Genomic DNA, 72,089 nt, shown 5'->3' with positions numbered 1-72,089 from the left:
AACCTCAATTTATTGTCAGTTTTATACTAATTAACGCGCGAATTGAACGTCCCGCTAAAATCTGCATCAACTTTATTGTGTGAACATCTTATACTAATAACATTTTTCCCAGGTAGCGTCTTCTATAAAATTACTGCTGCGAGGGCCTATCTGCTTGTAAATCTGCCTGCCAGAGCGCTGCATTGGAGTTCAATCGCTCGCTTGCACTTGGTCGAGTGTCGCACGCTCGAGTGAGATACGATCGGTCGTGATCGCTCGTAATAACTAGAAGCACAGTACAAGGTCATCTCACCGACATGTCTTATCTTGTATGGAAGGCGACAGATAAGATACACATATGTTTTGCTCACACGGCAGAAATAAGGCTTTATTTTCTGCGTTTATGACAAACGTTTAATGGAACGTACCAAAACAGGAACATGAAGTTATAAATAAAATAGTATGAAAAACTTCGATATACAGTTATTATTCCTAATTAATAATTATTCAATATTTGATTTACCACATATATAATATGATAGGTCCATACATAGTGTTCCGCCTATATACTGCGACAATGTAGAAACGTTTTACAAAATATTATTGATATAGCAGTAGATTAATAATAATATTAGTACAGAGATAACGTCACAGAAAATATAATAAAACGAATAATCATGCTGCACAACTGTTACAGACGCAAAGATTGATACACTAATTATTAGAGATTATTATTACTACTAGAAAACTTGATACGGTTCTTGCATTATCGTGATTGTGTTCTCCGTTTATAATAATTACATTTACATCCAATGACATCTATCAGATGTGGCAAAAACAAAATCACTCCTGTGTGGGGGGAAAAAAAAAAAAAAAAAAAAAAAAAAAAAAAAAAAAAAAAAAAAAACATTTACCTACAACATTTATATTACATTTTAAAGCAAGTTTTGTAGTTGTACTATGGAGAGGTTAGTTAAACACTGCATAGTTTTGAAATGATAAACATCTATGATGTCACTACACAGTTCATCACTGTAACAAGAACGAATGTCTAACGCTCGGCTTATACTGTTCGAGGATTTATCGCTCGCGACAATTTTACCCATCATGCATGTGCGCTACCTATCGGATTATGCTACGAACTACTTGACGCTCGAGCGAAAACGTCCGATGCAGACCTCTAATGCCTGCCATACTTCTTTGAACTCTGAAGTGGGCCTTAGCAGACGACGCTTCCATGTACGGATATGACACAAATATAAAATCAAGGATTTATTGATTTGCGAGAGCAAGTAAATCAATGACTGTTTTACTACTCACGTCTCGTGTAACCCATATTAAGATACTCGACTTAATGCAGCACACGAGTCCATTATCTTCAGGCCAGTTCTCTTCTTCGTATGGAAGGCCGCGACAATTTCAAGATTTTTTGTGCATCTCGTGTATTTTCAACAGTTGCTACTTACAACAACAAATTACAGCTATATAACATCAGCTCTATTCTTGGAAAAGGAGATTTCTAGGTTACTTTTTGCTTCTTTTGTCAGACCGTGCTCTTAAGAAATACACTCCACGAAGCCTGAACTACTGGTGGTGTGCAATATAAAGAAACTGGCAGCATAGGGGGCGTGGGGATAAAGCTTCTTAGCATGCCACTGTTCCCTCAAGTTACTTACGATTTATGTTTCAGACTCTCTATTATGTCAGTCGCAATTTAGAAGTGCCTTTCTTCTTGGTGACCGAATGAATTGAAAGATCACATTGCATCAGCGGTGGCGAAAATGATAAGTAATGACACAGAGCCTGACAAACCGTAGAATGCACAATCAGAAATATCGATAGTCGACTCTACTCGCTGGCCACTAGTCACCGGGCCGTACCGAGCCGTATCAAACAAAATATAATCGAAATGGTGGTAGTCAAATTCGCGACTATATTCTTAAATAATTCACTCCATTAGTCAAGTTCAAGGTTTTATGTAGTACAACGGCGGTTTTTTGAATTCATTAAAAGAAAATGAAGATGTAATAAGATAATAAACTAGGTTATCACAAGGAAATTAACAGGAAAAAAGGTGTGTTTTACGGAATACAATTAAAATGACGGAAAGTAAATTTCCAGTTAATGTTCGCCAAAGCGTAAAGTACGTAATTATGACGGCGTTGCTGTTTTATTTCTGGCCTATAGAAAAATACCTAGCCTTTTACGAAACAAAAATTTAAGGACCATGAAATTATTCACCGCTTTCATTACAGGCCTATTATTTTTTAACAATATTACGAATCAAAAACTGTCATATTATATAATTTTAACTACTACATGGACGAATCAAATCAAGCTAACCTAACCAAAGCTAACCTAACCTAACCAAAGCTAACCTAACCTAACCTAACCAAAGCTAACCTAACCTAACCAAAGCTAAGCTAACCTAACCAAAACTAATCTAACCTAACCAAAGCTAATCTAACCTAACCAAAGCTAATCTAACCTAACCTAAGCTAAGCTAATCTAAGCTAATCTAACATAACATAACCTTCGTAAATACAAGGCCTGTAACCGGAGCAAGAAGGGATCTCAATCATTTAATCTGCAAGTACACGCAAAAATAAATTCAAGTAAGGATCACGCTCCCACTGCATGAGAGGTCCGCGCATGCGCTACAGCAAAACTGTTTCTGTCCCGAGCCTCTCATCTAAGGCACTCGTCATAATTTACTCGCAATATTTACGCAAATACACATTGTCGCTAACAGTGGTGCTATCTCTCAATAATGTTCAGAACGAAGGAGGTAGACAGAGAGAGAGAAAAATATTTACGCAAATACACATTGTCGCTAACAGTGGTGCTATCTCTCAATAATGTTCAGAACGAAGGAGGTAGACAGAGAGAGAGAAAATTTCTCCCGTCAACTACGCCACACACCAACGTCATGTTCTTATGTTGGTGACATTGTGTATTTACTTAAATTTGGTGGTAAACGTAACGGCACGGTTCAAAGTGACCGTGCTAATTCTCCAGTATAGCGCATAGACATTTTTAGCGCGGGTTTCCGGTGGATGATCAGTGTTTTTCGTATTCATAAACCAGTGTTAGCAATAGGATATGACTTGAGTTCTGTACTAGTAACCAGTGGATAGCCGGGGCTAGCTTAGTACGCTCGTAGCGCGTGCTGCGAAATGTCTATGAATAGCACCCTCAGAGACTAAATGACGAAGTGATCAACAGAAACTGAGACAGCAGCTAACGGTAACTGATACACTAAATGACAAACACAATTAATAACTCATATATCATGTGAAAAGACGGTAAACTTGCGAATTCTAAATGAGGCAGTAGATCAAGAGGACAGCTTCAAATACCTGTGGTGTGCTATAGCCTAAGCCAGGCATGTGAATTGATGCCCATAGGAGCAAGCGCGCGCTTTAGAGCTCAAGAGAGACTGAGCGCTTTACAACGGAAAGGAAAGAGACAGACGAAAGGGGTGGTATATGCCGCTTGGTCGAGCTATATTCAGGGATGGCCAGCACTGATTCAATGGATAAAGGGAAGAGAACTTATTAAAACTGTATCCATGGTAATTTTTAGATTTGCCTGAGAAGTATAAGTGCATTATAAGAATGTAAGTTTTAATTTTAATGCTCATTTATCACAAGATTGATTTTTTTATTCAAAAGAAATATCTTCTCAACTTTTCGTATAGAAAAGTGAAATTTTCAGGTATAGGTCTATTTATTTAGTAGCCTTACAGAATGTTTTCGTAAATCTAATATACCGTATATACGTATTACTGAAGATAGTGTATTGAACATTTTGAAAATATTCGCATGGAAATTGTTTGTAAGGAAATTAATTAACAAAGCAACTACTGTTACATCATAAGCAAAAGATACGTGCCCATGTGTTGTAAAAATGTCAGCTCTATAGCTTCAGCAGATTTCGAGAAAATAATTTAATATTCTGATGATAGAAAGTTGCTCAGAAATATCACCTCAAAAGCATAATGCGATAAGAGTTTTATTATGTAATATTAGTTACACTTAAAACAGATACAGTACCTAGGTAACTTTGCTTTGTACTGTAATATTGTTTTGATTAGCTTATTGATTACTTTTGTAACGCTAAAGATACCATCAATATAAATTCCAACTTATCATGTCACACTCAATCTCTTTCTTTGGAATATCACTTTCTTTATGAATGATGTGTTTCATCCACTTAATACAGTATAATATTATACTACTATGGAATTTAAGTGAATATTCCTTCTTAACTCTCTATTATGTTATTAAGATTTAAGAAATCAGTGTTAGTACTTTTGTTTTACAGACAATATAGATAATATTAAACAGAAAGAAGCCATATAAAAATAACGACATAAAATTTCACGTTCCGTTTGAAGTTTGTGCACCACTGTTTTCTTAATCCAACAGGTTGCTTATTCATATACACAACCCTGCCTCTTACCATACTTAGCGCTTGCTGCCCGCGCACGACGTCAAGGTCAGAAAAATGCGCTTGCTTTTTTTTTCTTTTTTTTTTGTTTTTATGTTTTCCATTTGTGTCCTTTGTTTTACTTATACTAATACAAACACAACACCCATGCCCGAGGCGGGACTCGAACCCACAACCCTTCGGCCAAAGCGATAGACACATGCCGTGCCCCTACCGCTTGAGCCATCCGGGCCGGCTACTTTGACTCACTGTCCTAAGCAGTAACATGAGCTGAGGCCAGAAACTAAAAGTCATTTACACTAACATTCACTAATGTAAATGAAAAAATGCCTGAGAGATAGTCACTGACAGACAGTTTCAAACACATTGGCTAACAGCGTGTCTAAGAATTGGGCAATTAATTCGGAGTTACAGACTGGTAAAGAAACGAGTTGAATGACATAACAAACTTGTTCAATTGTCTTGGACAGATACACAGGCTGACTGATTGGCAGACAAGGGCCTGAACAAATCCTCAGCCTCAGTCTTTACGTTCCGCGTCGGATATTGTTAATGGTAACCATAACAACGTGAGTGTTTGTTGGACAAGCGCTTTATTTTATTGGAATGCGGGTGAAACAGCTGACAGCTGACGACTGAATGACGCACCAGCTGACAGAAATTTCTTTGGTAGTAAAATGAATGATTTAACATACTTCGTGACAAAAACTAGTAACATATTACGTAAGATGCTAGCTGGATAGCTCTTCCGAGTGACGGATGCCTCAGTCACGAGTTCGGTGTCTGTTTGCGGACGGACTGTACTTCTAAATAAGAGAACCAGCCTGTGTGAAGCATGGAGGGCAGATATGTAGCGCGCTCTGCCGTGAAAGGAATTGTGATGGGCAATTCATGCTACCAGAAACTGGCGTGACACAAGAAAATTATGCCAATAGTATCAAAGTTCAGCATAAAGTATGTACGTTAGGATTTCACAGCGTTTTAAATTTCATCACTTATGAGGAAATACTAAGAATTTATTTCCAGTTGTGAAGAGGATTAATGTGATGCCAGTTATAATCAGACCGCGGGACTTCAAGCAATTGCATATTTTATTGACTTGGCATATTGAAAAAGTAACAGTAGAGAAAAAATGGGAGTATAAGGGTACAGTGTGTCAGTTATTCATAGATTTCAAAAAGGAGTATGACTCGGTTAAGAGAGAAGTTTTATATGATATTTCTTATTTAATTTGGTATTCCTAAGAAACTAGTTCGATTAATTAAAATGTGTCTCAGTGAAACTTACATCAGAGTGTGTATAGCCCAGTTTCTATCTGATGCTTTTCCAATTCACTGCGGGCTAAAGCAAGGAGATGCACTATCACCTTTACTTTTTAACTTCGCTCTAGAATATGCCATTAGGAATGTTCAGGATAACAGGCAGGGTTTGGAATTGAACGGGTTACATCATCTTCTTGTCTATGCGGATGACGTGAATATGTTAGGAGAAAATCCATAAACGATTAGGGAAAATACGGGAATTCTATTTAAAGCAAATAAAGCGATAGGGTTGAAAGTAAATCCCGAAAAGACTAAGTATATGATTATGTCTCGTGACCAGAATATTGTACGACATGGAAATATATGAAAATTGGAGATCTATCCTTCGGAGAGGTGGAAAAATTCAAATATCTTGGAGCAACAGTAACAAATATAAATGACACTTGGGAAGAAATTAAACGCAGAATAAATATAGGGAATGCCTGTTATTATTCGGTTGAGAAGCTTTTGTCATCTAGTCAGCTGTGAAAATATCTGAAAGTTAGAATTTATAAAACAGTTACATTACCGGTTGTTCTGTAAGGTTGTGAAACTTGGACTCTCACTTTGAGAGAGGAACAGAGATTAAGGGTTTTTGAGAATAAGGTTCTTAGGAAAATATTTGGGGCTAAGCGGGATGAAGTTACAGGAGAATGGAGAAAGTTACACAATGCAGAACTGCACGCATTGTATTCTTCACCTGACATAATTAGGAACATTAAATCCAGACGTTTGAGATGGGCAAGCATGTAGCACGTATGGGCGAATCCATAAATGCATATAGTGTGTTAGTTGGGAGGCCGGAGGGAAAAAGACCTTTGGGGAGGCCGAGACGTAGATGGGAAGATAATATAAAAATGAATTTGAGGAAGGTGGGATATGATGGTAGGGACTGGATTAATCTTGCTCAGGATAGGGACCAATGGCGGGCTTATATGCGGGCGGCAATAAACCTCCGGATTCCTTAAAAGCCAGTAAGTAAGTAAGTAGGCTAAGTAAGTGAGTAAGTAAGTAAGTAAGTAAAAGTAGATCTTTGCGTATCACGAGTCTTACGTTCGAATGAAGCAAACTATATTTTGCATAAATGCATATTTCGAGAGTTTTCCCTGTTATATATATATATATATATATATATATATATATATATATATATATATATATTTCCCATATTTAAATGCATATTTTAACATCTTTCCTTGTTTTGCCCGATTTATTATCTGATTTAAAATGATCTCTCTGATAAAAATAACAATAATAAGACATATGCAAATTATGTGAAAAATAAAACCAATAATCAGTTAATTACCGTTTGGGACGTGAAATTGCTGCGACGACCATGATACTTGTCCCTAGTGTATAAGTTCAGCCGTTTTCCACTTTAACATGATGGGTGAAAATACGAGTTGTCTAGATGTCACTTAGAATTTACTCGGATTTCGTACAACTAAAAGTGAATGTATTTAAACACATACGACCAGTGGCGTACGCAGGATTTTTTTTAAGGGAGGAGTATTATTAAAATTCTTTACAATTTACATTATTTTGTAGTTTTGTGTATTATTATTATTAGCCTATTATTAGTTATTTATTTAACCTGGTAAAGATAAGGCCATCAGGCCTTCTCTTCCCCTCTACCAGGGGATTACAACTACAATATTAGGAACACAATTACAATTAAACTTACAATTAGTATTAAATTTACAAATACAATAAAAATCAAAGTACTGAAAGATTAACTGATTAATAAAAGCTAGACAGTTTATTGTAAAAGTTAAGAAGAGAGAAGCTTTTCTTTTATTGATTAAGTAACAATTAAACCTACTCTACGCAGTAAGAAAATGCTTAATAATTTTGCTTTTGAACGCTACTAAATTCCGACAGTCTCTGATGTCACTGGGTAGGGTATTCCACAAGTGCGAGAGCGAGATTGTGTATGATGATGAATACGATAGCTAGTATGCCGTTATTTTGCGTATTATTATTATTATTATTATTATTATTATTATATTATTATTATTATTATTATTATTATTATTATTATCGGCTGAATTGTTACAGAGGAAAATGAATCTAAATAATTTCGAGGGAAAAATTGTTCCGGGGCCGGGTATCGAACCCGGGACCTTTGGTTAAACGTACCAACGCTCTCCCACTGAGCTACCCGGGAACTCTACCCGACACCGATCCAATTTTTCCCTCTATATCCACAGACCTCAAAGTGGGCTGACAACAGTCAAGCAACCAACATTTGAGTGCACACAAACTCTGTGTGACTACACAATTTTTCCCTCGAAATTATTCAAATTAACTTTACAGGGAGTTATTCTTGAAAGCTTAATTTGTGGAAAATGAATCTAGTTCGGAAAAGAATGTACCCGACAACATAGTCACGCTGCGGCTGAGAAGAGACGTCGTGAAATTTTCACTAATCTCGCGAGAATCACGACGCGACATTTTGCTAAAAAATTATTTGAGTTTTGCTATCGCTGAGGGATATCAGAGAAACCGGATCAAATGTGAAGTTGATATTAAAAATATGAACTGTCAAATGCACAAAACATTAAATGGACGTTTTACAATGAAGTCAGAACTCATACCAACCAACGGGTGAATACTGCTCTTAAAATGAAATTAAAATCAACAATCCATAATATTTAACAATATCTGACATGTACAACTGTCAAAATAATCAAAAAAACATTTTCAGTATGTTTCACAACAAGTTAAATTCCATAATGTGTCGGTTTCATTTTATTACAAGGCCGGTACTAGGCGGTAGGTCTCTCTATAATAAAGATAGCATTGTTATAATTCGAATGTGCCGCAACACCAAGCACAGGGATTATAGTAGGACTATGCCTTATGTCGATGTAGATTTTGTTACTCTGACAGTGAAACATTAGAGAAAAGGAAATGATTATGGAGAAAAAAATACCCAAATATAAATATATTACTACTAGTGGCTTGTGTAGCAAATGCTGGAAACTAAGTTCATTAGACGTTCAAATAAACATTTTTCAGATTTATTTTCAATGAAGAATACCAGACACTCTGTAAGTTATTTGCTTCCGTAATAATGAGAGATACTCTCTCTCGAGCCAATACTGAAGAGAACCACGCATATAAATATCTACACCATACCGCCATTAAATATACGAAAAAGACCCAACCCCACTTGATTAATAACTATAAAAATATTTGATTTTTAATAATATTATTATCTTACGTAAGTTTTATAGCTTTCAGTAACATATACTATATAGCTGCCACTCAGTAAAATATAGAAATCGAAATCTAATTTAAGTTATTCTCTACATCTACTTATATAACCCCAAAACTTTTCACTTTCATATCATCAATATAGCATTAATACGTATAATTAATGGAAAATAGTCACATCATGGCATTAACTACAATAATATTTCATTTCTAATGGTAATAATGTCATCAAACCACCTCTACTTTTGTAGTTTTCAACATCCAATACACAGCTGTACCCAGAAAATTACACAACGCAGAATCGAACCTGTAAATTACTTTTCGTAATTTAAGTTTTTAATAACCAATTTAATTTGAGCTCTAAATATGTCAGCATTCTTGCAGATCATGGCCTTCGTGTAATATTGTTTACTGTAGTGTGTGTTTTGTTTTATTCTGAAATGCAACACGGCCGACTTGATGCTCGCTTCGCATCAAGCATCAAGTCGGCCGTGAATGCAATTAGCTAGTTTTCAAAACTGACGACAGATGGACTTTGGAAAATAGGAAAATTATGTTGAAAAATTGACATTTCACTGAAAACTACTATTTTTCTGAAAAACTTTGAGTTCCAAGCTTCAAAATGAGGGGTCATTTATTAAAATCCGTTCAGCCGTTTTCCCGTAATTTTCATTACCACTTCAAATTATATATATATATATATATATATATATATATATATATATATATATATATATATATATATAGATTTCTGTGGGAGTGAACAACGAAAAACACAGGAGGATTCAATTCTACGCACTAACACAGAAAAGCTTTTCATATTGGAATTTGTAACCAAATATAAATATATATTGGAATGGAAGAAAACAGGCGGTATGAAAATAAAAACTCGTGGGTGCGAATTGCTAACAATTGAATTGCCAGGTGGAGGTTACCAGAAGAACTTCAAGCAACGAAATATTTTGCTGTCGTTCTTCATTTACTGATGAAAACGCTACATATCTTTGTCTCATTCTGGCTGCAGTATTATAAACTTTTTGAACGGTTTTATTCACGTTTGCTTTGGAGATGTCAAAATTGTCCTCTATTAGTGACTCAAAAGAATCAGTGGCGTAAAATTTTAGTGTAATTAATGCCTACAGAGAGAGAGAGGCATATTTCTGTTCTGGGGAGTCAGTCTCAGTAAAAATTCGTTCTGACATAGATTTTAGAAATTATTAATCCTTACACCTATTTCCAGACGACATACATTTAAAAAGTGGGCTATAAATAGCGTACTGTTCCTAAAGTGTAATTTACACCAGCCATAATTGAGGTTTTAACAGGGGAAATTCTGATGTTATCATAGCAAACGGTTAAACAAATTGTTGGACTTAACAACCTATTCATGAAACAGTATTTGGTTAAATTCTTTGTTAAATAAATATAACTGTTTTAACATGTTGGTGGAACTGGACCTATGTCGTAAATAATATTATTTATAATGACAATACACGCTATATTAAAACAATGTGACAAAGTACAATGAACATAATGGAGTTGCGTGTTAAGCGTAACCTTTGTATTTCATTTGTGATTCAAAGAGACTGCTTAATAATAGAAAACGGTTTTCGTCTTCTACATAATGCGGTCGGGATTTAGATAGTATCAAAGGTTTCCGCTTGTAGCGCCAAATTAATCTAGATTACTCATTCAACGAGTTTAATACAGATGTCACTCGAAGCCAATCTTGGATCGGGCGTGGTGAATAAAGGGCGAACATGTCAGTCACCAGTTGATGAATTTTGTCAGACAACAATGCTGTTCACAGAAACAAGACAGCCTTCGGATTATCATAGGCAATAATCAAAAGAGTTTTCATCTAGTCGATAATTTGCGAGCGCATAACGCGATTAAAACATTCAGAGAGATAGGAACTTGCTAAGACTATTGTGTAAGACTATTTCTCGAATAATAATAATGATAATAATAATAATAATAATAATAATAATAATAATAATAATAATTATAATATTACTATTAAAATATTTAATTTCCTAACAATACATAATTCGCTCATCGGTATGGTCTTGGCCTCCTGTAATATGAAATTCATTGGTAAACATTTGACAGCAGCTGTAGAAATTACAATTAGTGACACAGCAAAATTACACAAATATTTTATGTACTTATAACCTTTTATTTTGAAGTGGTAGGCCTACTTTCATCTAATGACTTATCGACACAATGAGAACTCTTATGAATTTGAGTAAGGCTATATACGTACATACCTACATACATGCATATATAAGTATTCTGCCCAAGGGCAAGTCTTTCACTGCGAACCTAGCATTCTCCAATCTTTCCTATTTTCTGCCTTCCTCTTAGTCTCCGAATATGATCCATATTACATCTTAATATCGTCTACCATATTTGATATCTTCTTCTACCCCGAACTCTTCTCCCGTTCACCATTCCTTCCAGTGCATCCTTCAGTAGGCAGTTTGACCTCAGCCAGTGACCCAACCAATTCCTTTTTCTCTTTCTGATCAGTTTCAGCATCATTCTTTCTTCACCCACTCTTTCCAACACAGCTTCATTTCTTATTCTGTCTGTTCATTTCACACGCTCCATTCTTCTCCATATCCACATTCCAAATGCTTCTATTCGCTTTTCTTCACTTCGTCGTAATATCCATGTTTCTGTCCCATACAATGCTACACTCCACACAAAGCACTTTACTAGTCTCTTTCTTCGGAGGTCCGCAGAAGATGCTCCTTTTTATATTTTAAGCTTTCTTTGCCATTGCTATCCTACGTACTATTAACTACAGAAAAAGTGATGCCTTATTGTTGTCACTTATGAGGTTCTAAGCTGTCTTCGAACAGTTGAATAGCCGAAGGAATAATACTCTTGCATTATGAATTGTGCTGCCTCTCACAAGACTTACCGTTGTCAAAAGAACGAAAAAGTGCAATGAAGCCGGTGTGGAATTTTTGAACCACTGTTGCAATGCAAGTAATAAGATAGCAATGTAATTGTTAAGTCAATTGTCTTTCCGTATCGCCATTATTTTTAACACGCGTTATGCTACATTCAAACAAATCTATCCCCACACCCATTCAAAATTGGACACATATTTGCACGAAATTTTTACTCAGAGCAGTCCATCCTAAAATGTTTACTATTCCTCCTCAAACACTCGGTACATATAACTCGGACACTGGAAAGTTTTCTTTTCTCAATCGTACTATCAGGGACTGGAATGCTTTACCTGCAGACTTACTAAAGACTTTACCAACAACCAAAAACGTATTTAAAAATAGGATTAAGGACTTTACTAATAGACGGTAATTATACACAGTATTTAAAGGGTGTAAATGATATTTTGTTATTGAAGTGTTGTATCAGTGAAGAATTATGTTGTGTCAGTGAAGTGTGTTGTGTAAGTGAAACGTGTTCCTGTCAGTGAAGCTTTATAGTTTATAGTGGCAGTGCAAAGTATTTGAACAGTGAAATGTTTTTGAAGTGTTAGTGAAATCAGGATAGAATCAGTGAAATGTGTCGTAGTTCCAGTGCAGTGAGTGAGTTGACAGCGAAATGAGTGTAATGTTGAAAGGTACTTGTGCAGATATGAACATATCATACTTGTGGGTTTTAGTTCGAACTTAGGTTTGAGATACAAATTAGATTTACTTTAAATGTTATTTTAAGTGATCGTACTTCATTTAATTTAGGATGTTCCCTGTTATTATTATTATTATTATTATTATTATTATTAATTATTGTTCGTATTAATTATTAGTATTATTATTAATTGTATTTTTTATTAATTGTGTTTATTATTGTCATTATTGAGTGTAATTAGTTATCACTGCCACCGGGTATATACCCATTGCAGTGTGAATAAATGCATACATACATATACACGCAATATGTAATTTCGATATGTTGGCCCTTTATATTAGTTACAACCGCAACTAGTTCGGAAAAAAGCTTGTATAGCTACGGAAAATTACATCGCATTCCAAAAATGACACAGTCACAGTGATTTGTCACGGCAGAACTGTTCACACTGCGTTGAATATGTAATTGCTTCCAACGAGGTATGCCAGATGGCCTGTCATGTCCGACGAGAAAACGATAGTCATTTATCCACAAGTAATGACACACTCTGAACGTGTGAAGGGAAATGATATCCATATCCATGTATCTGCAGGACTTGTGGATCGAATCTGCACCATTTGGTCAGAGCGAAGGAATAACCTACTTTCCTTCTCTTAATTATCTCAAACATGGATCCTATGGATTGCCAACCACATATTCAGCGAAACTCAGTGTTCATTAGCATCACTATACTGAGCGATTCAAGAGGTTTTACAAAATGCCAGATAACGTTATTTGGAATTGTATGTATTTATTTACACTGCAAGTGGGCAAGCATCCGGTGGCAGTGGTATACGCAATATAAACAATACACAATAAAATTACAATACACAATACAATAAGAATACACAATACAATTTAACACAATAATTACAATTAGTAATAAAACATAAAATAACCTAATTTCACAATACAGCCTACATATATATAGGCCCTACATAAGTTTCAATAGTCTTTCACTTTACTCTCATCTCACTCACTGTAGTGGCACTATGACGCATTTCACTGGCACTTTAGGACACATTTCATTAACGCTATCAATTATCACTGATCGGAACTATTCACTGCACTGTAAAACCATAACTTCACTAACTCATCTCGCTTCACTGATACAACAGTTCAAAAAGACAAATAATTACACCTTTATGCATACTTATAAACAGAACTACATTTAAGCCAAACATTTCTAGTCTAAGGCCCTCTTACACGCTATTTTTTAAATAATTTACAATTCAAACCGAGGGAGTAACTCGTCAGGCTAAATAAATACATGTCACCTTAATTTTAATTTGCACTTTATACACAACTTTTTAAGTTATTCTTGAATCTCCTTAAGGAAGGACAGCCCTCAAAGACCGCTGCAGGTAGGTCATTCCAATCATTTATAGTTCTATTTTAAAATGAGAATTTACCTACATCCGTTTTCTGTTTCCTACATTTGATTTTAAAATCATGATCGTTCCTACCATAGTACGTTGGCTTTTCTAATCGAGCCGTTATGTCTACCCATGCTTTCTGACCTAGATGTGCTCTATACAATGATGTTATTCTAGTTTTACTACGTCCGTTTTCCAAAGTTTCCCATATAAGTTATTTTATCGTATCGTTTCCATCTTCTCTTTTACCTTTAACAAATTTCGCTGCCTTATGCTGGATTCTTTCTAACGAATTTACCTGATGTATTCTATAGGGATCCCAACATGTAGTTCCGTATGAAGAACGTAAATAAACAAATCCATTATTTGGAATAGTAACTGAAATAATTACAGTCCAAATATTCTAACACACCAAGTAAATTATCATAAAGGTCTACAGCATCTTTTCTTTGCCTGTCCATACTTCATGATCTGGAAAGGTTATGGTTTGTAAGCAAATGCCTCCCTTTGATGATCGAATGTACAAGTTAGGTCACTAACCTTAAGAATGTAAGTAGCTCTTCTGAACGGTAGATTTAATTCTCTTATTATTATTTAATTAATTTATACTGCAAAATATCCGAGACGCCATAGAAACATACGAAAGGACTCAATTGCATGAACAATTTCCGTGTCGCTACGTATGAAGACCATTTCGCAAAGATCTTGTAAAGAAAGGTATCGCATTTTCCTGCTAATCCGGAGTTGCGCTCGGGTTTGGGTTCGATTCCCGCTCGGGTTGATTATCTGGTTTAATTTTTCCGAGGTTCTCCCAAGCCGTAAGGCGAATGAGAGGATATCTATGAAGAATCCTTAGTCCAGCTCACCAAATACCATCTCACTATCACCAAATCCATCGGCGCTAAATAACCCAGTAGTTGACAGAGCGTAGTTGAATAGCCAAGGAAAAAAACAAAGGTATGGCTCCACAGTATGATACTGCTGGTAAGAATGGGTATTTTCTCACTCCTATATAATAAGAATTACATCATAATATCAATGTCTTTCAAATTACACTTCTAAATATTCTATCTAAGATAGATCCATCTCCTCCTGGTTAAGCCTGCCGACGGAAAAGTGTTGTTTAGCTCAGGCATCTTCAATCAAGGTGGGATATTAATCCAGACGTCTGCATCGGACGTTTTCGCTCGAGCGCCAAGTAGTTCATAGCATAATCCGATAGGTAGCGCACATGCATGATGGGTAAAATTGTCACAAGCGATAAATCCTCGAACGGTATAAGCCGAGCGTTAGACATTCGTTCTTGTTACAGTGATGAAATGTGTAGTAACATCATAGATGTTTATCATTTCAAAACTTTGCAATGTTTAACTAACCTCTCCATACAACTACAAAACTTGCTATAAAATGTAATATAAATGTTGTAGGTAAATGTTTCCCCCCCCCCCCACAGGAGTGATTTTGTTTTTGCCACATCTGAAAGATGTTATTGGATGTAAATTTAATTAATATAAACGGAGAACACAATCACGATAATGCAGAACTGTATCAAGTTTTCTAGTAGTAGTAGTAGTAGTAGTAGTAGTAGTAGTAGTAGTAGTAGTAGTAGTAGTAGTAGTAGTAGTAGTAGTAGTAGTAGTAGTAGTAGTAGTAGTAGTAATAATAATAATAATAATAATAATAATAATAATAATAATCTCTAATAATTAGTGTATCAATCTTTGCGTCTGTAACAGTTGTGCAGCATGATTATTCGTTTTATTATATTTTCTGTGACGTTATCTCTGTACTAATATTGTTATTAATCTACTGCTATATCAATAATATTTTGTAAAACGTTTCTACATTTTCGCAGTATATAGGCGGAACACTATGTATAGACCTATAATATTATATATGTGGTAAATCAAATATTGAATAATTATTAATTAGGAATAAAAATTTATATCGAAGTTTTTCATACTATTTTATTTATAACTTCATGTTCCTGTTTTGGTACGTTCCATTAAACGTTTGTCATAAACGCAGAAAATAAAGCCTTATTTTTACCGTGTGAGCAAAACATATGTGTATCTTATCTGTCGCCTTCCATACAAGATAAGACATGTCGGTGAGATAACCTTGTACTGTGCTTCTATTTATTACGAGCGTATCACGACCGATCGTATGTCACTCGAGGGTGCGACACTCGACCGAGATCAAGCGAGCGATTTAACTCCAATGCAGCACTCAGTTTTAATCCAAGCATCATTTCTGGATTCGTTATTTATTTACCATATTTGATTGAAGTTTTGTGTGTAATGATCTCATATCATCGTACCAGCCACTAGATATAGATAAATAAATAAATGTTCTATCTATGAAACGATGCTGTATTTAAAAAAAGATTTACTTTTATCTCCTGTTCAAAAACGCCGTATCTAGGGCCACCTAGCACTTTACAAACTCATCCTTTATAAGCTGAACAATATTCCCTTCAGTCTAACTCTGTGCAAGCAGACCGCCATACATGCCATGGTCGCAGCAAATGGTGGCCGCAAGCACTTTTCTTTAAATGTTGAGAAAACGCTGTTTTAATTTGCGGTTTAATTTAAATTGTTATTGCACTATTAATTAGTCACCTTGAGCAATACTGGTTTGAGATATTTTCAAACAAACCAATATTTGCCTCTAAAATGTACGTAAATATTTCATGTTGACAAAGTGTTTTTTATCCACAAACTGCCCTTTATGTGGGGTAATTATGCCTGCAGGTTTATTACATTTTAATATATTTCAATCCCAACGACGCTCTAATGAACATTTAACCTGTGATTGCACGCCTCTAATTTATTTTGACATCGAACTCGCTCACAAGTGCGATCCCTATCGGTATAAATTCTGGTGTTTGACTTCACATGGTTCGCTGGTCCACACATCAAATTTCACCTTAAAGCCGTCGCAATTTTTAGTTTTCAAAATATTGGGAAGTATTTATTTTGCATATAAGCGACTTCCAGTTCCGTGCCCTCCCGTAAAGGGGGACTAATAGATTTTCAGTTGTGTGTGTCCAATTCACTGCCGGCTAAAGCAAGGAGATGCACTATCACCTTTACTTTTTAACTTCGCTCTAGAGTATGCCATTAGGAAAGTCCAGGATAACAGAGAGGGTTTGGAATTGAACGGGTTACATCAACTGCTTGTCTATGCGGATGACGTGAATATGTTAGGAGAAAATTCACAAACGATTAGGGAAAACACGGGAATTTTACTGGAAGCAAGTAAAGAGATAGGTTTGGAAGTAAATCCCGAAAAGACAAAGTATATGATTATGTCTCGTGACCAGAACATTGTACGAAATGGAAATATAAAAATTGGAAGTTTATCTTTTGAAGAGGTGGAGAAGTTCAAATATCTTGGAGCAACAGTAACAAATATAAATTATACTCGGGAGGAAATTAAACAGAGAATAAATATGGGAAATGTGTGTTATTATTCGGTTGAGAAGCTTTTATCATCCAGTCTGCTGTCAAAAAATCTGAAAGTTAGAATTTATAAAACAGTTATATTACCGGTTGTTCTTTATGGTTGTGAAACTTGAACTCTCACTTTGAGAGAGGAACATAGGTTAAGGGTGTTTGAGAATAAGGTGTTTAGGAAAATATTTCGGGCTAAGAGGGATGAAGTTACAGGAGAATGGAGAAAGTTACACAACACAGAACTGCATGCATTGTATTCTTCACCTGACATAATTAGGAACATTAAATCGAGACGTTTGAGATGGGTAGGGAATGTAGCACGTATGGGCGAATCCAGAAATACATATAGAGTGTTAGTTGGGAGGCCGGAGGGAAAAAGACCTTTGGGGAGGCCGAGACGTAAATGGGAAAATAATATTAAAATGGATTTGAGGGAGGTGGGATATGATGATAGAGAATGGATTAATCTTGCTCAGGATAGGGACCAATGGCGGGCTTATGTGAGGGCGGCAATGAACCTCCGGGTTCCTTAAAATCCAGTAAGTAAGTAAGTAAGTGTGTCTGATGATACTGTATACCTGACATCGGTCGAATTTTACACCCTACTAATCGATAGTGATCCATAATTTGTTCATGTAAGTGTAGCTTCTTTAGTTATTACTTCTATGAATAGATGGCGAAGAAAACAGACAATGTCGCCAATAAGACATAAATATACCGCATTATAAAATTAAAAATTTCATCCCCCTCTAATGATTGTGAAAAAAAAAAAGACTAGATGTAGTGGGAAACCGCTGATACTGTCAATGATGAGAATAATTTATACTTAATGTACATCCCCTTCCCAGTAATAGTGTCTCACATGTTTTCGACCAAAGGAGTCAAATAACATTTTCCTTTCTACCACACAAAATATTCAACCCTATCTTAATGGAATGTGTGTGTCGGACGTGGACGGTATTGAAAACGATGTTGCTCCTACCTAAATTCTTTACCCTGCCCCTGAGGTTAGTTGACAGACTGAAGACGTACGGGCTATTCCACATGAAATCGATCAGTAAAAAACCTCGCATTTTTTAATATTCTCATTTTTTCCCTATTTATACAAGGTGCTGAACTCAGTGCATTTTCAAAAATATACTGTAGAAAGTCAAACGGTTTTCGTACTATTGAGCGACAAATTTAGCTTATTTATAAAAACAAGCCTCTTTCAGCGCTCAGAATTCTGGAACCATTTACTGCAGAACATTGAACGGGAGCTCATTTTGAAGCTGACATTTGGTAGGTTATGTTAAGAAGTAATACTTATTTGTATTATATACAAAGAGACAGATAATCTGATTTTACTTACTTTTAGGCTTTTTGCCTATTTTTAAAAATGTGAAAAAAAAATTGAGAAAAAAACTTGCATTATTAAGAGGGATTCGGCATTGTTTGCTTAGTGTCACGGCAATAAGTTTCGGGGGTATTAAATAAATTATTTTCACACGCCTGGACTTGAACGGCCCAGTACAGAAAGCACTGGCCGAGAGCTGAAGATAAGCGAGCGTTGGGCGTCATTTTAATCCCGTGTTTATGAAAACTTGTGATAAAGCTAGCCCAGGTATGCGCTACTAGACGAAACATCACGTGTTTGTCTCCTGGCCTTGCTTGTCTCGATTACCTACAGTCAGCTGGTTACTTCACGCGCGTACTATTTATTTTCTTTATTTGATATTTTCAATATTTTTTTATCAACGGTGCACCAGTAAAAAATACGTGTTTATTTGTACTTTCAATGCAGAATCTAACCATATATTTTAAAAATATTTTTTTCGTGGACAAAGGCGTCTTAATGAAGAAAGATCTAAATTTCTCCATTTCCATAAAAAGTAAGAAACTGTTTACATGTCATATAAACTTTAACTTTTCAGCATCAAAATAAACCATGATTTTGATCATTGGGTGGAAGGGTTTCGGAGCCACAACAGTTTAAAGTTGCTAATTTTATGAACATACGATAAATGTAAATATTTTTAATTTAAACACTATGAAGTTCTGATGCCTCGAACTTTGCACAAAGCATTGTATCACAGTTGTCAACGGACAGAAAAAGTTTCGTTGTATTTAAAAATTGTAAGGTCAATTTTCTCTGTATTTCGGTCGATTTCATATGTAATAGCCCGTATGGAGATGAGAGACACTTTAGTATGCGAGGAATAGCCAGGATGGAAGAACACGTCTAATGGTGACGTACGTAGTCTGCTAGGGCTAGTCCACGGAAGACTCGTTAAGGACATGCATAAGGATACGAAGATCTGTCAACATGCCAACTGAAGGACGCCCAGATGACCTGTAATATCGTTAGCAAAACTTTAGCCACCCCGGACTCGAAATCTATCCACTTCATTCCTGCTTCCTGTGAGTTTTATACGTAAGGGATCAACTTGTCTAAGTGCAGAGGGATCTCCTAACATAACAGACGTGAGAATTCCTATCAAACCCATTTCGCAACAATGCATATCTTCCCCAGATGCGCCTGGTGATATGCAGGCCTACATGTTTAATTAAAATGTTGCGCGTGATGCTAATTTGCTTTCGCTTCAATGGAATACAAAATGTGATCTACTCATTTCGGGAATTAAACCAGGTACAGTGCTAATTAAAAATTAACATCAAGCATTAGGAACTTATTAAAACGCATATTGCTAGTTTTAAATTATAATGCAGTATTAATTTTAAATCGTCAGCCATATGACAATACAGCCCTGTCAACATAAACACACCGTTTCAGTGTTCAGATTCAAAGGAAGATGTTCAGTCGGCAGGTGACATTCTCACAACTTACTGCAAATGCTGAATTGATCGCCATATGACGCCTGTTTATTCAGTTCCAGATTGAAGATAATTTGTCCAGCTTTCCATGTCTTTCACAAAAATATTACTCTTCCCCAATATGAAGGTGTATTTATGTCGTAGGATACCACACACAGGATGAATCTTAAATCTATTTATTTACTTGTAGCATCTATATATATATATAATTTGAACTGTTAATGGAAATTAGGGGAAAACGGCTGAACGGATTTTAATAAATGGCCCCTCATTTTGAAGCTTGGAACTCAAAGTGTTTCAGAAAAATAGTAGTTTTCAGTGAAATGTCAATTTTTCAACATAATTTTCCTATTTTCCAAAATCCATATGTCGTCAGTTTTGAGAACTAGCTAATTGCATTTCAGAATAAAACAATACACACACTACAGTAAACAATATTACACGAAGGCCATGATCTGCAAGAATGCTGACATATTTAGAGCTCAAATTAAATTGGTTATTAAAAACTTAACTTACTAAAAATAATGTACAGGTTCGATTCTGTGGTGTGTAATTTTCTGGGTACAGCTGTGTATTGGATATTAAAAACTGCAAAACTTGAGGTGGTTTGATGACATTATTACTATTAGAAATGAAATATTATTGTAGTTAATGCCATGATGCGACTATTTTTCATTAATTATACATATTAATGCTATATTGATGATATGAAAGTGAAACTTTTGGGGTTATGTAAGTAGATGTAGAGAATAATTTAAATTAGATTTTGATTTCTATATTTTACTGAGTGGCGGCTGTATAGTATATATAGTATATTATGTTACTGAAAGCTATAAAACTTACATAAGATAATAATATTATTAAAAATCAAATATTTTTATAGTTATTAATCAAGTGGGATTGGGTCTTTTTCATATATTTAATGGCGGTGTGGTGTAGATATTTATATGCGTGGTTCTCTTCAGTATTGGCTCGAGAGAATCTTTCATTATTATGGGAGCAAATAACTTTCAGAATGTCTGGTATTCTTCGTTGAAAATAAATCTGAAAAATGTTTATTTGAACGTCCAATGAACTTAGTTTGCAGCATTTGCTGGACAAGCCACTAGTATTTATTTTATATAACTTATAGGAAAACGCACAGGCTAGATGTCCATCAAAGCATAAATACTGTATTAACGAACAATTTAATTTATAGTTATTGATGATGACATGAGCAGCAGTTATGAAGTGACCAGCTTATTTTCAAAACGACTCTTGTCCATTTCCATAACTTTGTGGGAAATCACGAACAACTTTTCAGGTCTAAAATTTCTTACCAGATAGGCAAGAGTCATTTTGAAACCAAAGAGGTTGGGTGCATTTAGATTCAGATGGAAGCATCAGATTGTTAGACTCAAAAGCTGGAACTAATATTTTGTTGCTAATTCTGCTGTGAACAAGAGTCAGTTTGATTCCAATAGCCACTTTTAATGCAAGAATTTTGTAGTTCAAAGACCGTTCTGAAGCCAACAGGAAGCTCACTTTCGTTATCAGGTGAACAAAAGTCATTTTAAAAATTAGTGCCTCAAGTAGTAATATGCAACTCATTAGCAAGGGAAATAAAAACTTAAAAAGAGATGTGTTTTGTAACGAATTTGTACCGAAAAAAATCAGAAATTTAATAAACTGACAATAAATTTTAGGAGACCTTAATTTTCAGCAGTTTCAAAACAAGATAAAGTTGAATTAGGCCTACTCATATTCCAGTAAAAAGCTGAATATGACATAAACAACATGGATATCTTTTTATACATTTGGTTGCTGAATTTTTTTCTGTAACATTAACAAATGAACTTCTTGACATAATGAATTGAAATTACTTAACATAATTAATGGTGAGTTCACATGCAATAGATACTTTTTCGAATCAGTCAAGTCCACGGCCCTTTGCAAAAATATAATAAATCATACAATACTTGCTTTACGTGTCAACCAACCCACACCCCAGTTCCTAGCTTGGAGGGTCAATTGATTTGTAAAGATTTTTCTTTCCTCTCGACAAACTAAAAGGCTGCAACTTCGACTACTGACTATGGTTGACTCTGTCCTCTTCACTAGGTTGTTACTATCTTACCATCCTCTGTCCAAATTTGGATTACTGATTTCATGACTTCACGTATAAATGGGTGGATCAGTAGTCTTGCCAGGAGATGGCACGTGGTCTGTGCAATTTCCAACCTAATCGCCGTTGGTGGGGATGGTTGACATGTTGTGGTGAAGAGTAAAATTCCCCCTCGCCCACGTGCTGGTCATTGTCGCGTGCTTGCCAAAACTCACGACATCTATTCTCCAAGGCAATGCATTTTTCCTGGTGAATATTAATCGTATTAATGACGTACTCGTTAAATGTCCAGTGAAAATAAGTAACTAATAAATGGGATGGTTCTGTTCAAGAAACTTTATGAATAATGAGATTCATTCATTCATTCATAGTGTTCTGCCCAAGGGCAGGTCTTTCACTGCAAACCCGGCATTTTCCAGTCTTTCCTATTTATTGCCTTCTCTTAGACTCCTCATATGATCCATATATCTTAATGTCGTCTATCATCTGATATCTTCTTCTGCCCCGAACTCTTCTCCCGTCCACCATTCCTTCCAGTTCATTCTTCAGTAGGCAGTTTCTTCTCAGCCAGTGACCCAACCAATTCCTTTTCCTCTTCCTGATCAGTTTTAGCATCATTCTTTCTTCATCCACTCTTTCCAACACAGCTTCGTTTCTTACTCTGTCCATTTCACACGCTCCATTCTTCTCCATATCCACGTATCAAATGCTTCTATTCGCTTCTCTTCACTTCGTCGTAATGTCCATGTTTCTGCCCCATACAATGCTACAGTCCATACAAAGCACTTCACTAGTTTCTTCCTTAGTTCTTTCTCCAGAGGTCCGCAGAAGATGCTCCTTTTTCTATATAAAAGCTTCCTTTGCCATTGCTATCCTCCTTTTGACTTCCTGGCAGCAGCTGATGTTACTGCTTATAGTACATCCCAAGTATTTGAAGCTGTCCACTTGCTCTACTGACTCATTTAGAATTAGCAAGTTTACGTTCTTTACTTTTTCTTCCTATGACCATGGTCTTTGTCTTGTTGGCATTTATCTTCATTCCATAAATGTGTGTAATATCAAATATGCATTTTTAATCACTGAGTTATTGGGCCAGAGAGATATTAAAAAAATAGAAGAAAATACAATTGTGAAAAATTGAGGTAATAAAAAATTGTTGTACGCTTCTGCTCTGAATGAAAGACAGAAAATAGAAACATCACAATAATCAAGTTAACGGTAAATTATAAATACTGGAAATCTAAAAAAATAAGTAAGAAAACAATTTGCCTGTAAAGAGGGCCACATTTAGGGGACCTTACGCCCCGCATAAAAAGATTGTTGTCTCAAAATAAAACATAGAAAGGATTTATTTTAAAGTTGACTTCTTGCTCTGGCCTAAAAATAACAATTTCATTCGTAACTGTAATTATAAAAATGAAGAGGAGGTCATATTGATAGAGCAGTGAGTTCTTGTTCATGACTAGGGCTAGGATTTTGATGACCTATAAATCATAAAAAAATGTCCTAAAAACAATGCATTTATGACCCAAAAATCTTAAAAAAAATGCCCTTAAAAATGCCCTAAAAGTTTATCTTACATTCTCAAATTGGCTTAGTAGGAAAAGGAGTTTTGTGCTACTTAATATTTGGACTAGTAATTAAATTAAATTCTAGTACCAACATTTAAGTTTATTTAATTTTACACAATTTTTTCTAAGTGGTACACTTTAATTAATTATTTTACCTGATGTAGTTTCCATGTAACCCATCACAAGGCCACTCTTATACGGAATTAGCAAGTATAGAGGAGTCTATATTGAAGGGGTGGTTGGACTGATCCGTTACGTGGGGTGTACTACGTTAAAAGGGCAATATTTGTGTAGAGAAACGATTAAAATATTATACAAAATAATGGGCATTAGCCACCGGCGTAGCTTGGTCGGTTAAGGCGCTTGCCTGCCGATCCGGAGTTGCGCTCGGGCGCGGGTTCGATTCTCGCTTGGGCTGATTATCAGATTGAGTTTTTTCCGAGGTTTTCCCCAACCGTAAGGCAAATGTCAGGTAATCTATGGCGAATCCTCGGCCTCATCTCGCCAAATATCATATCACTATCGCCAACTCCATCGACGATAAATGACCTCGTAGTTGGTACAGCGTCGTTAAATAACCAAGTAAAAAATAAAGGGTATTAATGGACAAAATATGTATACAAAATATCAAAGGACATAAACATTATTTGTATTAATTATGGGGAATTGCGGCCAAAATTAAATTGAAAAAATGCCTAAAACATGTCCGAATAACACAAAAGATGCTCTCATGAGTTGAAACAGGCAAAAAGTGCAAAAAAATGTCCTTACAAATATGTCTCAAAACACTCAGTTTATCACATAACATATAAATACTAAAGCAGCTATGTTTCTGTCTTACTACAAAAAAGATGCAGTTTCATCAAAATCCTAGCCCTATTCATGACTATTATTCTTAACACGGCCTGAACGCTGCCTGTGCCAACAGCCCTATGCTTGGTACAGGGCTCCAGGCCTTTCCTCGCCACACCTCATTTCCACAGTTGAGAGGCTTACAGACGGAGGTGCCTTCGACATAGGTGAGAAAGAGCCATTAATTTTCTCTTTTTCTGGAACCTTCTCGTTTATTTAAGTGGCGTAAATCCACTACAAGGACGTCCAACTTCATGCCTCCTACCCAAGCAGCGCCATGCTCTTGGAATTGATCGAGCTCGGCATGGATTAGAGCCGCGGACGTTGGATCAATGGCCAGCAGGTCGATAATGAAGATGTGCGACACGCAGTTTTCAACGTTGGCCGAAGCTACAGTCCACCAACACTGTGACGAAGGCTTTTAACATCACTCGCTGCAGGAGATATCGAGTAAGAAAGTGGAGTGGAATCATCGCAAAGCTCTGAAGGGATTATACAATGACTGTATTTAATCTAGAACAAATTAACACCACCGGGATCCCCACTCGAATACATTAACACAGAACATAACATTGTACTTTTTTTTAAATAGAAATCAAAAGAACACAAGTAGAAATACTGTGACATGAAAAACTTTTTCCTTACATTTTTATTGCATCTCGTTCATGGGTGGGCAACTCGTGCTCTCGAAGTGTGAACACAACCTCAGTGCAGGTAGAACGGACTCTGTACTGTAGTGTCTGTATACAAGTTTGCTCGCGTCTACAGTAAGTGGCGGCTCGTTTTAATTGAAAAAGAATATAATCCCCAGATCATTTCCCTTACTGATGAGTCGAAAGAGAGAGATTTTTTTATTAAGAAGGGAGGTAAAGCTTGTATTATGTTGTATTACACTTTCTTACGCATGAAATTTCTGTAGTGTTCGGGAAAAGTGGCACAAGTCAAAAATGTTAATTTTACAGGAGAAGGAAAAAAACTGTTTCACATTGGTTTATGTCGATTTGATTTTCTTCTGTATGAATTATTGTAATGGGAGAAATACTTATGTCTCTTTTTCCAAGCGAGCAGATGTTCCGTAAGTTGTAAATAAATTAATAAAAAAGATTTGTGAAAACTGACACTGCAGATTTTATGTTACAAATAAACACAGTGAAGGTTTTAGTAAAGATCGAACTGTTCGTAATGCTGCCTAAGTCAGAATTTCCAAATATACTCCTTGGTTCCAAATATACTGTATATCCTTGAGTCAGAGTTTAATACAAGAAAGAAGTGTAAAAGCTCTCAATGTACAGAAAGAGCTTAGAAGTAAGTTTATTTCATCTGCCGTAACATGTAAAAATACTTCCTTGAATTTGTGATTGTTTGCGAATACAACTATTACCTTTCTGAGAACAGAGGAATACTCTTTAATGTATAAAGACTTGAAAACTCTCGCGTTGTATATTTCAAATAAGACTTATAATAAGAAATGTTAACAGATAGTGTAATAATAAATCAGTATTGCAGTTACGTTTGTTGAATCTTGAAAAGGTTGTGTGCAGTTTGTGTTTCCAGTACCAAACTAATTTACAAAGTTAGGAATTAAAATAATTTTGTTATGTGTGCTTAGGTACAGTCTGTCTAAAAATACTATAATGATTGTGCCATGCGTCATTCCGAAATTCAAATCATGGAGTAGATATCACGACCACCTGCATGAGCCGCCAGAGCGCACCGTGGCAGTGAACTGCTTTTGCAGCGAAACTACAAACAACTTGTAACTGCTGCGGCTGGCTCCGTCTGTCTTTCTCTCTTTCAAGGTTTTTTTTTAGCACTTTGTGAGCACGAGTTACCCATCCATGATCTTGTTTTTTTAAACTATACCATACAGCCATAAAGTGACGTAAAGTAGCCATGATATTACTCGTAAAAACGTATTCCGGAAAACTTGAATTCTTGACAAGTAGGCCTATTTCTATGGAGCGTATCTCAAATTGGAACAGGTATGTGGAAATCCCCCTAATTAAACTTTCATACATTCTTACGCCTGTGTGTGTATATATACATATTTTTTTTTAGATGAAATATATTTATTTATTTATTATTTTACTAATATGTAACATAAATTATAAAATATGCAGAGAAATTTTAGCTCGCCCCTGAAAGAGTAGAACTCGTGCTCAGGGACGGATTCCTGAATTGAAATTAATAATTATACAATACAATTTGTCTTATGTCTACTATGCAATTATAGTATATAAATTTAAATTTACAATTTTTCAATTTTTATAAAATCCATACATAACTTTTTAAATTTAATACTAGAACTATTAGAATTGACAAGATTAGGATATTTAAATATAAATTTGTTATATATTCTTGGGATTAAATTACTACTATGATTAAATACTGTAACAGTGTTGCATTTTGGTTCAAACAATTTTAAAGAATTCATACCTTTTGTTTCATAACTATTACAATACAATTCAAAATTATTTCGATTTTTATGTATGAATTTCATTAATACAATATAATAAATTTGTCTTATGTTAAGTACATTAAAGTCTATAAACAAATTTTGAGATGGAAAATCAATAGGTTTATGAAGACGTATTTTAATTATTTTCTTCTGTAATAAATAAAGTGGATTAAAATTGGATTTAAATGAGTTACCCCATCCTATAATTCCATACATAATTACCGATTGAAATAAAGTTAAATATATTTTACGTAATAAACTTATTGACAAGTAATTCCTCAATAAAACAAAATAATATACTATTTTACGCAATTTATTACAAAGGTAATTAATATGTTGGTTCCATTTTAAATGATTATCGAAAATTATGCATAAATACTTAACTTCAGAGGACTCTTTAATAATCGGACATTTACACTGTATAAGACAACAATCAGAATTATGTAATTTAATACTTAATATAGATGTAGGAGGTTTGTTACATTTTTCAGATAATGAGAATGGAATAATGATGGTTTTATTTTCATTGATAGAAAGATAATTTATGTGAAACCATTTTTTTATTAATTTAAGTCCATTATTTGAATTATTATATGCATCATGCCAGGTTTTTCCACCAAAAAGTAAAACTGTGTCATCTGCATAAGAATAGTGAACACCATTGTATTGTTGTAAGTCAATTTTTAATAACTCATTAATATATATTAAAAATAGAATAGGGCCTAGTAAAAATAGAATAGGGCCTTAGATCAGTGCTTCTATTTAAGACAGGATGCAATTGCTCAGCATTAACATGGTTTATCGTAAGTTATTGTTGAAGTCACATCTTGTGCCTAGCATAACTCCCAGGCTTTTCGCTGAAGTCTTCCACTCGATCGGCGATCATTTACAAACATCCAATATTTGCAAGGAGCGCGGGATGAGTAGCAACTTGAATCACTTTTCACATTGTATTGATTTTTTTTTAATTTTGTAAAATGAAATTTTTAAATGAAAAAATATTTGACATAATTATTGAAGATTCCTTTACAAGTTCCTATAGATGTTTTCCTGTTCCAAAGATCTATGAAGGATGAAAAAAATAAAATGAAAGGACGTGTAAAGTGTTCCATGGTACAACAGGTTCGTGTACCTTGGATCATATTCTCTTGTATCTTGTAACACAGAGAAATAGGTGGAAATATAGCTGTGAAAACTCACAATAATTAAAAAAAATATATTTGCCATCATTTGCAGACTTCTCTGACTGAGATTTTAATTCCTGGAGGAGCCATAACTGCTTCAACAGCTTTCTTCATCCGGATCAATTTTACCTTTTTTTTTTTAACACTCTGTATAAAATATATAGATTGTTAATATATTTAAGATTACATTAGATAATAGAAAGAGATTTTTATGAGACAATTATTATTGTGGAAATACAGCGCTATCAGGAAGCTTGTCTAAAGAAAGAAGTTATCATGTATTCAGTGACCGTTAAAGTCAGTATAATTAAAGTGAATTGCTATAAGAAGGTTATCTTTTAAGCTATTTTTAAAAGTGTTTATTGTCTTGCAGCCCCTAACACTTTGTGACAAGGAATTCCATTGTCGCGAGATGGAGACTGTAAAAGATGTAATAGATGAGGAATAACGAGGTGTTCTATGTAGAGGTATATTTAGCGTGCCACAGATAAGTGATCTGGTATTTACGTCGTGGTTAGAGTATAGATAAGAGAAACGAGACGAAAGGTAATTTGGTGTTGAGGTGTACCGGAATTCGAAAGAGTAAAGACAAATAATGTAAAGTTCTGCTTTCTCTGAGTCGGAACTACGAAAGACTTGCGAAGGACGGTGATATGTGAACATATCGTCTGATGTTGCACACGTGTCTGACGTATCAACAGAATGTCAGAATTATCGAAGTGCTAGGGTTTGTCCTAGGGTAAGTTTCAATTGCTGGGGCAAGAAGTTTCTTTAGCTACTCAAACAGTGAATGGAGGAACATTTTTTTTTATTGCTTCTTTCACTTGAAAAATCCAATTTAGATTTTAACGAAGAAGAAACCAAGATCTTTTACGACAGATGAGTAGGGGACTAGTGTGTCAACTGAAAGATTGCCGTAATTAAAAGAGTTAACTAAACGCTTATGTCCACCAGGTGCTAAGAATACAAGCGAGATATATCGCGCATTACAACTTGACAGTACGTGTGCCACAACTGAGCGTCTATTACGAACTATGTCACTAGTAATCCAGCGCACGTGACAAAGAAGCTCAAAAACTGATGGTTTACATTTGATGTGCACGGGGAGCCGTGTGCTCCAACAATCTGCTTAGTGCCAAGAGGTGTGTGCCTAGCTGGCATTTGGGGAACTTCTCGACATGACGTTTATATTTGATGTGCACGGGGAGCCGTGTGCTCCAGCAATCTGCTTAGTGCCAAGAAGTGTGCGCCTACCTGGCATTTGGGGAACTTCTCGACATGACGTTTATATTTGATGTGCACGGGGAGCCGTGTGCTCCAGCAATCTGCTTAGTGCCAAGAAGTGTGCGCCTACCTGGCATTTGGGGAACTGCTCGAGATGACGTTTATATTTGATGTGCACGGGGAGCCGTGTGCTCCAGCAATCTGCTTAGTGCCAAGAAGTGTGCGCCTACCTGGCATTTGGGGAACTGCTCGAGATGACGTTTATATTTGATGTGCACGGGGAGCCGTGTGCTCCAACAATCTGCGTAGTGCCAAGAAGTGTGCGCCTATCTGGCATTTGGGGAACTCCTCGACATGACGTTTATATTTGATGTGCACGGGGAGCCGTGTGCTCCAACAATCTGTGTAGTTCCAAGAAGTGTGTGCCTACCTGGCATTTGGGGAACTCCTCGGCCGGCCTGTCCACCTTCCAGCCCAGCAGGGGCGGGATGCAGATCAGTCCGCTGAGGATCCAGACCAGCGTGATCATGACCGCCGCTCTCACGGGCGTCCGCTTCTTCAGGTAGTCCACGGCCTGCGTGATGGACCAGTAGCGGTCCAGCGAGATGAGGCACAGATTCATGATGGACGCGGTGCACAGCAGCACGTCCATGGCGCTGTGGATGTCGCACCACCAGTTGCCAAATATCCAGTAACCCATGATCTCATTCGCTAGGGAGAAGGGCATGATCACGAGCCCCAGAAAGAAGTCCGCGACGGCCAGCGACGCGATGAACCAGTTCTGGATGTTCTTGAGGGCCTTCTCCGTTGCTATGGCGATGATTACCAACATGTTACCCACCACGACCACGATCATCAGCAGAGTTACCACTATGGAGGCGATGATGATGTGGGGCATGGAGTAGCCGCTGGGGTAGAGCGAGTCGCCTCGCAGGATGATGATCGTGTTGTTGAGGTCGTACGAGCTGTTGGTGTTGTTCCCGCCGGCGAAGCTGCTGTTGTCGCCGTCATTGTCGTAGAACAGGAGGTAGTTGATGTTGAAGCGATCCAGAGAAGTTTCGTTGCTCCTTTCATCTGCTTCGAACGGATATATCTCCATTCTTTTCTTTTTTCTTGTGCTTCTATTCGCTCCGTTCCTTTTCCGTGTTGTGCTCAGTCACTAACGTGGCGGCGTGGATCCACCTCCTCCTCCTCCTCCTACTCTAAATTGTTTCCCTCGCAATTCCTAATACTTTTCAATCAATTGAGGCACAGGTTAAATTGGAAGAATGATGAGTGAATGGCTTTCTAAGCACCCGAGACCTACATAAAGTCCGCACCGGTTTGTCATCAGTTTTCTCATAAGAGAGACAGCAAGATAGGTTGGTCCCTAAGTATAAATACAAAAACCTTAATTTTCCTATAGTATATTGTTTTTCGTTGATTTGCTTACATTCTATTACACATTACGTCGTTTAAAGGAAAACATTTATTTCACTATTGGTCTCCTTCTACTTCGCCATTGTACATCGTACGCAGTCGTTCTAGTTCAACACTTACGACACAAATAATGAAATTGTTCTCCCCTTCGAAGGCAACGGGCAAGTTTCGGGGTCAAGTCCTCAAGGACAGCCTGCCTGCTACATGTCAAAGAGCGAGGGGGAAGACGAGAATAGTGACGCTGGGGGTACGTGCGAACCAATCAAGTGTTTATTGCAATTTAGACTCGATGCAAGGACCAAGTGCAGCGTGAGCCCAGTGCATTTGCAGACCCGTTTTCGATAGCTAACTGACAAGAGCTATAAAATTACATTTCATTTTATTTATACACTTAGAATAGTTCATTCAAATCTACAAAGTTAATTTAGACATCAAAATTCACGTGTTATCAACATAAAAATATAAAACTGCTTTTCGATATTGTGTTGGGAGCTACTGAAGCGGCTTGCAACCTAACTTGTTACACGGCGGAGTGAAAGAGAGGGGGTTCCTTTCCGAATCTTACCAGACCTCCGGTTAAAATATACACGAAAGGGAGGCACCGCTCGAGAGGAAAGAGATGTTCAGGAAGTACCGTTGTAACTGCCAAGGAACACTTCAGGATTGGTAAGGACACTTAGGAACAAGTTTAACAGTTCAGGACAAGTGCTATATTGTTTTACTAAATAAATTTGCTACTTGTGGATAAAGTGAAACTCGTCATAGGAGGAGAAAGACCATCGCCGGAACAGCAATTTGTACTCAAAAGTCGTATATGGAGGCGGGGAATGTTAGTGCTGAAATTTATCAAGGGAATTCACATCATTAGAATATAATGGAGTTGCTGTGTCTCTGAAAATACCCGACTAGTTTATCACCTTAGCAGCACAGTTGTGACCCGAAGATGAATTCGTACACTACACAAAGGGGATTGAATGACACAATTCTCTAGCGTGACGATGTGTATACTCTTAAATTTGTGATTCAAATTCAAAAAGTTTTATGTTACTAGTACTAGGAACAATTTTATACCAATGTCGAAAAAAAAAATGTATTAGTAGCATGTACTTAGGAGGTACGAAGTGTAGCAGAGGAAAGTTCTTGTACCTCTTAGTGTGCCAAGAGATACCGTCTTCTCCGCGGTCCAAAGTAAAAGGATTATGATGAAGCTTCTATTATATATAATTCTTCTAGTATATAGTAGACGTATATTACGACAAAATTATTCTGGAACTAGTGTCGAGGGCAGGATGTCTTAAGGAAAAATGAAATTAAATATCTACACAAGTGATTCCTAACGAGTCAACTGACGTAGCGACCTTTGAATAGATCTAAATAGCTTGAGGTTGAGTCCCATACTTGGGGAGGGGGCACGGAAGGCAGTAGTTAAGAAACAATAAAATTCCCGGCTGAAGTAAGAACAGAACACGATAGCTAAGGCCAGCTGGCTGAGAAGATGAGCAGGGTTGGGGGTTTGTGTCAGGGGAGGGTAGGCGCGCTTTAATCAAAGAATTCCTGCTGCGCAGAGCACGTTATCGTACGTGGCGCGAACCCAGGATTCCAGGACAACTAATATCTTATACCCGTTTTGCCCGAGGGAACTCGATTTCGTTATCAGAGACCACGAGAATTGTCAAACTCAATCACAAACTAAAATCAAAAATCAAATCAAATGTTTCATTCTTTATAATGATTACATGTAGATTAATATGGGTTTTGTAACTCTTAGTTAATATATTTCATTGATATTTAAGTATTACGAATCGGTTAAGTTCACTTTATGAAAATATACATTAACACTCACTTATGTATACTTTAATGCATGACACAAAACAGCTTTTTTTTTCTGTACATTTTTTTAAGTTAGAAAAATAGTCTACAGGAAACGCGTAAATTGTAGTATTAATATTTGACTAATCTCTCAGTCTGGCTTAAAAAATTGAATTATATTATAAAATGGTGTGACATACCCCACGTATCAAATTTACAGACATTGCAGTTTACTATGTACAAGGAATATGCGATTAATCTCATCTGCCCGCCTTCCACAGCCTCCCTCATCTCGTCAGAAGAGAATCACAGTATCGGCATTGCATCCTTCGTCTAAGCGTTCTCTTTAAAATTTAAATTGGTGTTTATATTACGATCCCGCAGATTGCGCTCGACAGTGTTAGTCTGTCTGTCTGTCTGTCTCGGTATTCGCCGGAATTCAACTCATCGCTGACCGACTTTACCAAAAAATGTTCATTACAAAATTGTTTTTGTTTTCACTTTAATTTGAATTTTGCAATGCCCCGCCACAAGGGCGGAAGATCGCACACGGTTATTGCAAACAGACCGGATTGCTTATTATCGGACCGCAAGTGGTTTGTTGGCTAGCTGTATGAGGTGAACTGCGAGCGCGCTGGAATCAATTACAGCCGACTAATGATTTATCGAACGAGCTCGCTTACGATGCCAGTCTGCGTGAAATTTTACCTACAAAAAAAAAAAAAAATTGGAGTGAAAACAAAATCTCTTTGTGTATGGAAAATATTTCCAAGTTACTTAACTAAATTAATAAAAAGTAAAATACAAGCAAATGTCGCTTCACGCACTGAACTTACTGCACCGAAAATCTGTGAGTCTGTAATATTCCAACATCACTGTGGTCCAAGATATTATGACATGTGACAACTATGTCGTATTACTATAAAGTATTTTGTATTTTATTTTCACATCGAATATCTGATTTCTGCTGTCCCCGTAAGGTTCGCGGTATTTAATCAAAGCAGACATGTAGCTTATTGCAAACTATCTTCGTTAGGTAAGTGACGGGCGTTTCAGAACATCCGTTACACCGGGACGAAATGTATCCCTTGCCAAGGGGCATCAACGCGGTATAACTGACCACAGCTTGTCTTGGGTGTGGCGTAAGACGGCGTGTGTATCTCACTCCACCTGTCGTGTGCACAGCGCCACGTGAACACACGCAGACAAGCCATCAGGCTGCCTCTCAGTGCATCCGTCAGCGTCAACAGTAAACAAAGTTTTTTTTCTGACTGCGGTAGGGTATTGCCACTTGCCACTTGCCTTCGATTTCTATCGTTAAACAGAAAGTACAATTTCTATTGACAGGAAGAACTAAATGATAACCAAACTAAAATTTTTACACAGTCAGTCAGTGTGAACTTGACCTAATTGTGAGTCTGGCAACCGCCGAACAGTGCTGTCAACCTAACTGCGAGCTTCTTGCAACGTCTAAGACCGCAAAATTGATAGATGTCCTCACATCTTTTTATTCGCCTACCGAAACGTGACTTGTGTTGCTGTTAGAAGTACATTCTAGGAATTCTACTGTATGTGACGACTATAAATTAAATCCCCACTCACTCACAGACACACATACACACACGACTACTAGTAGGCCATGCGAACTACGAGAATGTCACGCTATCACTGCCGAGGAGGAGACCAGACTAGCTATCGCACTCTCAAGTTGCAACTGTTTTCTCTAAGATCTTCATATTCAGCTCGTTTCCGATGATTCGTATCACAGGTATCGTTGGTACTAGTGAGTCATAGAGAGCGAGTCCAGATATTTGTTACAGAAGCACAGACTACCTACTGACAACGTGTTCACTGAACGTCGCAGGTCGCATCGCGGTAGGGGCACTAACGACACTAACACAGCCCGGCGCGCGGCCCCCGCTCGTCTCCCGGCCGAGTTCTTCACGTAACAGCCGTGGCCCCCGGGTGATTGTGGTGTTTTTCGAGGGGTGGGGGATGGCCGACGGAGGGGTGGAGTTGTTTACAACTGATCGTCTTCACCTGTCGACGTCCGACCCTCTGCCTTCGCTGCGAGCGCACTTGTGCGGCGGCGGCGGGCCTCGCTCCACCGTGGCGCCCGGCGCATGCGCCTGGACCGAGATGCTGCCAGCCCGCACCCTCTGCCGATCACTGCTTGAATGCTTAATGCCGGAGCTTTCAAACGGCCGCCCGACGGACGCAGCGGGTCTCGTGCTTGACGGCACGCAGTCTTGCTGTCCAGGTATTAAATAACAGCCTAAAATGTACTTAAAATGAAATAATATCGAGCCCAAGTGCATATGCGGGCTTAAAACACTCGGGACGTCACGCATTATCGATTGAGACCTAATTTACCGGAATCGGTCCATTCCGAACAAAGTCAATTTCGAACCATGTGACGTAAGAGCAGACTGATGTAGGTGAAATTAAATTCGCAAGGGATTATTATTATTATTATTATTATTATTATTATTATTATTATTATTATTATTACACCTGCGGAGACTAAGAGGAAGACAGAAAACAGGAAAGACTGAGAATGCTGCGTTTGCAGTGAAAAACCTGCCCTTAGGCACAACTCTATGAATTATTATTATTATTATTATTATTATTATTATTATTATTATTATTATTTGAAGAGGTGGAGAAGTTCAAATATCTTGGAGCAACAGTAACAAATATAAATGACACTCGGGAGGAAATTAAACGCAGAATAAATATGGGAAATGTCTGTTATTATTCGGTTGAGAAGCTTTGGTCTTCTAGTCTGCTGTCAAAAATTCTGAAAGAATTTCTAAAACAGTTATATTACCGGTTGTTCTTTATGGTTCTGAAACTTGGACTCTCATTTTGAGAAAGGAACATAGGTTAAGGGTGTTTGAAAATAAGGTGCTTAGGAAAATATTTGGGGCTAAAAGGGATGAAGTTACAGGAGAATGGAGAAAGTTACATAACGCAGAACTGCACGCATTGTATTCTTCACCTGACATAATTAGGAACATTAAATCCAGACGTTTGAGATGGGCAGGGCATGTAGCATGTATGGACGAATCCAGAAATGCATATAGAGTGTTAGTTGGGAGACCGGAGGGAAAGAGACCTTTGGGGAGGCCGAGACGTAGATGGGAAGATAATATTAAAATGGATTTGAGGGAGGTGGGATATGATGGTAGAGACTGGATTAATCTTGCTCAGGATAGGGACCAATGGCGGGCTTATGTGAGGGCGGCAATGAACCTCCGGGTTCCTTAAAAGTCAGTAAGTAAGTATTATTATTATTATTATTATTATTATTATTATTATTATTATTATTATTAGCATCATTTAACTGTTAGGTCTATTATTACTATTGTTATTATTATTCTGATTATATTATTATCATTGTACCTTGTGTCCTAATTCTTCTTACAGTAACATCACAGTCTAGTTCTAGTACCTACATATATAATCACGAAGCTCAACACGTAGGGAATATGCATCCATAGATAGCTGCTGATCACTAGGATCGCTACTACTGAAACACAGACACTGCGAAATAGTACCGGCACAGTATATTGTTCCTAGTACTTTCATCTCCTCGAGTTTCGTAACTGTATATACCAGACTATGGTAATATTCTTACTGTTCTAAAATTTATGTGAATGTCTTTTGCATTGGATTAAATGATAGTGCCACCTGACATGTGCCAATTCGTAGTTAGTAATACAGACATACACGCTTAGTGCAATCTGCTCCCCTCCCACTTGAGCGGTAGCACAGGGCTGCCAAAGCGACTGCACGTGTCTGAAGGACCCGCACAACATTTCCTTAAGAGCGTTACTAATAATTAATAATTTAACCTTGTTGAATTCGTATTGCTTGTAGTAGTAGTAGTAGTAGTAGTATTTATTTATTTAACCTGGTAGAGATAAGGCCATCAGGCCTTCTCTGCCCCTCCACCAGGGGATTACAACTATAATCTATACTAATAATAAATCTGTAGTCAAAAATTTTCTGGTAATTTTCGATTTTCCAAAAATAATTGGTGTTAACACGTATAATTAACCATCCTGAAACCGAAAATCGCTTTTTTGGAATTTTTGTTTGTATGTCTGTCTGTCTGTATGTATGTTTGTTACCTTTTCACGCGATAATGGCTGAACCGATTTATATGAAAATTGGAATATAAATTAAGTTCATTGTAACTTAGATTTTAGGCTATATGACATTCAAAATACTTTATTTAAAAGGGGGGTTATAAGGGGGCCTGAATTAAATAAATCGAAATATGTCGCTTATTATTGATTTTCATGAAAAATATTACATAACAAAAGTTTCTTTAAACCTAATTTCCGATAAGTTTTATCCTATACAAAATTTTGATAGGACTGATATTTAATGAGATAAATGAGTTTTAAAATTACAATAAAATTATAATAACGCCATGTAAGGCGGTGTACTGAAATAAAAACAAATGACTTCGTCTATAAGGGGCCTTGGACAACAACAATCGAAAGCTATTAAACATAGCCTAAGAGAATGTTTCTGTGTTTGTATGAAGTAATATCGGAAGATAATTAATTGTTTAATTATTATTTCACCATTGGAAAGTGTAGTTTCTCTACATGGACATAATTCTACAATGTTATTACAGTAACTTCTGAAACATATAGCAAGTAATATAAAGTATACACATTAAAACTAAAAGATATGTCAATCTTCATTAAACTATGGTTGCATGTAACAACAATTAAGAAACATGTTAAAGGAATTGTCATTGCACCAAATGATTACTCTCTGGACCAAAATGACCTCATTTTAATTATTCAAATACAATTTAAATTAAGTAACATATTAAACGATTTATCCTTCCATCAAACATGAATTTTCCCTGGATCACACGTCCTATTTTAATTATGTAATTACTTGATATTTATTTCTAACAGGTGCAGCGGAGCGCACGGGTACGGCTAGTATGAACAATAAAATTACAATTAACATTAAATTTACAATTACAATTACAATAAAAATTAAAGTACGACAAGATTACCTGATTAATGAAAGCTAGACATTTTATCATAGAAGTTAAGAACAAAGAATATGTTTGTATTTACTGAATTACAAATTAAACCAACAATAACAAAAATCTATAGTAATGAAATTACCACATATTGAAATATTTTGTGATAGATTAAGAGAACTATTTACAAGAAACCATGTCTGAACGAGTCTCAATTACTGACCAAGTGCCTAGTAAGTTTGCGTTTGAATTCAGTTTTATTTCGACAGTCCCTGATGCTAGCAGGTAGCGAATTCCAGAGTCTTAGCAGGGTATTGTGAAAGAGAGCTTGTATTATGAGCACTTAATTCAGGCCTTCTGACATGCTTGAGGTAAGAGATTAAAAATATTGCAATTTTTTATTTTCTTATATTAAACAATTTTCACCTTCCCCCTCCCCTTCCCGAAAAGGGATAAGCTATATACGAGTATTTTGAGAATATTAAATTTGTATTCTATAAATGTGCTTATTCAAATTGTGGTGATTGGATGACCAAAATATCGATATTCCGTAGAAGAGGGTAAAGTCGATCAAAATTTTGCAATTTTTTTTATGATATTGAGGTTATGCAATGGAGCGAAGTTCCTCAGAAAATAGCATTTTGTCGTCATATCCTTCACTGATGAATACACGTTACAAGAATTGAATTACAATCTATAAAAAAAACTGATTTGTTTTATTTGACTTGTGATCGAAGTTGCCTGCTTAAATAGGGTAAAGTCGATCACCATTGAATTTTTAGTTTAAGATCGATTTTAAAATATTGCGGAGTAAAGTCGATCACTGTTTATGTTTTTAAAAAACAAATTAAGTGTATTACATATATTTTATTTGTTATAAGGGGTGTAAAAAACAATAATAATCTTCAATATATGCCTATAGCATTATATAGTGTATCTTTTGTTACTATGATCATACTATTCCATACAATTAGGCCTATAGATCTCCACTGTACAAACGTGACTATGAGTGCCAACTTAAAAAACTTAAAAACACATTTTAATACTTTACATACCAACAAACAAAGATTTAAGAATTCAAAATTTACATTGAAATACCACCCTTCAATTATAATCTAAAATGCAATTCAACATTGCTTAGGTTTATATCAGATGTTATTTGAAATCTTCCCCTCCTCATGTCAGTTTAGAAACTACGTTGTTCCCATAGGTACAGAGGGGTGTACAAAATATGTTCCTTTGGCAGTGCTTCTCTTACGCAAGAAATTCACCATAATTTCGTCTTCCTCTTTCCCCACTATCCCATCAATATAAGCTATACTATGACACTTTTCTGCAGATGAAGATGATATCACTTATGTTCGCCGCGGAGTCTAAAGGATGGTCCATAATATACCCGGAACGAAAACGGGAAGCGGAAAACGTGAATGTGAAGATTTTTTATTCACAATAAACCGAAAACGGAAAATGCTATAATTATCGATAAACATGTCAATAACAATATGTGAAGTCGATAATAAACTTTCTGCTAGTATCTGTGTATATAATTGACCAATGGCGTTCTCTCATGAGTATGAGCCAGCCAACATGAACACAGGTTAACTAACTTCAAAATTTAGGACATGGAATATTTAAGAATTAAACTCATGTGGTAATGTGGTCACATACAGGGGGCACGTAGCATAGGCTGTATTGAAAGCGATTCTACCGAATAGGTTAGTTACGAGCAATGGATGAAGAATAAATTATGTCATGGCCTTTTTGCTACAAAATATACCACGACCAAATATATTTTTGATGACAACAGAATTAATCTAGTGGGCTGTGATCGGAAACGAGAACGGCAAAGTTAAAAGTTCACTAATCTTCACGTTTCCTTCCCCGGGCTCAGGCAAACTTCTCATTTGTGAATGCTCACAATTAAATACATGTATTTTAACGATTTTTTCGTTCTCGTTGTCGTTTCCGTTCCCGGTTTGTTGTGGACCAGGCTTAAGTCTTACCACGTTTAGTCGCACTCTTGCTATCTTGTGTGACGTTTCTATAGTGATAAGTTGATAACTAAGATAAGTCTCGGTAGAAAGAAGAAAGCTAGACAAATGTTTGAACAAGGAAACGTGACTGATGAATTCAGATATCCTGAATGAAAGTGATAGACGTGTGGCGTGCTGTAAAACGCGAGAATTGAAACAAAAAAAACAAATGTCAGAATAAATGAGTGGGGTAACTATACACCAAAATCGTGAATTGATGTGTTACCAGAAACAGCCTGCTATAACAATTAAACGCAACGAAAGTGCTTGTTCATACAATAGCCAGAGCTTATTTACTCGGGTTAGGCAACGTATTGTTAAAAATGTAAGTTTAACATCGATAATTATTGAAATAGCGATATGTAGGAAACCGCTATTATTGCAGGTGACAATTATAAAACCTATAAATGTCTGAAATTGGAATTCATGGAGGTCACGTTGAATTAGTTCTGCTTTCAAAACGAACATTAACGTCAGTCATGGACAGCTGCTATGTAGCGCTACCGAGGAAGATCTTTAAAGACGTGAAGGTTGAAATACAGGGCGATCCATATAAATCTTCACCATTTTAATACGCTATAATTTCTCTTTGGGGGTTACTATAAATTGAATATCACGATCTCTGTGACTCTGGGATAATTTATACTCGTAGCCCTGGCAAGATAGACGCCCATTGTTGATATTCATATTGTTTTTCTCATTCATAGTTTTCGTGGCATTGCTGTCTGTAAGCAGCTAGTCGTCGTTAATGATACGCTAGTACCTGAAATATGCCGAGTTCTCATTTAAGTGGCAAAAATAATTACAACAAATGATTATATACATAATGTGTTCTTACCTTAGACCAGACTGGACTAACAAGATCGACAGACTGCAGACACACCACCTGGAGAAAACAATAAGAATGATGATAATGTAATAATAATAAAATTAATAATAATAATAATAATAATAATAATAATAATAATGATAAAATTAATAATAACAATGATAATAAAATTAAAAATAATAATGATAATAAAATTAAAAATAATAATGATAATAAAATTAATAATAAAAATTATAATATAATTAATATTATAAATGATAATGTAATTAATGATAAAATCTATAATAAAATTAATAATAATAATGATAATAAAATTAATAATAAAAATGATAATAAAATTAATGATAAAAATTATAACAAAATTAATAACAAAAATAATAATAAAATTAATAATAAAACGATAATAAAATCAATAACAAAAGTGATAATAAAATTAATGATAAAAATGATAATAAAATTAATAATAAAAATGATAATAAAATTAATAATAATAATGATAATAAAATTAATAATAAAATGATAATAAAATCAGTAACAAAAGTGATAATAAAATTAATAATAAAATGATAATAAAATTAATAATAATAAAGATAATAAAATTAATAAAAATAATAATATCAATAATAATAATAATAATTTAATAATAATAATGATAATACAATTAATAATAAAGTGATAATAAAATCAATAATAGAAATGATAATAAAATTAATAATAAAAATGATAATAAAATTAGTAATAAAAATGATAATAAAATTAATAATAATAATGATAATAAAATTAATTTGTTTGTTTGTTTGCTTGCTTGCTTGCTTGCTTGCTTATTTATTTATTTATTTACTAATATTTAATATGCTGTACGACAGCCTGGGGCCAATAACAGTTCAGCACAAGATAAAAGTTAGCACAAGATTTACAGCGTACAAGGAATAAGCAAACAGTGCATACAAATAATTATTAAAATTGCAGACCTATGCAATTAAACAATAATGACAAAATGAATAGATAACAAAATACAAATAATACATACCAATATGTATTAAAATTAGTACAATGAGATAATTAAAATAATGGCAATTAAAATGAATTACAAATGAATTAATGAAATCATATAAATGAAGACAGGAATCATATAAGTAGTATTACAAAGATACGCAATGAGAATATTATGATAAACATATGAAAAATAACATAAGTTAATAAAACTGAGATAACTCAAAAAGTATATACTACACATTAAATGGATCCAAGTTCAATCCACGCAAATTAGCATATTTAATACATCTGCAGACCGGAGACAGAGATTTAGAATTCGTATTAATAATAATAATGATGATAATAAAATTAATAATAGTGATAATAAAATTAATAATAATAATAATGATAAAAAAATTAATAATAAAAATAATAATTATTATTATCATTGTCATTATTACATAAGTTATATTAGGAACTCCCATAATTCTTAAAAAAAAGTTCCTTGCATATAGGCCTAATGTGTCTCAAAACACTCGATATTTACCTTTTAGTGCACTTTCCTAATGAAAGTCACAGAAAAGTCAATAACCTATAAAGTGTACGCAAATGATTAGAACTGCTCCATTCTTCGCAATTGAATACATTTGTCTTTCCAAGTATTTCCAAATCAATTTAATGTTACTGTTTCCTATAGCTTCTAAAAGTATTAAAAACAGCCTTTGGCTTGGTGCGTTGTCAGGTATTGATTTCCAAAGTACATTTTTTTTTTTTCAATTCACGTGTCAAACTGAATTACAAAACTGTACTTGATGTCGCCTTCTGAATTATCCGATCGACAGCTATCCTATTGAAGCGCTCTGTCAGAATCTATAGTCTAGCTTCCTGTTTCCTTTTTTTGCTTCTTCCGGTCCTTTTCGAACACTGACCACATCCATAGCAGCAGGGGCAATCTTGTGGTATTCTCACTTTTTAGCTCTTCTAATGTTCACCATCAAATGGGAGTATAAGGGTACAGTGCACCAGTTATACATAGATTTCAAAAAGGCATATGACTAGGTTAAGAGAGAAGTTTTATATGATATTCTTATGGAATTTGGTATTCCCAAGAAACTAGTTCGATTAATTCAAATGTGTCCCAGTGAAACGTACAGCAGAGTTCGTATAGGTCAGTTTCTGTCAGATGCGTTTCAATTCACTGTGGGCTGAAGCAAGGAGATGCACTATCACCTTTACTTTTTAACTTTGCTCTAGAGTATGCCATTAGGAAAGTCCAGGATAACAGAGAGTCTTTGGAATTGAACGGGTTACATCAGCTGCTTGTCTATGCGGATGACGTGAATATGTTAGGAGAAAATCCACAAACGATTAGGGAAAACACGGAAATTTTACTTGAAGCAAGTAAAGCGATAGGTTTGGAAGTAAATCCCGAAAAGACAAAGTATATGATTATGTCTCGTGGCCAGAATATTGTACGAAATGGAAAAATAAAAATTGGAGATTTATCTTTGGAAGAGGTGGAAAAATTCAAATATCTTGGAGCAACAGTAACAAATATAAATGACACTCGGGAGGAAATTAAACACAGAATAAATATGGGAAATGTCTGTTATTATTCGGTTGAGAAACTATTATCATCCAGTCTGCTGTTAAAAAATCTGAAAGTTAGAATTTATAAAACAGTTATATTACCGGTTGTTCTTTATGGTTGTGAAACTTGGACTCTCACTTTGAGAGACGAACATAGGTTAAGGTTGTTTGAGAATAAGGTGCTTAGGAAAATATTTGGGGCTAAGAGGGATGAAGTTACAGGAGAATGGAGAAAGTTACACAACACAGAACTGCACGCATTGTATTCTTCACCTGACATAATTAGGAACATTAAATCCAGACGTTTGAGATGGGCAGGGCATGTAGCACGTATGGGCGAATGCAGAAATGCATATAGAGTGTTAGTTGGGAGGCCGGAGGAAAAAATACCTTTAGGGAGGCCGAGACGTAGATGGGAAGATAATATTAAAATGGATTTGAGGGAGGTGAGATATGATGATAGAGACTGGATTAATCTTGCTCAGGATAGGGACCAATGGTGGGCTTATGTGAGGACGGCAATGAACCTCCGGGTTCCTTAAAAGCCAGTAAGGAAGTAATGTTCACCATCTGCAATACTCGTAAATTTGACCATATAACACCTTCCCTCCAGTTACTTTCATGGGTGCGTCTGAAGGAACGAAGAACAATACATTCACTGTCTCTTGTGTTTAGAATCATGCATACTTCTACTCCGAATTACCTGTTATCGCGCTTTCAATTCCTTACAACTCTTCGAAACCGACATCAAGCACTTCTTTCTATCCCTCATCATAGAACGTCTTTATACTCATCTTCCTATACTGTAGAAATACCTCGCTTCTGGAATTCGTTACCTAATGACGTCAGGGACTGCCGGACTTTATCACAATTGAAAATTAAATTGGAAAATTTTGTCTTAGTCAATGTTTTTAGATATTGCTAGAAATATTGATTTGTGTTTTTTTTTTTTCTTTTTCTGTCTTAATCAAAATTAAAATAGCAAGTTTCTTGTTTATGTTAGTTAATTAGTTAGGATACAATTAATTATGATACTTAATCACTAATTTAAAGTTTGTGTGACTGCAACATGTGTATATTTTTGTGTGGCTTTACTTTGTATATAGTGTTTTTTTTCTCCCGTTCTCTTTATTTCTTGTGTAGCTTTACTTTGTATATAGTGTATTTTTTTGTTTATTTCTATTATTGTATTTGTATTCCTGATGTTGTGGAAGAGAAGGCCTGATGGCCTTAACTACGCCAGAATAAATAAATAAATAAATAAATAAATAAATAAATAAATAAATAAATAAATACATAAGTGTTGCCCTAACACTTTGGTTTGCTTTGCAAATAGACGCTTCATCTTCCAAAGCCTGTAACTTTCTTTCAGTCACAATTATTTTCAATCTTATTTTAGGGGTGAGGAAATGCATGTGGATCGATCAAACAGTTAAGTGTACTAGTTAATAGAAAAATAAGTATGATTCACATTCTTTCATATCTCTTATGTGGTTGCCTAAAGCCTGAATCTTTGCTTTTTCTGAACCGACGCATGCGACGTCCGAGACGCATTATATCTTTTGTCTTCGGGTTATCATTCTTCAAATTTCTTTGGACTAATGAGGTTATTAATTTCCACTACCTGAGCTATTACACGATATCTAGAAAATCGATAATTCTGAACTTGTCAAGTTTTTCATATGAAATATCCGTTACTTTGTTGTGCTATTTCTACAACTAATTTCAATTAATTGATTCGGTTTTGAAATAGTAAATAAAACTAGAATGCATACGGTATCGTTAAAATATATTTTGTTTTCAGTGTTTACCTGTATTTACTAAAACAGAAGTACATTTCATTATAGCATTACATGGGTATTATGCACACGTGTCCGTATGTGCTGCTGTAAAACAAAAAACTATAATTAACGTAAATTAAAATTGATTCTATATTAACAAAAACAGCATGAAATTATTTAATAGCGGCATCATCTAATACATTTCAGATCATTTTAACATAGGTAGGGTTAACGAAAGGGATGACACTCCGATTAGACAGGTAAATATAGTTTAAAAAATATAACTATAGAGGGGAGAGAAGTAGCGTATTTACTAGGCCTGTCAGCTGCAAGGGAATCCTACGCTATACGATGATCAACTCTTTGACTGAGGACCTCAACTGTTTCTACGTAACTTGGAACTGACCACGAATTTATGAGATTAAATTTATCTCTATACCTAAGCCGGTCCTTTGTAGTCAAAGTAAGATTGAACATTTAATTACTTCACCTCTCATAAACGAAATAGAATATGTTCAAAACCAAGCTATCAGACTCATTCCTGGTGGAATCAAAACAACTCCAATAGATTCTATGAGATTCCTCACTAATATTAACAGCATCAAAATGACAATAGAAGAAAAATCACTGATTCAATATGAAAAACTTATCAGATTACCAGGAAACAATTGGCATTCATACAGTCCTCTCTGTAGATTGAAAACTCAAAAAAAGTTTCATATCCATTGTTCAAGAATTAAAACAGAAAATCAATATCCCGAATTTAAAAGAAAACTTACAAATTAAACCAAACCCTTTAACTCTATTAAATATAGAATATAATCTAAATTTAACAGAAGAAATACTGAAATCAGAAGTAAACACTGAAATAATGAAACAATTGTCTTTAGAGACAATTAATATTAGGTACCCTCACAAAACTGGCTTCATTTATACACCGACGGATCCTTGATCTCCAGAGAACAAGGTGCCGGTGCAGGTGTTACGTGCTGTCTCTTCTCACTTTGTAGATCTCTTGGATATGGAACAACAAGTTTTGATGGAGAAATCGTTGCAATAATTGAAAGTCTCAGGAATCTTCTATGCCACATCAATAAATTTAAGAATGCAGTTATATTGTCAGACTCCAAAGCAGCTATTCTATCAATAGTCTCTAAACACACACCTTCATCTCAAACAGCAGAAATAACTAAAATGCTCTCTCAATTAATATCACTCAATAAAAGAATTGTATTCCAATGGATACCATCCCATTGTGGAATCCTAGGAAACGAGAATGCGGATGCTTTAGCAGAGATTTATTAAATCTACATACTTAGACTTCAACAAACAAAATTTGATAACACAATCTCAAGGGAAAAAATGGAACTCTCTGCATCAAAATCCACAGTTAATTCCCGATTTACCACGAAAATCGTCTGTAGCTGCATTTAGATTGGCAACAGGCCATGATTGTTTGGCCAAACATCTGCATAGAATTGGAATATATCAGTCCCCTAACTGTCCATTGTGCAATTCAAACCAAGAAATGGATTCGGAACACCTCAAAATCTGTGCTTCAGTGGCAGGCCATGATAATATCTTTGAAAAATATTGGAGTGCAAGAGGTCAAATGACTTTATTGTCAAACGCCTGGCATTAGAAAACAACGACAACATTTAATACTATCTACTACATGTTACCAATTTATTTCAAGGTATATTTCACATACCAAGATTAACTAAAGCGGGTAGTTTTTCTACACTTCATGCAATTCGTGCATACTATGTATTTACCAATGACAGTTGTACGTTCTGTTTATTTGCCTTTGGAACTATTTTCTAATTCAGTACGGTGTAACAGGTAGGGAAGACATCTCGAAGTCTGATCAAAAACGTATATTAATTTAATTCTTTCCAATGTAACAATACAAAAGAACAACGCTGGTTACTATGGTAACCTAGTAGAATGACAAATGACTAGTACTTTAATATTCACTTTCGTTCAGTTTTGTAACTTTTTATATAGGACAAATAAAAATTATAATAATATTTGTTTATAAACTTAAACAGAATACGGAATTACTTACAAAGATCCCTTCATATTTTGTAAACTGAATGTATACAAGTTAAGAAAGAAATACTAGATATTTTAATGTAATAGTTTTCTAATTCAGTCTCATTTTTATTCGTTACTAATAAATGCTCAATGATCACTAAACGCTTCTGCATTTTGTTTTTTTATTCTTTACTAGTTATAATTAATAATTAGGCCCACTCTGTGTCCTGCATTTTATATTCGTTATTTTTTAAGAGAGATTCGTTGATATTTGTAATTGTAGCCTTCGTAAATGTTTGCATCTAACCATTGAATTGATTCCCGAACACGAACAATGCTCTTCCGAGATTCACTCCTATTTAATGTATTTGAACTATTATTATTATTATTATTATTATTATTATTATTATTATTATTATCATCGTCATCATTTTAGTTTGGAGGTGTTTGATGGAATTGAATTTATTTGATTTTACCTCTTAACCGATCCTCTTGCGTCTTTTATTTCTTTTTAATTCATTCTCTCCTATCATTATGTTAATTTATGTTTAATTTATATTCCTTCATTCTCCTATATTTTTTCTCAGTATTATTATGTGGTGTTTTGGGTAAAACATAACTCCAAAAAGCCTGTTTTGAGATACAATCATTTTTATTTTCACTTTTACTATACAAATCTTAATTCTAATTCACAATATAAATTTATTTATTTATTTATTTATTTATTATTTTGCTAATAATTATAACATAACATATATTATATATAGAAAAAACTTTAGCTCGCCCCTGAAAGAGGAGAACTCGTGCTCAGGGGCGGATTCCTGAATTGAAATTAATGCAATACAATATGTCTTATGTCTACTATGCAATTATAGCATACAAATTTAAATTTACAATTTTTCAATTTTTATAAAATCCATACATAACTTTTTAAATGTAATAATAGAACTATTAGAATTGGCAAGATTAGGATATTTAAATACAAATTTGATATATATTCTTGGGCCTAAATTACTATTATGATTAAATATTGTAACAGTGTTGCATTTTTGTTCAAACAATCTTAAAGAATTCATATACCTTTTGTTTCATAACTATGAGAATACAATTCAAAATTATTTCGATTTTTATGTATGAAATTTATTAATACAATATAATAAATTTGTCTTACGTTAAGTACATTAAAGTCTACAAACAAATTTTGAGATGGAAAATCAATACATTTATGAAGACATATTTTAATTATTTTCTTCTGTAATAAATAGTGTATTAAAATTGGATTTAAATGAGCTACCCCATCCTATAATTCCATACATATTGACAAGTAATTCCTCAATAAAACAAAATAATATACAATTTTACGTAATTTATTACAAAGGTAATTAATGTGTTGGTTCCATTTTAAATGATTATCGAAAATTATGCCTACATACTTAACTTCAGAAGAAATGAAAGTAACATAAGATTAGATGGAGATATCACCGCTATACTAAACGATAGAGAACTGTTTTTATATAGGGTTGTTCTTTGAGCTAAAAGGAGGCCATTTTGGAGTTATAATCTGACCAAACACCCACAGTACTTACGCCTTCTCCTTTTATATCATTCTGCTTTTGTTTCTTTTATTTTTCCGCGTTCCTGTTTAACTCTTTGTTTCTCCTTCCCTTACTTTATTTTACTCTTCCCGTTCCTTCTCGCTTTCTTTCTCTCTTTGTTTGTCTGTCGTTTCGAAACAGCACGCTAATCGTGGGCAAAGCGTGACATCGCTGTGCATTTACATGTTTATATGGTACATACAATGAAAAGCTTTCTTCCCTTTAAAAGTCGGGGTTGCCAGGAAAATCGAATCCCTCACGGTCGATTGCGCGAGGCGGCGCAATATCAGAATCAAATAGGGTGGCAGAAGGAAAAGTGCTTTTATTCCTCCGTGTTAAATCTACTTCTCGCTGTAAGGAAGAGGCGCTCCCATTTCTGAGCCTTCTTTGATGGCTGCGAGAGATGATGGGCCTTACGAGGTCATTAAATACGCGAGACCGAGCGGGCTGCCTACATTTCTCAGTTCTTTCTGCGTGTCGTGCATAGGAAGGCTTGCATTCGTTAGGTAAGTAATGGCAGGGTTACATACTTCACAGTACTGTACGCGACGAAATTCAAAATTCCTGCTTTGAAAACTATATACAGACGTGGACAAATTATTGACAAAATTGACGATTTTTATGATAATTCTGTTTACAAAATTTGATATTTCAATTTAGACTACAGTTGAGAATTTTGCATATTTCTATCATTACAGTAGACAGAAATATGCAAAAATGTCAACTGTAGTTTAAATTGAAGAGTTAAATTTTGTAAAAATATATAGGCCTAATAAAAACCTTGAGTTTTGCTAATAATTTGGAAATATTCCAAATGTCAACTGTATTCCAAATTGAAGAATCGAATTTTGTAAAAATATATAGGCCTAATAAAAACCTTCAGTTTTGCTAATAATTTGGAAATATTCCAAATGTCAACTGTATTCTAAATTGAAGAATCGAATTTTGTAAAAATATATAGGCCTAACAAAAACCTTCAGTTTTGCTAATAATTTGGAAATATTCCAAATGTCAACTGTATTCCAAATTGAAGAATCGAATTTTGTAAAAATATATAGGCCTAATAAAAACCTTCAGTTTTGCTAATAATTTGGAAATATTCCAAATGTCAACTGTATTCCAAATTGAAGAATCGAATTTTGTAAAAATATAAAGGCCTAATAAAAACCTTCAGTTTTGCTAATAATTTGGAAATATTCCAAATGTCAACTGTATTCCAAATTGAAGAATCGAATTTTGTAAAAATATATAGGCCTAATAAAAACCTTCAGTTTTGCTAATAATTTGGAAATATTCCAAATGTCAACTGTATTCCAAATTGAAGAATCGAATTTTGTAAAAATATATAGGCGTAATAAAAACCTTCAGTTTTGCTAATAATTTGGAAATATTCCAAATGTCAACTGTATTCCAAATTGAAGAATCGAATTTTGTAAAAATATATAGGCCTAATAAAAACCTTCAGTTTTGCTAATAATTTGGAAATATTCCAAATGTCAACTGTATTCCAAATTGAAGAATCGAATTTTGTAAAAATATATAGGCCTAATAAAAACCTTCAGTTTTGCTAATAATTTGGAAATATTCCAAATGTCAACTGTATTCCAAATTGAAGAATCGAATTTTGTAAAAATATATAGGCCTAATAAAAACCTTCAGTTTTGCTAATAATTTGTAAATATGCAAAAATATCAAATGTAGTCCAAATTGAAGAGTTAAATTTTATAAAATATACAATACAAATCTTCAATTTTGCTAATAATTTGGAAATATGCAAAAATGTCAACTGTAGTCTAAATTGAAGAATCATATTTTGTAAAAATATATAATAAAAATTTTCAATTTTGCTAATAATTTGTCCACGTCTGTAGAGAGATAAGTTGCCTGTCTTCAATAAACTGATACTTATTTATACAACCAGTTGCTAAAGTTTAGCATTTATGTGACGAGATGTTCATTTATGTCATAAGAACGAGTTTAGCCTTTAGTTGTATACATGATTTTTACAACACCTTCATATAGAATTTAGATAAACATTTTTTCCCCAATGCCGTCAGGTTGTTATTCGACATTTCTGGTCTCTCCTGGCAATGGCTTATTTGTAACTCACTTCTGAGTAGAGTTGGGCAACACGATTCTTTTTCAGAAGTCGATTCCAACGATTCAATCACACATTACGAATCGATTCTAACGATTCGTTCACGATTCTTCTCAGTCTGCGATTCCAACTATTCTTTTGAATCGTCGCAAGACACTTTCCTTTGCAAACCACGCGTAGAACAAAAACGTTCTACATCTCTCTCATAGATGGCATAAGAGGCGAGACATTGGATTGTCTCTTTCTCATTGGCTGGAACCATTCAGTATGAACTCCATTAGTCTACAAAATTACCCAAGATAATGTCTCTAAATTATAATTTATCAACTGAACCTTATTATGAAGTACATTTTTTGCATTACATCTCTATTTAACTATGCAAATTTCAGGTTTGTGTTCATTATTTTCCATACTTAACAAATGCAGTACATATTTTGATTTCACTCTCGCTCGGGAGCATTCGACACGGTTCGGAAATGTCCGTTGACAGGTTACATCAAACAACGAATAGAATCGTGGGTTACGATACCATGCCGATTCCTTCATATTCTTTTGAATGACGATTCGTTACGATTCTTTTGAACGACGATTCGTTGATACCACGAATCGATTCTTACGATTCTTTATTATTAGTCGTTCGAATGAACGATTCGTTTACGAATCGACCCAACTCTACTTCTGAGGTTGGGCGCCTGGAAGGAGGAGTTATGCAGCCCCGATGATATTATGATAGGATGATTATGAAGTGCCAGAAGAGGTCTTAAACCTAAGCCTAATCTAATTTCCAGACCATGGACGAACACAGGAACATTCCCCCTTAAGGAAAAATTCATGTGTTCTAATCGGGAATTGAACTCATGAACTGTAATCAGAAGCTCTGACCACTAGCCCAAGAGGTTAAATAAAAGTAACGATTACAATAAAATATTAGCACTAATAGCTGACAGTTGAATGGCTTCCGCTCTGTTTCCTTAACTACGGATCGTCAAATGTTTTATGTTGTGTTTCTAAGACTACAAAAAAATAACGGAGACATTTTAATTAAAACCAGATTGATTGAATTTCCAACTTCTTTGCCGTGTTAATATTTAGGATTCACTTTGCTTGACTAGTTTCGAAGTCTTGTGCTTCATTGTCCAAAACTTAGTGGAGACAATGAAGACAAGACTTCGAAACTAGCCAAGCAAGGTTAATCCTAAATACATACGATTCTGCATTATATTATAGAAATATCAGAGCGAAATGAGTTTAGAAGTAAATACTATAGTATGATAATTTATTGAAAATTGAATATTCACAATTAAAAATGAGTTAATATTGAAATATATCCTACAGGATGAACAGTAAGCATTGTCCTTAATTTCAGGGGGTTATTCTTTGAGGGCAAATGTAACATTTTCTTTATAATATTGCAGTTTATGCATTTTTTTTTTGTCTGTGACTGTACCATAAAGGGCAAAAGTTAAAATGTTGTACTTAAAAGGCTTCATATATTGATATGAAACTATGTTAGGGAAATAGAGCCTCTACTTAAAATAATATGAGAAAAGAGATTTCCTGTAGGTCCTTCCCCATAATTCTGTTAGAAGTTGGAACGCGCCTCAATTGTTTCTCGCAAGAATCATTCATGAGACATGGGACAGGAATTCCGCGTGCCCTGAGTCAACACATTCGCGAACAGTGAATATCGTTAGCGGGCATTACTTTATCTGCAAGGCTAACCAACCCCGGCAGCTCGTTGGGGATGCATATGCTGCTTTAGCATTCAATAACTAATTGATGAGTGCGGGCGCCCAACTTGCCTAAGCTAAGCATACTAATCTAGTTGTGCTTGTTATCAACTCCAGCTCAAAGACATACATATCTCCATCCACTTGTAAAATTCATGTCCCGCGGTCTAGCCGCTTAATATTGTATTGCATATTCCCTAAACTCTCTACAGACCTGCCAGACACACAACTCCGATCCCCACGTCTTATTCCCCTCCTCCCCTCTTGTAGTCCCACTCTTAGCATTGTTTTCGTGCGCATCGTTTATGGTACCATCCTCGTCTCTGGCTATTCTGCCTATTTCATTCGTCTGCAGCCTTACTTTCCTCAGAATCATCCTCCCTCTTTTTATTCATCACCAGAAATTGACTGCGGCCTTTCTACGTGTACATTGCCTGTTTGCTAACATAGATATTCGCTATGTCTGCCTTTTCCAACGACTTCGTTTTAATATTTCACGAAGAAAGTGTGCGAATCGGTGCAGTATTTAAAATTAATTAGTTTAGTCAACAGTAATCACTCATTCACAATCACAATGTAAGCATTAACTTAATAATGCGAACTCTACCGTCAAAATTATAAAGAATCGTGACACATTCATGATAGGAACAGAAACATAACTACAAACATATTCGGTATCCATGGAAACATAACAACGACGTCATTTCATAATGCATTCTGTTGTACACTTCAGCACTATACAATAATTTGTGTTGTTTTAAAATAACGTAAGCAAAAACATGAAAGCTTGGAGTTTGGGAACTTTCATGTTACAGCCAAGCGGTAATGTTTATGTAAATAACTGTGAATGACCCCATTAAATAACCTGACCGCAAACTTCTGTGTTTATGTTTCACTTCCATTTTGACCAAGTCTTAAGAAATGTACATGTAAACATGAGTGAAACATAACATTACTATGTAAGCTACTGCAGATCAAGTCGATATGTCGCCACGCTTCTATTCTTGGGATTGCCATGTTGCTTGACATTATAAAAGAATGGAATTTCCGGAAGGAAGTTCTACAATCAGCACTGCGACTTTTCAAGATCTATTTTGCTAATTAAGCTAGGAGCATTCCCAAACCAACACCGGCTGACTACACTGAGGTTCGTTGCAGGAAGGGTCTAAATCAGTGACCGGCATGTTCCGTGCTCTGTGACGTCATACGACGTAGCCGCCCTGCTCTTTGCTCGGCAATCTCTGCATACTGAGCACAGCGTGGAGAGAAGGTTCATCTGAACAGTGGTGGTGCGGCGTCTATGCACTGACAGAGCGCGATCCATTCTTCTGAGATAGTATGGGAACAGCACAATTACAATACATTTGTACGAAAACAAAACTGTACAACCATGCTAAATCAATGTAACAAAATATCTTGGTTTGTAATCAAATTTAATGTACTTACAATAATATAAAACTCATAATACAGCCACTTGCAGAAGCGTTTGCATATATAAATGAAATTCCGAAACTGCTATAATCATACAAACATATAAATAAATACTTTAAGCAGTACTGCAACACTTTATCTACTCGGAAATTTAAAAACAGTGTTTTTAACACACATTTTTCTACATAATATACAGATTAAACTACATAGGCCCTATCTTGGTGAGTAGTATGCAAAGTATATTTCAACTTTTGAAACACACCATCACTTTGTGTCACTACCGTGCCCAAGCTAAACGCTTTGTCGAGATTTTTCTCCTCTTTTCTCGCGTACTAATTTTGCAATATTAGGAGTCATAGCCTGGCTAACACACAAGCGAAGAATATGTTTCAAGTTCAGATCAGACAGGTGGTTTCTATGTTGTGGTTTGCAGATCTTCATACAAGAAAAGAACTGTTCACATACATACGTAGATCCGAATATGCTCAACATCCTAGCAGCAAATCTATGCAATCGAGGGAATCTTGCCTGGGGAAATCTTCTATAAAATGTAGATAGATCCTTTTGTTTTCAACAGTCCCGTTCTACTGCTGCACTGACGCCACTGCGCTGGTGTGTGCTAACATTAATACGACTCAACTGCTCGCTCTCCCAAGCTCTTGCGATCTGACTGGCTCTTACGTCACAACTGCAGCATCTGCCGGCCACTGGTCTAAATCAATAAGAGGTAAGGAAAGTCATATTTTCAAAGTCGAAGATATCTCTGAAAGATATATATTTAGTTCCTAAATAAAAATATGTACTTTTCGGATAGTTTTGACATCCTCAGTGAGCAAATTGCTCTGTATTTACAACGTCGATGTATATCTGTAACCTTAATATAAATATAGTTTCTATTTCATTTCGTTGATTCTTACAAATCCAAACTTTATAAATCCCGAAATTCTTTGCACTTTATTTCCAACATAAATTCCTTGCGCGGCCGGAAACCGAATTATGATTATAAAAACTGACACACTGGCAGTTTGCGAGAATTTCCAGAAGTGAACAAAACACCAAAAAGTGAAATCAAGTTCGGTAAATCCCCGAGCACTCCGGAAGGAAAGCCCAGCCGTGAGCGTACATAACAGACTCTAGCCTGAAATATGATCCTACATTCGTCAACACGCGACAAGGCTTGTGTGCGATCTGATTTATTTATTTCGGACGTCACAGAGAACGATGTGTGTTCCACGCTGGCCTGCCCGGCATTGCGTATCAACGATCAAAGAGCAACTCCGTCAGTTTTTTAAATCCAGTATTAAAGATTTTAATTACATTTATGAAACAAATAATACGACAAAAGTATTTGTCCGAAAAAAAAAAACGCACGCTTCTCGTTATGCATTTCGTCCACCATATTGCGAAGGATGTACCAGCTTCCTTTATTCTTTATTATCTTATTCAGTTTTGTGTGTAAAATTGTAGTGTACTTTGTAAATTTGTAGTGTTTTTTGTAACGCAGTTTTACTCCTGGTTGAGTGTTAGAGAAGGCCGTATGTCCTTAACTCTGCCAGGTTAAATAAATCATTATTAATATTATTATTATTATTATTATTATTATTATTATTATTATTATTATTATTATTCAACCATTCATTCATGCATAATGTTCTGTCCAAGGGTAGGTATTTCACTGCAAACCCAGCATTCTTCAATCTTTCCTACTTTCTGCCTTCCTCTTAGTCTGCGCATATGATCCATGTATCTTGAGTTGGTATAGCGCTGGCCTTCTATGCCCAAGGTTGCGGGTTCGATCCCGGGCCAGATCGATGGCATTTAAGTGTGCTTAAATGTGACAGGATCATGTCAGTAGATTTAGTGGCATGTAAAAGAACTCCTGCGGGACAAAATTCCGGCACATCCGGCGACGCTGACATAACCTCTGCAGTTGCGAGCGTCGTTAAATAAAACATAACATTTTCCATGTATCTTTTTTTAGTAGGTTATTTTACGACGCTTTATCAACATCTTTGGTTATTTAGCGTCTGAATGATATGAAGGTGATAATGCCGGTGAAATGAGTCCAGGGTCCAGCACCGAAAGTTACCCAGCATTTGCTCGTATTGGGTTGAGGGAAAACCCAGGAAAAAACCTCAACCAGGTAACTTGCCCCGACCGGGATTCGAACCCGGGCCACCTCGTTTTGCGGCCAGACGCGGTGACCGTTACTCCACAGGTGTGGACCATGTATCTTAATGTCGTCTATCATTCGATATATTTTTCTGCCTCGAACTTTTCTTCCGTTCACCATTCCTTCCAGTGCATCCTCCAATAGGTAGTTTGTCATCAGTCAACGGCCTACACAAATTATTTTTCTCTTCCTGATCAATTTCAGCGTTATTATTTCTTCAGCAATTCTTTCTAGAACAGCTTCACTTCATATTCAGTCTGTACACTATACATGTTCCATTCTTCTCCATATCCACATTTAAAATGCTTCTAGTCGTTTCTCTTCACTTCGTCGCAATGTCCATATTTTGCTCATACAATGCCACAGTCTACACAAAAACTTCACTAGTCTCTTCCTTAGTTCTTTTTCCAGAGGTCCGCAGAAGATATTCCTTTTTCTATTATAAGTTTCCTTTGCCATTGCTATCCTTCTTTTGACTTCCTGGCAGCAGCTCATGTTACTGCTTATAGTATACCCCAAGTATTTGAAGCTGTCCACTTGTTCCACTGAGTCATTTCGAATCCGCGCGTTAACCTGCTTTATTTCTTTTGCTATAAACATCCTGTCAAACGGGCATAGGATTCACCCTAATATTTAATGTCTATGGCCAGAAGTTTCCTCCTGTATAAAAAACAAGAGTATTATCTACATAGGTTGGATAAAAAGTTATGGCAACACTGCTGTCACGTGACGATGCTGCGTTCGAGACCTGCCAGCTGTGTGGACATGAACAAGGACTGTTAGATGAGTTAGTACAGCCGGCGGCGACAGTACTCTGTCAATCTACTGCAGTGTGTAGAACGTTGACTTTCATACGGATAGTGCGAGCCCTCTAGTTTACAAAACTAGAGCAACGTTCCTGCATCAAAATTGAAGTGACACGAGGTCGTAGTGCACAAGAATGTTTTCAAGGACTGCGTGAAGCATATGGCGATGCAGCGTTGCCATATCGCACAGTGGCACGATGGGTTTAAGCGTTCCGTGAAGGCAGGGATGCCGTTCAGGACAACCTCTGTACAGGACGACCCCGCGTGGAGGACAACACAGTTCAACTCCTTGCTTCCCTGTTGGATGCTGATCGCCGATGGACTGCGCGTGAGTTAGCAGCGGAAGTCGGAGTATGTCACAAAACTGTGCTCCACATTCTGCAAGACATTCTGTGTTACCGAAAAATTACAAGGCGTTGGATACCCCATGAAATGTCCGAGGTTTAACAATGGCACCGCTATGCAGTCGCACAGGCCTTGTTGGACCGGTACCAAAGCAAAGATGACGACTTTCTTGGACGAATCGTCGCTACGGACGAAACCTGGGCTCGCTTATACGAACCAACCAAACTTGAAACGCCAATCAAATGAATGAAAGCATCCAGGTTCTTCTCGTCCGAAGAAAGTGCGCCCTACACAAAGCGCTGTGAAGGTGATGTTCATTGTGGCGTATGACATTGATGGGGTAATACTGCACCACGCTGTACCTCCAAGGCAGACGGCAAACGCAGCACCACCTTCGTCCAGCCCTCAGCAGAAAACGACGACACTTGTTGGTACAGAACCCCATCATTCTTCATGATAATGCAAGGAGTCACACCGCTGCAGCTATCAAGGACATCTTGCGCCGCTGGCAATGGGAGATTCTGGAACATCCTCCGTACTCACCCGATATGAGTCCATGCGATTATGATCTTTCCACCAAATTGAAAGAACCACTGCGAGGGACCCGGTACAGAGATCAGAGATGAACTTATCCGTCCTATAGGGCGGTCAATACGGAACATCAACAAAGATGGACGCTCTGATGGTGTACGACGCCTTCCAAACATTTGGTAAAAGTGATAAATAAGGAGGGTGACTATATAGAAGGTACGTAAATGTTGTGCCCCTGAAAAATAAAGCCATGTCAGAAATATCGAACTGTTGACATTACTTTTTATCCAGCCCTAGTATCAGCTACTCGCCAGATGTTCATTAATAGTCACTTACTCAAGTGACTATTCAATCAATTAACTGCAAGCACTATTTTATCAACATAGCAATTTGATTTTATGCAGTAAGTCTAGCAATGACTTCGTCGCCGATGGTTAATACACGTAGTTGCAGTTTAATGAATACAAAAGCAGGTTTGCATGTGATCGCTGTCCCTAAGTTGCCACAACTGTTCGCTACTCACCCATTCATGGAGCTGCTAGTTCGCTGAATTAGTGGTGAAGAATGATGACAGCAATTTAGTTTTTAATATATGGTCGTGTATATGACTCTATTGTTACATTCTATTAAATAAATTGCCTGTTTCAACCTAGTTCGTGTTGATAAAATAACAGGCTACACGTCAAAATGTCACGAAAATAGTCAATCTAGTGTGTCATACACTTCGCCAATATTTAACTTACTGATTAACTATAATTTATATGGTATAGTCCCGTCGCTCTAATTTCCGGCAGCCAATCGCGCTGCAGGTCGGCTACATTTAAACGTGTGCGTCTTGTGTTTCGCTTATGAAAACGTTATTCACTTCTTAAGACTCGATAAATACTTAATATAATCGCCCGCCATTTTGGCTCTTTCGTTGGCGTTCGTACAAAGCACACGAAGATGTTATTTGCTGCTCAATTATTTGCTGAATTACAGTGCGTTTGATTTATTATCATAGGAGCTACGACAAGATAATGTTTAACGGTGTGGCAAATAGATTCCTCGTATGGTAGCTCGGCAACGAAAGAACAAAAATGGCGAACGATACTACCTACCTAGACTTTATAGAGCCTTCACTTCCTAAGATGTAAGCAAAGAGGAGGAGTCACGCCGGGAATAACAGCGTCGCGACTAAAGCTATAGATACGGCGAATGCGTTCAGACTGGACTTTTCCATAAATCGGTGCACTCATAGACTTGAAAGTATTTTGCGTCAAGTCCCATCTGACGTTCAGGCAACAGATTTCTAAGTAAATGATCAATTAAACTCTGAACAGCAGACTGCGTGAAGTGAACGATCAACACAGACGCTCTGCGGTTTCGCTGATACCGCTATTGTATTAGAATTGTTGTCGGTACAAGAATATCCTTCTACTCTTCATCTTTCACGGTCTCTGCAGCTCATCTCTGGAACTCTCTACCACAACATGTCAGAGACTGTCGGACATTGTCTAGTTTCAAAAATAAATTAAAATTGCACTTTTTCAATTCAGATTCCTTTCAGTTATAAACCCTTTTCTCTGCGATAGTTTTGTAAAAATATAGGCTATATATTTCTTTCCTTCCTTTCCCCTTTTTGTTCTCTTTATCAGCCGATGAATTTATTATCATAGTCTTTTTATTGTGAATTTTATTTAATATTCGTATTTATTTTCTTTTTTATTATTATTTTATTACATTCCATTTTGTTATATTCTACCTCACGTTTTCCATATTAACCATATTTTGTAGTAAATGAGTTCCTTTTACTATATTCTACTTTCTTTTTTCTATTATTGTATAATTTTCATGTTGGTTAGTGTCGATTCTGTTATGCTATTATTATTATTATTATTATTATTATTATTTTATAATATGTTAGTATTCTCTTCTTTAAGTTTTTGTTAAATTTTAACTGCTTGTATACTTTGTGACCTAGTAGAGTGAGTGTAAGAGAAAGCCCTATGGCCTTAACTCTGCCAGTATAAATAAAGTATTATTATTATTATTATTATTATTATTATTATTATTATTTTATAATGTGTTAGTATTCTGTTCTTTAACTTGTTGTTAAATTTTAACTGCTTGTATATTTTGTGACCTGGTAGAGTGTAAGAGAAGGCCCTATGGCCTTAACTCTGCCAGTATAAATACAGTATTATTATTATTATTATTATTATTATTATTATTATTATTATTATTATTTATTTATTTTTTAAATGAAGCAATGTATGTGAAATGACTTGGGTAGTGTTCTTCTACATCCCTTCGCTTAATTTAAAAACAAAGATTTATTATACTGCAATATTTTATTTATATAATTATAAATGCTCAATGTGGTGATAATGTGGTACACTTTCAATGGGGTCACTCTAAAGCACGAAATCTCGTTCTCTTGCAGAGTCAACCCTCCGTCCACACAAACACTGTCTCGTCAAATTTTTCATCACAAACACTAAACTTTTGCGAAGGACATTGTGTAGAATCTATTGAGAGAACGGCAAAAAAAAAAAAACAGTTCATTTACACAGATGTGCGGTCTACGAGACCGCTAGCAGTATACCATGTGTAGTACTACACGAAATAATTGAACATCACTAAGAGAACTTCGCCACCGGCTCCTCACCAGAAGGCACAGTACACAGCGTTCACATGAGTGCAGTGACGGGAACCTGTTCATTTCCACATTCGTTTTGTACATAGTGTTTTGTGAATATTAGTTGAAACTATAGTCCCATCGCCTAATTTCCGGCAGCCAATCACGTTGCAGGTCGGCTACATTTAAACGTGTGCGTCTTGTGATTCGCTGATGAAGATGTTAAGCATTTCCTAAGGCTGGATAAATACTTAATATAATCGCCCGCCATTTCGGCTCTTTCGTTGGCGTTCGCAGAAAGCACACGAGGACGTTATTTGCCGCTCAATTATTTGCTGAATTACAGTGCGTTTGATTTATTATCATAGGAGCTACGACATGATAATGTTTAACGGTGTGGCAAATAGATTCCTCGTATGGTAGCTCGGCAACGACAGAACAAAAATGGCGAACGATACTACCTATCTAGACTTTATAGAGCCTTGACTTCCTAAGACGTAAGCAAAGAGGAGGAGTCACGCCGGGAATAACAGCGTCGCGGTAATAGGAGTACATTGTTGTTCTTCTCAATAATACACGTGAATTGTCATTGTCGTCTGTGAAGTGTAATGACGACTACTGTGTTGCTGTGTTAAGTGGAATACCCATTGTTGACGTGTGTGATTAAAGTTAGAAATAAAAGTCACATTATTGTTGGATAACAGTTACAATATCAAGTACATTAATTCAATTTTAAAGCATAAACAATTCATCAGTTGTGTAGAAGGTAGAAGTATGTAGAAATTTGGTTAATTCTGTTCTAAACCTCTTGTCATGATCCTTGAAAGCTTTAAGATAATTACGCAGTGCGTTGAAGACTGCAATACATGAATAGTGAACTTCTTTTTTATAACAGCTTAGACTAACAGAGGGAGATGAAGATCTGATTTGTGTCTTGTATTAAAATTATGGATGTCTTCATTAGTACTAAATGTATCTTGGTTTTTAAAATGTGCTTACAAGATAAGGCCAAGATTTCTAAATTAAAAAAATATATATATTTTTACATAATATCCTTTTAAGGGCGGCAATTAACTTCCGGGTTCCTTAAAAGCCGTAAGTAAGTAATATCCTTTTATGCACGCACGCACGCACACATACATATACATAGTGTGAATCGTAAGTAATGTCATTAATTTCAAGCGGTTAGTTTTTGAGATATTTAAATCAAAAAAGCTTTTGCTAGTTTTTGCTTCCTTTTCAAAAGAATTATTTTATAATTATGAGATAATTCACAGCGTTTTTTGGAAAAGGCGTTCAATGAATTCCCAATATGCTCAGTCAATTTAAGAGAGCATTGTATTATGATAATAAATTATTGAAAGAATTTTCGTTTTGTCCTTTAAATATGCAGAAATTTGATTAGAACAAATGTAACTTTTCGTAATGCAAAAGAATTTTAAAATGTTAAATTTGTTTGGATAAAATTTATGAATATTTAAAGGACAGAACTAAAATTATTTCTATCATTTGTTATCATAATACGCTGATCTCTTAAATAGACGGAGTATATTGGAATTAAATCGATGGCTTTCCCAAAAGACGCTATGAACTCTTCCATATAAAACAATTTTTATCTCGGAAAGGAAGCAAAATCGAGCAAAATTCTTAAACTTTTATATTTGAAATATCTCAAAGAATAAACTCCTGAAATTAATGACATTACTTTCGGTTCACCCTGTATACACATTTATACAGGGACATCATTTTATTTTTACTAACATTTTTAATATTAACCTGGCTATACCTTTCGATCAACGATTAAGAACCGGAAACACCGTTTGCTACCCCCTTCCACGACTGGAGTTCGATGATACTGGAGTAATATACAAACAAATCACTTTACTAGGTATAGGAGGGAAGAAAATTAGTTCATCCATTTACGTAAACTAGGAAATATTGCGATTTTGAGTTTGATAATTTTCATTAGGTTTTTGTTTAATCAAAATGCAGTACTGTATTAACAATGAGTGTTTTTACTCACGAACTGAGCTGTCCATGTGGACGCATTCATTATGCAGTGTATATTATACTGTCTACAGCACATTAGCGTGCAATATAGAGAATGAAGTTATATTGAAAAATAATCATAATATGGATACTTAAACACATTTTTGAAAATGGTGGCCGTTCATTTCGATACATGCTTCAGCTCTAATGTGCATATTATCGCACTATAGATTATTGTACGCAATCCCAATTACCAGGTTCGTACTTCGTATCAGTAACTCATGTTGAAATAATTCTGTACCTACTCTATAAAAAAGTACCTTACGTACTGTAAATTAAATCGTCACTTCTGCTCGATCCGAAAAGATAAAATTGCTTAGACATGCTATGTAATGTCCGTCCAAGTGGTTACGTCGCAGCGCCGTAGAAAGGGAGGAAATCACGTGAAAGTTAATTACTTAACGAGGCCATTTTATTTAAATTATTTTAAACAGTTGCATAGTATTACGTAGACGTCCAACTCCTAATAGAAATTAATGTACCAAGAAAAGAGCTAAGACAGCCCAGCCACTACCATTTACAGAGAGGCGAAGAGAAGCAGGTGGGGGAAACCGGGATGCGACGTAGGCAAATGGAAAATGATGCAATATTGAAAGCTCTTTCGTCACTGGAAAACGCGAACATATTTTTGGAACGTACTGTTTACTATGACCTTAAGGCTACTATGACTGTATATGCGGTCTTGGATCTGTGTGGAGGACGGTTGAACTTCATTAGTAGAAGGGGTGGGAGTGAAGTACATTCAAAAACTCAGGTACAATAAAAATTGAAGAAAAAATAAAATTATGTCCCTGTATATACATACAACACACACACGAGCCATAACTTGTACGCATATATTTTATAAGTACACGCACTACAAGGAATGACTACATCAGTATGTCTCATTGCCGTACTTGCTTGAAGATAGTGCGAAATACTGCTGGTGAAGAAGAGGCGAATAATACTACACATGTTGGAAAATAGGTCAGCATAGGAGCGGGCGTTTGGACACACAAAAGTAGTTAAGCGACCACAAAATAATGAGTGTGTGTTGTGTGACCAATGCCAGCGCCCTGAGTGCTCCTCACACATATAACGGCCCTGCCCGAACCTTATGCAACGCGCGGCCTAACTGACCTCAAGAGAGGCGCTTACTGTACTCTGAGAGCAGGGCAAGATGGTCTGCAAGCCGCAGCCTGGGAGTTGCTGTACTCGGTACAAGAGTCTTTGCAATCTTCCTATTGTAATTAAAACATGCTAATCAGACTTGTTAAAAATACATCCAGAAATACTAAACTGTTGAAGTACTCATTGTAAACGAGGTAATAAAAAGCAATGGTAATGGGAACGTCGTGTGAAAATGATGGATTACAATGTCTGTCGCGGGCTTTACGGATGAGAGAAGGTTCGTATCATCGGACTTCTTTAAGGGCAGAGGATGGTATTTTTTTTTACTTTTTTCCTATTTGGTGTAAAATATTAATTTTTTGTATGTAGGGAGCTCATAGCTGTGGCAACTCAACCAAATAAAAATATTTCGAAAAAAAAATTATTTGTGGTCCCAAATTTGAAAAAAATATACCCAATGCAGGATTGTACTAAAACCGATATATCTAAACCGTTTTTAAAGATAGATTCAAAACGTTTTTTGCAATGTATTTGCAAAAGCGTGTTCTACAAACTGTCTGTAACAGAATTTTGATATTAGTCCCTACGTTTGTAAAATAAACAATTAAAATTTAATAACAATTTTCTGATTTCCTTTCTTGCAAACAAACGGACGTACTTTTAAAAGTAATCAATTAACAAAATTCTGTTACAGGGAAAAGTTTCCTAATAGTCTAAAGAATGTGTGTTCTAAATTTCATGCATGTATCTTTAATAGTTCAGAAATTATATCCATTTTTGTCTGGCAATGTAGCAAAAAATTTAAGTTACTGGAAACCGATAAAAGCGGGCGTGTGATTTAAAAGTCCATAGCGCAGGAAGTTTAAAAATGACGTCTCAACATCCGATAAGGGCACAAATACCCACAAAATGTTAAGAAATGCATTCCACACATATCTAAGGATATTTTAAAGAAATATTTTTTTATTTAATTTACCGGAAACAACAATAAAAGTGGGCGTGTGATTTAAAAATCCATAACGCAGGAAGTATAAAAATGGTGACTCAACATCCGATAAGGGCACAAATACCCACAAAATGTTAAGCAATGCATTCCACACATATCAAAGGGTATTTTAAAGAAATTTTTTTTTATTTAATTTACCGGAAACAACAATAAAAGTGGGCGTGTGATTTAAAAATCCATAACGCAGGAAGTATAAAAATGGTGACTCAACATCCGATAAGGGCACAAATACCCACAAAATGTTATACAATGCATTCCACACATATCAAAGGGTATTTAAAGAAAAAAATTTTTTTATTTAATTTACCGGAAACAACAATAAAAGTGGGCGAGTTATTTAAAATTCCATAACGCAGGAAGTTTGAAAATGGCGACTCAACGTTCGATAAGGGCACAAATACCCACAAAATGTTACGCTATGCATTCCACACATATCACAGGGTATTTTAAAGATTTTTTTTTTTGAAAATTTACTCATTTTTCACCGAAATGTACCATCCTCTCCCCTTAAGTGAGACCTGTTTTGTAAAGGACGTAGTACGGTCGAAAAGACCGAATACGATCTTATTGTCATCCATCATCTGATATCTCCTTCTGCCCCAAACTTTCCTCCCGTTCACCATTCCATCCAGTGCATCCTTCACTAGGCAGTTTCTTCTCAGCCAGTATCCAAGCCAATTAATTTTTTTCTTCCTGATGGTTTCAGCATTATTCATCCTTCACCCACTCTTTATAGCAGTTTCATGTCTTATTCTCTGTCCATTTCACACGCTCCATTCTTCTTCATATCCACATATCACATGATTCTAGTCACTGCTCTTTATTTCGTGGTAATGTCTATGTTTCTGCCTCATAAAATGCCACACATCACACGAAGCACTTCACTAGTCTCTTCCTTAGTCATTTTTCCAGAGGTCATGTTACTATTGGAAGCTTCCTTTGCTATTGCTATCTTCATTTGACTTCCAGACAGCAGATGTTGTCTGCTTAGGCCTACAGCTGTCGACTTTCGCACTTACACCTTCTTTATTTTTCCTCCATCATTTTAGGAGTCCTATATAAACGATGTTGCGCTAATTTTAATAAAGAAAATTCTAGATCTGGGTGACGGGATGAGCAATAGTGGATTAATATTTGCTGATGGAGTGAAGTGGATTTTCCCATTGCTAGTGTTAACATATAGTTTCAAGATGTTTCTAAAATAGTTCTATCTTCGTCATCAGGCGAGAGGAAATCTACATGTAGGTCTCGTTAAATACAGCTGTCTGTATGACTGATGACGAAGATAGAACCAATCATCGAAACGTCGTGACACTATATTTTAACACTAGCAATGGAACAAGTCCACTCCACTCCATCACCAGAAGAAAATTCTGCAAGTACAAACTTTCAATGTATCAGGATTCTTTTCATTATCATTGCCAACACAAACGTGCTTTCCTCAGAATTTTTTCCTCCCAGTGATTTAACACCCTCTTGTTCGGTAACTACTGCTATGGTTTGTGCACATCACTACAAAATCTAATAAAGAATCATTTATCCCTCTGGCGCATTTCAATCGCTTGGACGGTTTTCGTGTAAATTTAATTTTAAAACCACTAATTTCAAGCCACTGAATATCCCGACCAGATTGCAACATTATAGCCAGAGAGGGAGATGGAAAGTAGTTCACCTAGGTAGACAGACCTGAGTTCGTTGACCTCTTACATCTGTATTATGAGAAGAAAGACCAGTGTGTTAGCGGCGATGTTGCCAAACTGTTGAAACTTCCAATTTAATTTTCTAATTAACCGTGCATTTAATCACAAAACGTAACACAGTGAAACTTCCCTTAACGGACACTTCCCAATAGCGGACATTTTAAAATTCCCCTGCAAAATAACATTGGCCCTTATGATAAAAATTCTTCCAAATAGCGGACATCCTCAATAACGGACGCGGACACTGAAATGTATCTCCCAACAACAATTAAAACTTCCAAATAACGGACAGCGTGAAAGATGAAAAAGAAAAAGACGGTTGTAAATTAAACGGAATTCTTTGCAACAATCATTATCGTGCATTTGAACGTTCTTGTACTTTATTGAAGGTAAGCAGCTCAGTTGTTAGTTGTGATACTGTACGTGAGCAGTCTGTACTTTCTTAGTTTGAGTGTTCGGAAGTACAGTCACGTTAAAATGTCACAAAAACGTAAACGTTTGTCACTAAAAGAGAAAGTGGATATTGTAAAGCATAGTGAGAAGGAGAAATTAAGTATTCGTGAGCTAGCCACAAAGTTTAATGTGGAAAAACTCAGGTTAGTGAAATTTTGAAAAACAAGGATGTTATTTTAAAATCATACACTGAGAATGCAATTCTAGATTTCTTTGTGTAAGGTGAAGTGGTACAGTGACTGATGTTTATTTCATTTTCAAAACATTTACTGGTACGATTTCTCTCTGGATGAATATTATAAACAATCTCACAAGCTCACTGTCTACTGTACTGTAATAGTAATATGCGTTACAAGAGCTCAACTACGTTTCGCTTTTTCAATCTTTTCCTCGAAAATGAAAACAAACATACCGCTCGTGTATCGTACATTATTTTGTGCGAAAATCGTTTATTACATACCTGAAAGACGAATTTCTAATTAGTTGCAATGAAATCTCCATCTTGGTTTCTGTTCAATGACGGCAACTTTTAAAAACGAAAATATCTATCTTCACATTGTTGCTATAAAATGTTTGCTGTGTTTACTATATTCCAGCAGGCCGTGATATACGTCTGTCTTTTTTTTCCCCCCAGTCTATAAATGCGAACTTAAAACAAACGGTAAGGTTATGTAATGATTTATTTTTCATTTTAATATTTTAACAATATTATTTATATAACATATTGCAGTAATAACATCGGCATCTGGAATCTTGTTGATTTTTTCACGGCTTCCTTAATGTTACTTGCATTACAAATGCAGTAACTTTTGTGGTGTTGTAGAGTTTACTTAATGTTTGCAAATATTTAAAAACAATAATTAACAGTGAAATTTAGGTGAAATTGCAGTGGTAAGTTTCCAATTTATAATTATTACTATGTTAAACGTCTCTAAAAATAATATGTTAAAAGCCTAAAGCAGTAAAATGAATATGGCGCTTAAGCGATAAGAAGAGGGAAATTGTTATGTGTGTTAGGTTGGGAATACTGAATGTGGTATTTCACACTTACCGCGTATTGGTTTTGTGCGGAAAGCAAGCAAATACGCACGATCTCGCACAAAATATAGTGTTGAATATGTATGAGAAATTTTAATGTATTCTATACATACTAACGATTTTCTAAATAGCGGACACTTCTCAATAACGGACATTTAATTTTTCCCCAGCCGTGTCCGCTATTCTATATTCTATTATCCATGTGCTAAAAAGGATAAATGTTCATCTTCCCTCTTGCTTAAAAAAGTCCCTTGTGCAGACGCTTGTATTTCCCTATTTTGACTATGCTGACATTTTACTGACTGACCTCTCCAGCGACAACAAAACGAAACTTCAACGTGCTCATAACTTGTGTGTACGTTTTGTAAGCAATGTTCGTAAATATGATCACATTACCCCATCCCTGGAAGCAATAGGTTGGCTTAAACTAGATAAGAAAAGAAATTTACATTCATTTCTCCTTCTCTTCGAAATCTTGAACTCTTCTATTCCTTCGTACCTGTCGTCTCGCTTCACTTACCTTTCTTCCCACCATAATCTGAACACACGCTCTCGTCATGAAACAATACTAACAATATCATCCCATCGCACCTCCTCATACTCATCCTCTTTCACAATAGCCCTGCCAAGACTCTGGAATTCGCTACCTGCTAGCATCAGGGACTGTCGAAATAAAATTCAATTCAAACGCAAACTTACTAGGCACTTGATCAGTAATTGAGACTCTTTCAGACATGGTTTCTTGTAAATAGTTCTCTTAATCTATCACAAAATATTTCAATGTCCGGTAATTTCATCACTATAGAATTTTGTTATTGTAGGTTTAATTTGTAATTTAGTAAATACAAAAATATTCCTTGTTCGTAACTTCTATGATAAAATGTCTAGCTTTCATTAATCAGGTATTCTTGTCGTACTTTAATTTTTATTGTAATTGTAAATTTAATGTTAATTGTAATCTTATTGTTCATGTTATAGTTGTAATCCCCTGGTAGAGAGACAGAGAAGACCTGACGGCCTTATCTCTACCAGGTTAAATAAATAAATACTAAATAAATACTAAATACTATTGGGAAGTTTGACTGTAGATGTTTTATAATCATTTAAGTGTACCCTGACGCTCCTTTCAATCTGCAGGATTATTTCACTTCCACCCTGTATAACTTATAAATTAGAGATGTCTATGACGCATCAATTAAAACAGAATGCCATTAAAATCCGATCCATGCTAATTACCTTAGAGATATTCGTCACACCTCAGTACAGCACAAGAACTATGAAAGACTAAACCTGCCACGACTGTTATCCGAAAGTGAAACGTTTGTTTTCGGCGTCAGATTATAAATTAAACAGGACTAGCCGCGCTCTGCACAAAGCGTTCACTGGCGCGCGGGCGATTGTCTATGCTTTGTGCGGTCCCCGTATTATGATTACATAATGCGGACCGATATTTCATTTTCGCATATCAAGTTATTTAATGTAAATATTTATATTAAAACTTCCACATGGGAAGCAAATGTCTTTTACGTCCACTGGTTGTGAATAATTACGGATTTAAAAGTGCAGAGAAAACTGGAATAATTAAAATGTTATAACAGAAATAGTTCATGTAAAAAATTAAACATGCCAGAGCCTGATTAATATAAATGTGGCTATGAAACGAAACATCTAGTCCCTCTGCCCAGCACTGCTATTCGAATCTTGGTACGATAAATAGAAACGTATCTGAATTATTTCAAGGGAAAAACTGTTCCAGGACCGGGAATCGAACCCGAAACCTTTAGCTGAGCATGCTAACGCTCTACCGACTGAGCTACCCAGGAACTCTACCAGAATCCGAATGACCCATGGCAGAGCCTTCTTTAGTTACAAGCCGCAGCCATACGTCGGCAACACTGTAATTAACTGTCACCCGGAGGCCGACCATACAGTACACGTGTTTGTGCTAATGCCGATTTTCAATGTAAATTAATGTTACAATATAAGTGTGTGTCGATGGAATTATGTTCGCGGTCGTACCAAACATTAATTGTTGATGTATTATAAACTAAATGCTTGTTGGTCATGAAAAGCAAGACAATAAATGAAAATAAAATGGTTGCAGTCTTTGGAAATTTTTACGGTTTTGATGACAAAGTAGCCTAATTGACTATTCTACTAAATATTAAATATTGTATAACCACATTTTTACATTCTTATTTGTGGTTTGTGTGTATCAGAATTCTAGCAAAAATTGTTGGGTCTCGCCTGCTATATCAATAAAGTTACGCCGTTGATTTTCAAATTCATTGTAAACAGCTGTTTTTGATTCCATAAATGTTGCAGTTTTGTTGAAGATTTGGAATGCCTGCTATACGTCAGAACTGCCTATAATTGGTAGATGCATATAATCACTTTGTTGGTTTTCAAGGTTTGTTTATTAATATTATTTATTTTGTAATAAATTAGGTATAAACATGTTTCTTTTCACTTGGTATTTACAGGATTTAAAGTTCACTGAGTTTACGCTAATTGGCACATATATGTACTTAAAGATAATATTGCGTTTTGTTACGTATTATGTTGAAGGTATGTTTTTTCATTTTTTCATAGATTTTTTTTTTACTTGGCGCAACTGTATTTACATCCTCATACTTTTATTATAATAGGTATGTCAATAGTTTCTTCTGTTTACATTTTATTTTAGGCCTATTTGCATAATTTACATTCTTAGCTTGTTTTCTGTAGTTATATTTATTTAGAATTATATTTTAAAAAGTTTACAACAAATAATTTAGGATAACAGTATTGTTATGATGACTGGCCAGGTTCAAACTAAAACTAGCTTCCTGGACATCTGAAATATTTATAGAAAAGCACGACATAATCACATGAAATTAAAATGTATGATATCCTACACCTTTCACGTCAGAGGTGAAACAACATCAAGCGCCAAAACATAGTCAATTTGCTAGCCACAAATTTGTTAACTGAATGGAACTTAAGAATACTGCGTAGGAACTTACGTCTTTATTGCATTATTGATTTTATTATCTTCGGTCTAAGGAATATCATTTTTATTTATTTGTTTACCTTCGTACTATCAATAAAAACATATTTTTTTTGTAATTATTTTAAGTGGCAGCCTTTGTATGTAAGTAGTCTACTTACGTCGTATTCTGAAGTATAGCTAATTGATCGCAATAAAACACTATTTTCGAACCCGTAATAATTTACATCACTACTCTGAATCTTGATCTTACCTTTGTGCGTGAAGTAATATTGAAAAAAATACGCGTTACGTATAACGAAAGCAATGAGCAAACACAATATCACTTTAAAATCTCTCACCTTTACTCTGCGTTGCCAAACCTACCCATGCTTCGGCTTGTAACTGAAGAAGGCTCTACTCATGGTGAAGCTTACAAAGAGACGAAAGTTAAATGTGTGTTTCTTCATTGAATTCTGTGGCTCAGTCTTTCTGATCTGAAAGCAGAGCCGTAAGTGTAATTTCTGTCGCTTATCATTTTTGACGTCGCGTTTTTGCCTCTGAATCAAAGAGGCAATCGCTTAACGCGTGGATATATATAAATTTCACACTGTTCATGCCCCTGATAGTCTGAGCAGTACACCACAATACAGATCACGCGGCGCCAAACAATAGAAGCTGCCAATATTTTTCTCTTCGCTATCGAGGATGTGGTCATAGAGGGCAATGTCTACGCTCAATAGGATGGGATTCAATAGCGTCTGCAATGGCTGGAATTCTTTCTTAGATAAAATGGATGAGTTATTGCTTATGATCTAGGATATAGTGTGAGTTTCTGAATGGACTGCAGATCTTAGCGGGATGGGAAATTTGTTCTCTCGTTATTAGTTTGCAACTTCGCAGTTTTTAGAACAGATATATCTTACACTGTGTAATCCATAGCTTTAGTATTTCATTGCCACAGCATTGTGTTATTTTAACAATTATATGGATCTAAAGCATTCAATTCAGAGTTATTTCAATTTAATAATTTGAATTTTACAGATATAAGCGTACAGTGCACTTCCCTCTAAAGTTTTATCAACAGTAATCTCACTAGAGGTTTTGACTTATCTAGAGAAAATCAAAACTTGAGTGGGATTTAATTGGCTATTACACGATTAGAAGAAAGTATATAAAGATTAGAAGTAACGAAGTACTCCAATACAATAAAATATTAATTGGCTTACGAAAATACAACTGTCTTCAAATGTATTATTGTACCATCTCAACATTACGCTAGATGGCAGTAGTTATGATTATGTTTTCT

At 35.6% G+C, this 72,089-nt stretch overlaps 1 protein-coding gene and 1 non-coding gene across 2 annotated transcripts; both read right to left on the bottom strand.

The window, feature by feature from the left end:
• Positions 1-29,998: 29,998 nt before the first annotated feature.
• Positions 29,999-34,931, bottom strand: LOC138698770 (alpha-2C adrenergic receptor-like). The gene has a single exon (XM_069824992.1). The coding sequence runs from the start codon at positions 30,734-30,736 to the stop codon at positions 29,999-30,001; it is 738 nt and encodes a 245-aa protein (XP_069681093.1). The 5' UTR covers positions 30,737-34,931.
• Positions 34,932-69,562: 34,631 nt separating this feature from the next.
• On the bottom strand, positions 69,563-69,635 carry TRNAS-GCU (transfer RNA serine (anticodon GCU)). Its single transcript has one exon. It is a non-coding gene; the product is annotated as a tRNA-Ser (tRNA).
• Positions 69,636-72,089: the final 2,454 nt, after the last annotated feature.

This window comes from Periplaneta americana, chromosome 4, assembly GCF_040183065.1.
Source record: "Periplaneta americana isolate PAMFEO1 chromosome 4, P.americana_PAMFEO1_priV1, whole genome shotgun sequence".
NCBI classification, from domain to species: domain Eukaryota; kingdom Metazoa; phylum Arthropoda; class Insecta; order Blattodea; family Blattidae; genus Periplaneta; species Periplaneta americana.
The sequence above is the reverse complement of the archived record's forward strand: the minus strand, read 5'-3'. Positions and strand labels throughout refer to the sequence as shown.

Excerpts from the sequence above, each read along its gene's own strand:
- LOC138698770 (XM_069824992.1), bottom strand. The coding sequence starts at position 30,736 with ATGGAGATATATCCGTTCGAAGCAGATGAAAGGAGCAACGAAACTTCT.